We start from the raw sequence: 72,089 nt of genomic DNA, 5'->3' as shown, positions 1-72,089 counted from the left end.
AGAAAGTGATAAGATGAATGCAACTATCAGTGGATAGAATAAGCAAAAGAAAACAAATTTTGATGCAAAATAAAAGAAAAGAAAGAAAAAATAGGATTAGAAATCTTTAAAGAAAGCATAAGAAAATAGAAGGAAGAAAAAAGTGAAAACTGATTTTTGAATTTTAAAATCCCTGGATATTCCTTTTTCTTTTCTTTTTTGAAGTTTAAAAACTAAGAACAGAAAACAAGAATTAAAAAAAAATATAGCTTAAAATCGTTTTGAAGAGGATACATGTGATGACTTTTTTAAAGAAAATATTTTACTAAGTTGAAATTAAAGAACAGAAAACAAGAAAAAGAATTTTGAAACATCTATTTTGAAAAAGAACAAAAAGAAGAAGAATGCAAGCATGTAATACTTAACTAGAATAAAAAAGATAAAAACTTTCTTTTTTACTCCAATTAATTAAAAGAAAAGACTTTATTGAAAAAGAAAAGGGAAAAATACCCACTAATTGGATTTCTTCCCACAGCTTGTTACCTCTTTGTAAATAACTTCTTTTGTTGGATTAAGCCTTCTTTGTGTTTGCACTACGTGTTTAGACTCTTCTTCTAGTGAGATTTTGTACACGCACATGGTGGAGCTTATTGCCTTGGTATTGTTTGAGAATGTCTTCTCTTTTGAACAAATGTCTATTGACTTTTTTTCTTTTTTCTCCTTTGTTTGTTAGGGCAAATTAGTTAGAGCCATATTATTGGGCACTTCTTAGCTTAATGGATTAGCCAAATTGCTCCTTACAGCTTCTTCTGAATTGCAAAGATATGGGTCCTTTACATGAATTGCTTTACATTCTTCCTTTCCGATAGGAGCTTGTCAACATGCTCTACTTGCATTTCTAGGTTTCTAATGGAGATTTCTTGGTTTTTGAAGTGTGTTCTTGTTTCTTACATGAAATCTTGGATTTGTTAAGATAGTCTTTCCACAGCGAGTTCAAGAGATGAAGGTTCTTGAAGGATTTGATATTCAACATTAAAATTTATTTGCTTGTTTAGCATGTTAAAATATCATTGTCTTTGATTCTCCGTATCAGAAATTGGATAATTCCACCATTCAGTGAAAGATGAGTAATTGGAGGAGTATCTCGAGTGCTTACACTGCGTGTGTTCCACTTGTTTTGTGAGAAAGGAAAGTTGTTGCATCATACGTTCATTGTTTGCTTGAATTTTCTCCATAATATCTAGCTCTATCATTCCTTGTACACACAAACGAGAAAAGATCAAATGCACCTTGTAGAATAAAGAAGATTAAAGAAGAAAAGAAGGTTTAAACAAAATAAAGAAAATAAAATAAAAGAATGTAAAATAAAAGAAAAGAAAGAAAAATTTGAAAAAGAAAAGAAAAATAAGGGAGATAAAAGAAAAGAGAAAGAACCTCGACAAAAAGAAAAGAAAATAAAGAGCTAAAAGCAAAATACAAGAAAAGAATGTAAACAAGATCTAAGTTAGGATTTAACCAGACGTTATGTTGTCAATCTCAATTAATCCCTGGTAATGACGACAAAAAAAACTTGATGAGCAAAAATTAAAACTCACAGATATTGACAAGTGCACTGGATCACTCAAGTAATACCACGGTGAGTGGATATCATTCCCACAAAGATTAAAAGATTGAGCAAGCAAATATCAAATTAAATGCCTAATTAGATTAATAAAACCTGATTTTGAAGGGAGCAAGATTGTGTCTTGCGGAAAACTTGAGAATCTTGAATGCTTGAGTGCTTACGGACAGAGAGTTTGAATGTTGATTTGAGAGAAGACAATGATGGTGAGAGTCAAGGGTTTCAGAGATGCATATGCTTTTAGAGAAATCAAATATTGTTTACTTATCTCGAAGTTGCAAAGATCTTTCATCATAAATCTTTAGTAACTGATTTCCAATTCATTCGCTCCTCAGTTTCTCAAGCATTACTTAGTCGTCAATTAATTAAATCAAGAGATTAAGCACAAAAACTGATTTTTTATTCAAATAAGATTTAAAAATAGTCCTTAGGTCGAATTATATGTCACGTATTCAAGCTAGTCCTGTCCAGTTAAATCCTAAAAGAAAACATAATTTTCAAAGGTTGTTCTAATTCGAATTATATTTCACATATTCAAATTAGAGTGATTGAAAACCATGTATGTGTCGCACACTAATTGAACCATTATTCCTAGCCAAATTCAAAGAGTCATGTGAAAAAGTTTTCAAGCTTTAATTCAAATATCAAAATTTCCAATTATAATAAAAGAATTCAAAAGAGATTAGAATACCTTTCAATAATACTAACCTGAATGAAGAATGAATAACTCAATCATGAAATAGATCAATACAAAACTTCAAAATAAAATAAACATAGATTAATAACTCATAGAAAACATAAACAGAGCTCCTAACCATTTGACAAAAGATTAGTTACCTATGGCAAAGTAAAACAAAAAAAACAACAAAAGAGGGAGAGAAACATGTGAGGGATCCAAAGATCCTCCCCCCGGATGTCCTCTCTTGTGAACAATGTTTACTTATTTATATCCTAAATTCTAGGATTCAAATTCAAAACAAATCTTAATCTTATTCTTTGGAGAGAAAGATAAGATAACTGACTACTTACTTTAAATTCAAATCAAAATCATAATTGAAATCTAATCTAGAAACAAATTCTAACAACCAAATCTTTTATGTTTCTAGAGAGAATTAATAACTAATCTTTTGTAATTTTTAATATTTTAGATGTGATTAAGCCATCTAATGATGTGGATAATTAAGTTTGGGTCTTAATTGTTGCTTCCTAAGAGTTGTAATTAGCTTTAAGTTGGGCATGTATTAGAAGAAATTGAGCAAAAGCCCAAAATCACACTCCAGGGACATCAATCCGCCAGGCATATGTATGGACTCTGTCGGGCATGCTTGGAGGTTTGGAGGGGTCTGCCGGGCACGGGATGCTGTCCGCTGGGCGCAGGAGCCTTCCTTCGGGCATGGGGTGCCGTCTGCCGAGCGGACCTTGGGCGCTGATTACTTATGTCAAAAAGATGGTGGCGGTGCGCGGCTCAAGCTAAAATCATTTTAAAGCTCTGAACGTTAGCTTTCTAATGCAAATAGAACCGCCTCATTTGGACATCTATAGCTCAAGTTATGTCTACTTGAGTGTTAAGAGGTCATGGTTAGGAACTTGTACGCCGGGCATATAAGCATGGCCGCCAGACATGCATGCAATTTTGAGTTCTGGGTTAGGGCACGGCTTGGATTCCTTAGGGCATGCTTTTGCTGTCTTTGTATTTTTCTTGTAAAAAAGCTTTAATTCTTGCTTGTTTTGAGCCTAAAAACTCCTGAAAACACAACAATACTTTTCCAACTCTAAATATTTGATTATTTATTAAATTTCATTAGAAAACATAAGAAATTTAATTAAAAACCTAAGAAAATGAATAAAAAATAACCCTAATTAAAAACCGCTTAAGATGACATGTCATCATAGACATAACCAGTTGGATATCAAAAGTGGTAAATCAAGATGAATTCCGAAAGCATTTACAAGTACACTATATACTTAGAGTGTTTACTACTTCATTTAGATCCACTGTATCAGTTCTTTGAGGCACAAAACTAGATTAATTAATAGTATATTTTATTAACAAAAAGATGACGTCCTCCATAGGTAAGTTGAAAATTAAAAATTTTGACAAACATTTGCAGAAAATTCAGTAACAAAGAGAACTTTGCTAGCTGTAGAAAATGATTGCACCAAAAATAGTGTTTAGAAGTAACCGTGTGGTTGATAGGATTTTCTCCAGCTGGATAATGTATCCACTTATTTTGAATATTTGGACACTTATGTTACACCCAAATATGAATTTTTAATCACTTACTAGGCATGATATTATTGGATAAGATAGAAATCATTGTATATGTCTATTGGACATGCACAATAGAATACTAAGAAATATAATGTTTTATCAGGTAAAAAGAAATAAGAAAAGGTGAATAGAGACGTGTATGGTGCCAAACAACAAAACAAGGGTATGACCCAATGCAAGGTTCTTAAAAACATAAATAAATTGCACAACAATTATTCAGCTTAATATCACAATTATTTATGAATGACGTGCACATGGGGAATGCATTTTATGAGTGTGAACACTGTAATGCTTTGTTTTGGTATGATAAAAGGTCAAACAAAAACTACAACATATCTAAACGAAAATTCACTTTATGTTGTAATGGAGGAAAGGTTCAATTAACTTCCACACCTACAAGAAGCCCCTAAAGTGTTATATGAATTGTTGTTCAATAATAGCAATAGCAAGCATTTCCGAAATAACATATGATCTTACAATAGCATGTTTCAGTTCACATCAATTTGTGAAAAGATTTATCGTGGCATAAGTACTTTTAGAGGTCCAATGACATTTTGCCTTTACGGGGAGAACTACCACCTAGTGAGTAGTCTCATACCACCAATAGGAAACTATCCTAAATTTGCACAACTTTATGTTTTTGACACCCAAAATAAGTTTCAAATTCACATGGCCACTATTCGATAAGTAATACAACTATGAATTTATAATGTCGGTATGCATCATTTAAATACCACTGAAAGATGTTATAGTGAATTGTTCATATTAATTACTGTTCCGAGGGTTACCTGAAACGGGTAGCTCGGTCGTCTTGGAGAGGCCCGAGGTGAGGGTTCTGGGACCCGAGCTTGATGTGCCGAGCGGTTGGTGGTTGTACCTGCAATGACACTCCGATGCTAAAGTTAGCATGGGTCCAAGCAGATATGTGTAGAATATGGAATGAATCTCATACCTGGGTGTTCCAGTGTATTTATAGTAGTTGGCTGTGATCTTCCCTGGATAAGATATTCTTATCTTATCTTATCTTTCGGGAGTTTTGTCCCTATCTTTGTGGAACCGCCTTCTTTAGGCCTTTTCGGCCTTTAGGTTTTGGGCTGCGCTCCTTCTGATGGGCCTTCCTTGCCTTTAATGTCCGAGGTCCGACCTTTAGGCGTGGGCCTTAGGACGAGGTCGGACCTTTCATGGATTTACCGAGTTGGGGGAGCCCGGTCAGGGTATGAACAGTGCCCCTGCCCGAGTTCGTCCTTTTTGGGAGGTCGAGCTCGGGCATAGTAGTTTTTCAAATTTTCAAAAAATGGCCGTTTCTGCATTTATTGCTTTTTTACCGTTTTTCCTTGATTTTCGTTTCGGCCTTCGTGAAGGCTTTATTTATTCGCTCCCTTTCCTTTTTCTTCGTTTATTCTGTTCCTTTCTTGTTTTTCTAAGTTTTCGCCATCTCTTTTTCGAGCGCCGCTTCTTCTTTTTCTTTGTTCTTCTTCCCTGATTCTTTCCGTGCGTTTTTCCGGGGTTTCCTCTGCGCCGTTGTTTCGTGCTTCTTGCTTCCGGAGCTTGCCGCCTTCGTTTCTCCTTTGCCTCGGAGCTCCTCGCCTTCGTTTCTACTTTCCAGGTTTGTTTTCCATGTTTTTACTTTCTTGTGATCATATGCTTCTGTTCTTTGTGTGGCTCTTTGTTTTGTCTCTTTATGTCTGGGTTGCCCCGAAAAAGAGGCGCCGCCATTGCTGTTGTTTGTACATGGGGGGGGGCTCTTTTTTGTTCTCTGGTGTTTTTCGGTCCGGGTTGCTGCATTTTCTTCGCGGGGTTTTTGTTTTCTTGCATTGCTGAATGGGTTTTTGCTTTCTGTTGTATTCTTCTTTGTAGGTAGGAATTTATGTCTCGAAAGGTTCTTCAAGCGGTGTCGACCAAGATTCCGAGTGGTCTTGGTTGGGTAGATCCTCTTCCTTTGAGAATCCCTTCTGTGGTAGATTCTGAATATTTAGCTAGGTTCCGTAGGCACAGTAGCATATGTGAAAATAGAGAGTCTGAGAGGGATTATGAACTAGTGGCCCCGGATTCCGAGGAGAGAGTGTGCTTCCCGCCTTTAGAGAGTTCCGAGAAGCTCTTCTTTTATGCTTATGATTGTTTTTTCTCTAAGCTGGGTGTCCGACTTCCTTTTACCGACCTGGAGTCCGAGGTGTTGTGGTCTTGTAACCTTGCCCTACGCAGCTCCATCCAAATTCTTGGGCGTTTTGAAGTTGTTTCAACTTTTGTGTCAGTTTTTGGGGGTCTCTCCCTCTATTTCTTTTTTCCTATTTGTTTGTGTTGACGAAGCCGGGGTCGGGTGGAGGGAAGGTATCTTGGGTTTCTTTTAGGGCTAACCAGGGAAGGAAGTTTTGTACCCTTTATAATGAGTCTTTCATGATTTCAAGAACTTTTACTTCAAGGTCCGGGCTACTGGAGACGTCCGACCTTTCTTTCTAGATGAGAGTGGGGAGCCTTCTTTTCCTCTTTGTTGGCAGGAGAATGTAGTGTCTGTTAAATATACCTTTGAGAGTCTAGATGAGGTTGAGCAGGCTTTTGTGGGTGTGGTGAGCAGTTTATGGGGTCGGGCACCTCACTTGGATACGAAGAAAATGTTGGGAGATCCAAGCCTTCTCCGTTCCGAGTTAGGTAGTTCCCGACCTCTTTCGAGATTCATCTTTTTCTTAGTATTTTGGCTTTGTTTGTTTTGGTGGAATTTCTGTAGTGGTAACTCCTTTTCTTTTATTTCTGCAGAGATGTCTTCTCAGGCGGATTCCATGAAGTATCTTCGTCGGACGAAGAAGTCTGTGGCCGCTCGGAATATTGAAGCTGGGGGGGCTTCTGCCCGATCTTCTCCGGAGAAGTCTACTGTGGGTGTTCAGACTCGGTCGAAGACTATTTCGACTCCCCAGTTCCGAGCTATAACTCAAGATCCTCCGACCTCCGGGCCTGCTACCTCTTCTCCTCCCCCGTTCTCGGGTCCTCCTCCCAAGAAGCAGAAGACCTCTCAAGAGCCTGCGGGTTTTAATGACAAGGATTTCGATGCTCTTGGTTGGATTGAACAGCATATTCTCCCTCAGACCTTTATTTCTACTGATGATGTGTCTATGGAGCACCATTTTCAGTATATGGCGCGGAGTTGTGTTCGGATGGCTAGTCTTCATGCTGCTATTGCCCGAGAGTTCAAGAAATCTCCCCTTGGCGCGACCAGTTCCCGACTTGAGAAGGCTCGGTCCGAGCTCGAGAAGATTAGTGAGCTGAAGGCTGCTAGGATTGCTGAGTTGGAAGCATCTTTAGAGAAGGAGAAAGCTAAGGCTACCGCGGCTGTGGCGGCAGCGAATGCATCTGAGGGGATGGCGAAGGCAGCGAAGGAAAATTATACTCGGGCACTTGCCGAGCTTGTGGAGACGAAGGAGAAGTTGCAATCTGCTCAGAATGACTTTTACGAGCTAGAAGGGCATGTGGCGAAGGGTATGGATGCTATGTATGAAAATTTGAAGGCTCAGGTCCGGGTTCTTGCTCCTGACCTGGATCTGAGCTTATTTAGTATGGATAACGTTGTTGTAGAGGGAGAGATTGTTCCTGCTCCCAACGAGGATGAGGTTCCGGTGTCCGACCCCAAGGTTCCGGTGTCCGTCCCCGAGGTTCCGGTTGCGAACCCGACTTCACCTTTGGTCGGGGATGGGTCTGGTGCGGAGGTTTTGAACCGGGATGATGGTGCTGTTGATGCTGTCCCGATTTCTATGTTTCTTCCGCAGCCTTCTGTTGATGCGGCGACCGGGAAGGATCTTGATCCTCTGTAATCCCTTTATCTTTTGGGTTTTTGCCCGGCCTGTGGGCTCTTTTGTTTTTGGATGATTTCTGTGGATGCTTTGGACACCTTTTTTGCTTTTAGCTACTTGTAGTAACTTTTTTAGCTTATTATGCGGTGTTTTTGTTCGCGTTTTGACTTGTTTGTTCCGCTTTTATGCTTTTTAGTTGTTTTTGGATAACAACTTTTTAGCTAGCGTTTGATTTCGTTTTTTCGCTCGTACTTTTTTAGTTGTTTTTGTATAGCAACTTTTTAGTAAGCGTTTTCGAAATCTTTGTCTTCGCCGTTTTGACTTTTTTGTTCCGCTTTTATGCTTTTTAGTTGTTTTTGGATAACAACCTTTTAGCTAGCGCTTGATTTCGTTTTTTCGCTCGTACTTTTTTAGTTGTTTTTGTATAGCAACTTTTTAGTAGGCGTTTTCGAAATCTTTGTTTTCGCCGTTTTAAGGCTTCCTTCTCGGGTCCGGGCTTTTTATCGAACCTCGGGTGGCGCGGTCGAGTACACCCTTTGTTGGTCCGACCTTGTCTTTGGTCGGCCTTTTAAGTTATTTTTGTAATCTCTTTTTATTTGGCTTTTTTGAGCCTTTTTCAGAGTTACTTTTATAACTTCTCACATTAATTTGAACCTCGTCGCTTTATCTTTGCCGACCTTGTGTGGTCTCTTGGCAAATGATTTTTTGCGTTTTGTCGAGCATAAATTAATGCGCCTTGACGGGGTACTTTTTCAGGGTTTGTTTTATCACGAGAAGGAACAAAAGAAAATAGAAGAATTTGATTAGTATTAAGAAAGAAAGAATATTTACAAAGCGTTTACCCTTGACTAGGTCGGGTGCCTTATCTGACCGGGTGTCTCATTAAAAAACCCCTGTAGGGAAAAAGAGTACACCTCGGGTCAGATTTTTCTAGCTGTAGTACCGTTTTAGATTACAGGCGTGCCAGGCCCTGGGCAGCTCATTGCCTTCTAGGTCGGATATCTTGTAATAGCCTGTTCCTAAGACTTCAGTTACTTTGTAGGGTCCTTTCCAATTTGCGGCTAGCTTTCCTTCTCCCGACTTTTGTGTTCCAATGTCATTTCGGATTAGAATTAGGTCGTGAGTGGAGAAGCTTCGTTTTATTACTTTCTGATTGTATCTGAGGGCCGTTCGCCGTTTTAAGGCTTCTTCTCGGATTCGGGCTCTTTCTCGGACCTCGGGTAGGAGGTCGAGTTCTTCCTTTTGTGCCTGCGGGTTACCTTCTTCGTTGTAGAAGATGACTCTGGGTGACCCTTCATCTATTTCGATAGGAATCATTGCCTCCATCCCATAGGCTAGTCGAAATGGCGATTCTCCCGTTGTAGAGTGTGGAGTTGTCCGATATGCCCATAATACCTGGGGGAGCTCCTCGGCCCATGCCCCTTTGGCCTCTTGGAGTCTTCGTTTTAACCCGGCCAAGATGACTTTATTTGCGGCCTCTGCTTGTCCGTTGGCTTGTGGGTGCTCGACTGAGGTGAATTGCTGTTTGATTTTTAGTTCGGCCACCAAGTTCTGAAAACTTGTGTCCGTGAACTGTGTTCCATTGTCTGTGGTAATGGAGTAGGGGACTCCGAACCTTGTGACAATGCTTTTGTATAGGAATTTCCGGCTTTTCTGAGCCGTAATGGTGGCTAAAGGTTCAGCTTCGATCCACTTCGTGAAATAGTCGACCCCTACTATGAGGTACTTGACTTGCCCCGGTCCTTGGGGGAATGGGCCGAGTAGGTCGAGTCCCCATTTTGCGAAGGGCCATGGTGCAGTGATGCTGATAAGGTCTTCGGGTGGTGCCTTGTGAAAATTGGCGTGTTTTTGGCAGGGGGGCATATTTTCACAAACTCCGTTGCGTCTCTTTGCAAAGTTGGCCAGTAGAACCCGGCTCGGACTACTTTCTTGGATAATGCCCGAGCTCCGAGGTGGTTCCCACACATGCCTCCGTGGACTTCTTCGAGGACGCTCTTTGTTTCTGAGGTCGGGACGCACCTAAGGAGGGGGCTTGCGAATCCTCTTCTGTATAATACGTCGTGAATTAGTGTGTAATTCTGGGCGTCTTTCGTGAGTCTTTTGGCTTCCTTTCTTTCGGCGGGGAGAGTTCCCGACTTCAGGTAGCTGAGTATGGGGGTCATCCATCCTTGCTGCTGGTCTGATATATTTAGCGTTTCTTCCTCTCTTAGCACGGAGGGAGATTATAAGGTTTCCTGGAGGAGACTTCTGTTGTTGCCTCCTGGTTTGGTGCTGGCAAGTTTTGAGAGGGCGTCTGCCCGGGCGTTTTGTTCCCGAGGTATGTGCTGGATCTGTATCTCTGGAAAGTGGCGTAATTGTGCCTGTGTTTGGTCCAGGTATTTTTTCATAGTTGGGTCTTTGGCCTGGTAGCTTCCATTTACTTGTGATGTGACGACCTGGGAGTCGCTGAAGATTGTGATTTTCCGGGCTCCGACCTCTTCGGCTAGCTTTAGACCTGCTAGTAGGGCTTCGTATTCGGCTTGGTTGTTTGAAGCTTGGAACTCGAATTTTAGGGATAGTTCTATCCGCGTTCCTTGGTCGCTTTCGAGTATAACCCCGGCTCCACTTCCAGTTTTGTTTGAGGACCCGTCGACATATAGGTTCCATGAGAGTGGGGTTCCGGGGGTCTCGGTGTATTCTGCGATGAAGTCGGCTAGATACTGAGACTTTATGGCAGTCCGGGTCTCATAGTGGAGGTCGAACTCGGACAGTTCCACCGCCCATTGCAGTATTCATCCTGCCAGGTCTGTTTTTTGGAGGATGTGTCTCATGGGTTGGTTTGTCCGGACTTTGATGGTGTGGGCTTGAAAGTAGGGACGGAGCCTCCGAGCTGTGAACACTAGGGCGTAGGCGAACTTTTCTATCTTCTGATAGTTTAATTCGGCCCCTTGTAGTGCCTTGCTTACAAAGTATATGGGGTGTTGTCCTTGGTCATTTTCTCGTATTAATGCTGAAGCGACTGCTCGATGTCCAACCGAGAGGTATAGTACGAGTTCTTCTCCCTTTAGAGGTCGGGTTAGGATTGGTGGCTGCCCGAGGAATTCCTTGAATTCTTGGAAGGCCTTTTCGCATTCTGGGGTCCATGAGAAGGGTTTCCCTTTCTTTAGGAGTGAGTAGAGAGGCAGTGACTTTATTGCTGATCTTGCCAAGAATCTTGATAGTGCGGCTAGCCTTCCATTCAGTTGTTGTACTTCCTTGACACACGTCGGGCTCTTCATATTGAGTATCGCTTGGCATTTGTCCGGGTTCGCTTCGATGCCCCTTTGAGTCAGCATGAAGCCTAAGAACTTTCCGGCTTCTGCGGCGAAGGTGCACTTCGTCGGGTTAAGTCTCATGTTGTGTTTCCTGAGGGTGCCGAAGACGCTGGTGAGGTCGGTCAGTAAGTTTTTGTCCTCTTGTGTCTTTACCAGCATGTCGTCGACGTACACCTCTAGCTGTAGTCCGATGTGCTCTGAGAACACTTTGTTCATTAGCCTCTGGTAGGTTGCCCCTGCGTTCTTCAGCCCGAAGGGCATTACTACGTAGCAGTAGTTTGCCCTTGGGGTTATGAACGAGGTCTTTTCTTGGTCGGGTCCGTACATCGGGATTTGATTGTATCCCGAGTATGCGTCCATGAAGGAGAGATATCTGTAGCCTGAGGCTGCGTCTACTAAGGCATCGATGTTTGGTAGTGGATATGGGTCTTTGGGGCAGGCTTTGTTGAGATCTGTGTAATCGACGCACATCCTCCATTTTCCGTTGGGCTTTTTTACCAGGACCACGTTTGCAAGCCATAGGGGGTATTTTACTTCCCTAATGAATCATGCATCTAGTAGTGCTTGTACTTGTTCTCCTATTGCTTGCATACGCTCGGGTCCGAGCTTCCGACGTCTTTGTTGGACAGGTCGGGATCCCGGGTAAACTGATAGCTTATGGCACATCAGGTCGGGATTTATTCCTGGCATGTCGGAGGCTTTCCAGGCGAAGAGGTCGGAGTTTTCCTTTAAGAGGTTTATGAGTTCCTTTTTTAGGCCCGTTTTGAGGTTCGCTCCTATGTTTGTGATTTTTTCAGGTGTGTTCCCAATCTGGACTTGTTCGGTTTCTCCCTCTGGTTGTGGTCGAAGATCTTCTCGGGACTGAACTCGTCCGAGTTCTATCGTGTTGACCTCTTTCCCTTTCAGGCTCAGGCTTTCGTTATAGCATCGCCGCGCTAGTTTTGGTCGCCTTTTAGAGTAGCGATTCCTTTTGCGGTAGGGAACTTCATACAGAGGTGTGGGGTCGAGACTATAGCCCCTAGTCTGTTTAGGGTTGGTCGCCCAATGAGGGCATTGTATGCCGAAGTGACGTCGACTATAATGTAGTCGATGCTTAATGTTTTAGATTGTTCGCCTTTTCCAAAGGTAGTGTGTAGCGAGATGTATCCTAAGGGATGGATCGGGGTATCCCCTAGCCCAAATAGGTCGGTAGGATAGGCCTTTAGTTCTTTTTCTTCAAGTCCGAGCTTGTCGAATGCCGATTTGAACAGGATATCTGCTGAGCTTCCCTGGTCAATCAGGGTTCGATGTAAGTTGGCGTTTGCTAGGATAATGGTGACTACCATCGGATCGTCGTGCCCGGGAATTATCCCTTGAGCATCTTCTCGGGTAAATGAGATAGTAGGTAACTCGGGCAGGGGACTGTCTTCTTGGACATGATAGACTTCCTTGAGGTGTCTTTTTCGCGAGGATCTGGATGTTCCTCCGCCTGCAAAACCTCCATTTATCATGTGAACGTGTCTATCAGGAGTTCGTGGGTTTTGTTCGGCCCGACCTTCGTTATCTCCCCGCCTTCTCTTCCTGGTTTCTTCTCCTTTCTCTGCTATGTATTTGTCGAGTTTTCCTTCTCTGGCCAGCTTTTCTATGACATTTTTTAGGTCGTAGCAGTCGTTAGTAGAATGTCCGTAGAGTTTGTGATATTCACAGTATTCGGACCGATCTCTTCCCGCTCTCTTGTGTTTTAGCGGTCGGGGCGATGGGATCTTTTCGGTGTGGCATACTTCTCTATAGACATCTACCAGGGAGACTCGGAGGGGGGTGTAGTTGTGGTACTTCCGGGGCTTGTCCGAGTTGGATTCTTCTTTCTTTTTCTGTTCCCGATCTCGATCTCGGAGTGGGTAGGTTGCTTCCTTCCTAGAAGAGTCTCTTAGCTGGGAGGTTCCTCCATGTTGATATATTTTTCTGCCCGCTCCTGCACCTCGTATAAGGAGGTCGGGTATCGTTTGGATAGGGATTGGCTAAACGGTCCCTCTTTTAGACCGTTTGCTAGTCCCATGATGGCTGCTTCAGTGGGCAAGTGTTGTATGTCCAGGCAGGCTTTGTTGAATCGCTCCATGTATTCTCGGAGAGTTTCTTGGTTACCCTGTTTGATCCCGAGTAGACTGGGGGCATGTTTTGCCTTGTCCTTCTGAATAGAGAACCTTGTTAGGAATTTTTTGGTTAGGTCTTCGAAGCTGGTGATTGATCTTGGTGGCAGGTTGTCGAACCACTTCATGGCCGACTTGGTGAGAGTGGTGGGGAAGGCTTTGCACCGAATTGCGTCGGAGGCGTCGACTAGGTACATTCTGCTCCTGAAGTTGCTGAGGTGGTGGCTTGGATCGGTGGTGCCGTCGTAGAGATCCATGTCGGGTGGTTTGAAGTTTCGCGGTACCTTCTCCTTCATGATCTCTTGCGTGAAGGGATCATGGTTGCCTTCGGGGGTGGTGCCGCGTTCTGTCCGGTCTTTCAGATTGGCCTCTATTTTCTGCAGTTTTTCTTCTAATTCTCTGCGCTTTCGAGTCTCCCTTCTCAGATCTTGTTCAGTTTCTCTCTGCTTCTTTATGTCCTCTTCAAGTTGTTTCAGCCGGTGTTGTTGTTCCCGGACTGTTTCCAGGATTTCCGAGCTCTTCCCTTTTTCGGGATTCGGTGGATCTTTGTTTGGGAGTGATGTCTTTGGGCGATTCTGTTTGTTTCCTCCTGGAGTGCGTGGTGATAGAGGGCTGTCCGGTCGTTCTCCGGTGTCAATTTCTTCCTCTTGTTCAGATGCAGCGCGATCATTGTTGTGAGGGTCGTCCGCCATGATAGAGGGATGACTTCCAGGTCCCCGACAACGGCGCCAATGTTCCGAGGGTTACCTGAAACGGGTAGCTCGGTCGTCTTGGAGAGGCCCGAGGTGAGGGTTCTGGGACCCGAGCTTGATGTGCCGAGCGGTTGGTGGTTGTACCTGCAATGACACTCCGATGCTTAAGTTAGCATGGGTCCAAGCAGATATGTGTAGAATATGGAATGAATCTCATACCTGGGTGTTCCAGTGTATTTATAGTAGTTGGCTGTGATCTTCCCTGGATAAGATATTCTTATCTTATCTTATCTTTCGGGAGTTTTGTCCCTATCTTTGTGGAACCGCCTTCTTTAGGCCTTTTCGGCCTTTAGGTTTTGGGCTGCGCTCCTTCTGATGGGCCTTCCTTGCCTTTAATGTCCGAGGTCCGACCTTTAGGCGTGGGCCTTAGGACGAGGTCGGACCTTTCATGGATTTACCGAGTTGGGGGAGCCCGGTCAGGGTATGAACAATTACAATGTTTGATAATATCAATTTTTATGTAAGGGTGAGGAGAACAAAGTAATACATAAAGACATTATCAGAGACTTAAAGAAGATGTTGGATGAGAGCAATGTATTGGTGAAGGTACTTCCTATGGTCAGAGAGTCAGTCACCAAAGATGCAGATAGCATAGTGAAGCTTAGGCTATTGGTGGGGAACGAGGTAAGGATGGTAGAAGAAACAACTTGCCATCAACTAATGAGGTTGCAGCACTAATTATTGGTGACTTTGATATTGATAAGACAGATAGGGACATTGTGGTTAAGACATAAAGTGAAAAATTACAAAGGATCAATCAACTTAATCCGGGTTACCTAAGATTATAGTATCCTTTGTTGTTTCCCTTTGGAGAGGATGGTTACAAGGAAGATATACCACTTAATAAGTGTAATTAGAATGGTGATAAAGGGCATCAGAAAGTTTCAATGAGAGAATTTTTTGCATTTAGAATTTAAGAAAGGTTAGCAGATGGCTCTCCTCTGCTATATTTCTAGGCGGCTCTTCCAACAATTTTTGGTCGATGGGTATTCAGTGATTAAATCATCTCGACTAAACTATATACGGTTAGACCAGGGGAAATTTAGATGTGAGATATATAAGGCAATAAAAGAAGCAGTTCTTAGTGAGGAAACAACTCGATCATTGCATGCCAAATGTATTTGATGTTAGGATTTTTGCCAGTAAAGAATTTTGTAAAAATATAGTCGCGTTGTAAGTATAGATTCTAAACCAACAGAAAATCCCTTCGTACAAACGTTTTGGTTGTCACAAGTAACAAACCCCTTTAAAATTGATAACCGAGTATTTAAACCTCGGGTCGTCTTCTCAAGGAATTGCAGGGAGGTATGTTCTTATTATTGGTTATGCAAAGGTATATTTTGGGGTTTTCAAAAGGGTTGAACAAGTAATATAAAATAACAAGTTGTCAAAATAATAACTAGTAAAGCTCTTGGCAAGGTATGAAAACTGGAAGTCCTATCCCAGTTATCCTTATCAATTGTGATGAGAATTGGATTTTTCTCCCACTAAGTCAACCTCTAACTATGAAGGTAAGTTAAGTGGATGAATTAATTTTAATTCCTCAAGTCCTAGTCTTTCCTTGGGAAAGGCTAGAGTTAGTTGAACTCAAATTAATTCTTGAAGAATTCTAATTTTCAGTCAACAATGAGTTTGATAACTCAAGAGTCACCAATTAATCAACCAGAGCCAAAAGGTAGAAAAATCCAAATTATTTATATCATAAATAAAGGAAACAAATCATAGATCTGAAAATATCTCAAATTATATTGAATGAAGATGTCAATTCTAACATGGACAATATTCATAAGCCAATTGGGCAACATAAATCAAACACAAATAAAAGCTTTAGAGTAAACAAAAATAGAAGAGAAACATAAATTATTGAACCTGGTATGAAGAAATAATCCTAATCCTAATAGAAATCCTAATCCTAAATCCTAAGAGAGAGGAGAGAACCTCTCTCTCTAAAAACTACATCTAAAACCTAAAATTGTGAGTAATGATTGCCTGCTGAGTCTCTCCATGTTCCCTGACTTTAATCTATGTTTCTGGCCCAAAAACTGGGTTAAAATGCGGCCCAGAATCTCTGCCAGCGACTTTTGTAATTCTGCAGATCGCGCACGTCACGCGTCCGCGTCGTCCACGCGATCGCGTCACTCAGCTTTTTCGTATCACGCGTGCGCGTCGTCCCCACATTCACGTCGTTCGTGCTTTTCCAATCCGCGCTGTCGCGTGAGCCATGCAGCCGTGTCACTGCGATTTCCTCTCTTTTGCGCGGTCGCGTGAGTCATGCTGCCGCGTCACTTCTCGCTGGTCATCTCCTTAATTTCTTGTATTCCTTCCATTTTTGCAAGATTCCTTTCCAATCTCCCACTCATTCATGCCCTATAAAGGCTGAAACACTTAACACACAGATCACGGCATCAAATGGAATAAAAGAGAATTAAAATACCTAATTAAAAGTCTCTAGGAAGTAGGTTTTCAATCGTGTAATAATTTTAGGAAGGAAATATAAATCATGCAAATCATATGAATAAGTGGGTGAAAAGCTTGATAAAACCACTCAATTAAATACAATATAAACCATAAAATAGTGGTTTATCAACCTCCCCACACTTAAACATTAGCATGTCCTCATGCTAAACTCAAGGAGATTAAATAAATGAGTAGGGAAAGGCAAGACTCTTGCAATGCAACCTATGAATGTGAATGCAACTACATGCTAAAAATGATTCTACCTACTTGGTGAAAAAGTAAATAAATATTTCAAGAATAAATATGAACTGGATTTCACTAATTCAAATCACAAAATACAATACAAATAACTTGCAAGAAGAAGATAGCTCATGAAAGCAGGGAACATAGAATTAAGCACTGAACCCTTACTGGTAGTGTATATCATTCTAACTCTCAAGTGTCTAGGGTCAATTCTCTCAATTCTCTACTAATCTTGCTTTCTATAGCTTGCTCTTCATCTAACAATCAACAAAAATTTAATGCACACACAAATCAAGAGGTCTTTTAAGGGTTGTAATAGGGTTAGGGTCAAGGTAGGATTGTATTTGGCCAAGTGGACTAAAATCTGAATCCTTAATTAACATAAACTTTCCACCTAACTTAAGACAATCCATTTAATTAAAATACAAAATCTAACTTCCCATTAACTGTGTTTTCCATATATTCATGCATCCTAAATTTGAGTTCAGTACATATGCATTGATACCAACATTTACTTTGGGGCATTTTGTCCCCTTTTATTATTTGCTTTTTTTTTCTTTTTCACTTTTTTTCTCTTTTTTTCTTTTTTTTTTCTTTTATTCTTTTCAATGCATATGATTAAAGTATTGAATACAATAATATGTGCTCAACTATTATTTTGCACATTTTCACACAAAGTCTAACATACTCAATTCCCAAACCAAACATTTCCCAACCCACTTTTTCCAACACTTAATTCATGAGCATTCTCACTAGTCTAAACTAATCAAGGATTCAAATTAAGGACATTATTATTTTCCGCTTAGAGTTAGTGATGAGCTAAAGTAAAGAACAAGGGGTAAAATAGGCTCAACATAGGTTTTCAAAGGATAATAAAAGGTAAGGCCATATGGGTATGTAAGCTCAGTGAAACAAGGCCTCAATCATATAAGTGCATGCATACATCAAATAATGGAAATATAGAATTAAGCAAGACAAAGATCACAATTTTAGAGAGAAAAACACACAAAAATAAAATATATTGGTTGATAAAATGCAACCAATCAAATAGGCTCAAAATCTCACTGGTTTTATGTGTTCGAGCTCTAAACCATGTTCCAATATAATATTTCTCCAAACAAGTTTTTCAAAAAAAAAGTTTAATTCAAATTAGTGAAATGCTATAAAAATTTTCTTGAAAAAGAAAATGTTACTTCAACCAAGTGGTAAAATATGCACAAAATAGAACAGATATGCAATCAAACATGCAAATGCAACAATGAAAAACAAAAATTAGTGTTGAGAAGGGACTAACTAACCCGTGGAAATCGGTATCGACCTTCCCACACTTAAAGATTGCACCATCCTCGGTGCATGCAAAGATGTGCAGGTGGCGGGGGATGTGGTTCCTCAGCTGTTGCTCGTTGTAGAGGCGTTCTCTTTACCCGTTTTGGTAGCCAGCCTGAAAAAGGGAGAAGAGAAAAGGACATGAAGTTAAAGGGATAGAGCAAAGAGAAGGGCAGTACGAGTGATAATCATGCCAAGTAAGGGAAATAGTGAATGAAAGACATGGTCGCGATTCCATGTGATCAGTTCATCAATGGAAATATAGCAAGGCATGGGGAGTATTGGATGCAAGATGTTTATTAGCATGCTGGGAAGGGCATGAGTAGCATAGATCAAGCATCAAAGATTAAAAATGTATTATTACTCGTAACAAACCGACAATCACGTTTGTATTGACAATTATAATTAAAAATAAAATGTTGAAAGGGTTTTGTGAAAAACATGCATTAGAGTAGTAGAATAACATAAAAGTAGTGCATGATGCCATACGGACTTTTTCACAAACACATAGCATGCATGGTAAATAAGTTATTGAAAGTATTCAGTTGAACATGCAAGCAACCTTTTAAAAAAATTATATAATTGTCAAACAATTCTTTGAATAATCCACAAGTAAAATAAATAAATTTTTAACACCAATGAAGATAATGCAATGAATAAAACTATGCAAATAAATTAAATGGAAGTGAAGAGGGATGAAAAGAAGAAAGTAAGAAAAGGAAGAAGAAAGAAGAAAAGAAATAAGAAAGGAAGAAAAGAATTAGATATAGGGAAGAAAAGATAAGATATTTGGCTGCCTTGGACAAGTTGTGCGGCGCACGCGACGCGGACGCGTGGGGGACGCGGTCGCGTAACTTGCGCTTAAATTAATCGACGCGATCGCGTCGGTCACGCGGACACGTGACGCATTTTGTGCTACTGGCGCGAAGGCAGCCTTGCGTTCGCACAACTCTCTGTTCAAAATTCATTATTGCCAAATTCCAGGGTGACGCGGTCGCGTGGTTGACGCGATCGCATGAGTGGCCATTATAGGGATCTGACGCGGATGCCTCAGCCATGCATCCGCGTGGTAAGGCTTGTGCTTCTAGCACGAGTCCAGCCACGATCCAGCTCAACTTTCGGCCATACACCCTTTTTACATCGATTTACAGGCATTTTTCCCACATGACGCGGACGCGTCTTCGATGCGGTCGCGTGGATCAATTGGTGCCAAAGCACGCTTCCAACCACACTCTCACGTGACTCTCTATTCACTTTTCTTTTCTTTCCAATGCACTGGTGACGCAGACGCGTCAGCGACGCTACCGCATCGCGTGCGTGCTTTTTTTTATGCAGTATGCAGAATACAATGCTTAATGTGAATGCTATGCATGATTCCAGGTTCAATAAAAATAAAACTCAAAAATAAACAAAACTAATTAAAATTAAAATTGAAAAAGGAACGATCATACCATGGTGGGTTGTCTCCCACCTAGCACTTTTAGTTAAAGTCCTTAAGTTGGACATTTGGGAAGTCCTTTATTATGGTGGCTTGTGCTTGTACTGATCCTTGAATCCCCACCAATGTTTGTAATTCCAATGGCCTCCGAGATCCCAAACTAGGCGCAGAAAGCCTTCAAGTAAGGTAAAGCAAGTGACAAGGCCCCAAGAGTGTTGATTGTCAGAATGAATTCTGGGGTCCCAAACCTTGCTTTTGCACCCGTCTTCTTATTAATCATTAGTGTTCCAACCGGGTGACAGGTGGTGGACGAAATTGTGATTCAAATTCTTGTATCATTTGTGATCAATGTTCTAATTATGGCTCTGGTGGAATTCACAACTCCGTTCAACTAACCAGCAAGTGTACTGGGTCGTCCAAGTAATAACCTTACGTGAGTAAGGGTCGAATCCACAGAGATTGTTGGTATGAAGCAAGCTATGGTCATCTTGTAAATCTCAGTTAGAGAGATTAAAGGGGAATTGTGATTATTGGAATAATAAATAAAAAGGAATAATAAAAGGGATAGAAATACTTATGCAGATTTATTGGTAGGAATGTCAGATAAGCGGAATGGAGGTGCTGTAGAGCTCTAGGACGCCTGCTCTCCTATTCCTTCTACCCAATCCTTCTTACTCCTCTCCATGGCAAGCTTTGTATAGGGGTTCACTATCAGCTGTGGCTACTTTCATTCCTCTCGGGGAAATAACCTGCACGGCTGTCACTCGCACAGCTAACCAGTCTGGAGGCATCACCCATGGTTGATAGCTACATCCCATCCTCGCAGTGAAAGCTAATGCACGCACTCTGTCACAGTACGGCCAATCATCGGTTGGTTCCCGCTCCTACTGGAATAGAATCCCTCTTTTGCGTTTGTCACTAACGCCCAGCAGGTTAAAGTTTGAAGCACGTCACAGTCATTCATGAACGGAATCCTACTCGGAATACCACAGACAAGGTGAGACTTTCCGGATTCCCAGGATCCTACTCGAAACACCACAGACAAGGTTGGACTTTCCGGATCTAGATGAATGCCGCCATCTATCTAGCTTATACCACGAAGATTCTGTTGGGGAACCTAAGAGATATACATTCAAGCCTTGTTACACGCAGAACGGAAGTGGTTGTCAATCACGCGCGTTCATAAGTGAGAATGATGATGAGAGTTATTAGCTCATCACATTCATCATGTTCTTGAGTACGAATGAATATCTTGGAATAAGAATAAGATAGAGAATTGAATAAAAGAAAATAGAACTTCATTAATCTTTGAGGTACAGCAGAGCTCCACACCCTTAATCTATGGTGTGCAGAAACTCCACCGTTGAAAATACATAAGCAAGAGGTTCAGGCATGGCCGAATGGCCAGCCCCCTAAACGTGATCAATGATCTCCTAAGATGAAGAATAAAATAAAACTGAGATCAAAAGATGATTGATACATTAGTAAATCATCCTATTTATAATAAACTAGCTCCTAGGGTTTACATGAGTAAGTAATTGATGCATAAATCCACTTCTGGGGCCCACTTGGTGTATGCTTGGGCTGAGCTTGATCTATCCACGAGCTGAGGCTTCTCTTGGAGTTGAATTTCGAGTTGTGATGTGCTTTGGGCGTTCAACTCCGGATTATGACGTTTTTCTGGCGTTTAACTCCAGAAAGGAGTGTGTACTTGGCGTTCAACGCCAGTTTGCGTCGTCATTCTTCGAATAAAGTATGGACTATTATATTGCTGGAAAGCCCTGGATGTCTACTTTCCAACGCCATTGAGAGCGCGCCATTTAGAGTTCTGTAGCTCCAGAAAATCCATTTCGAGTGCAGGGAGGTCAGAATCCAACAGCATCAGCAGTCCTTTTGTCAGCCTTTTTCAGAGTTTTGCTCAAATCCCTCAATTTCAGTCAGAATTTACCTGAAATCACAGAAAAACACACAAACTCATAGTAAAGTCCAGAAATGTGAATTTAACATAAAAACTAATGAAAACATCCCTAAAAGTAGCTCAAACTTACTAAAAACTATATAAAAACAATGCCAAAAAGCGTATAAATTATCCGCTCATCACAACACCAAACTTAAATTGTTGCTTGTCCCCAAGCAACTGAAAATCAAATAGGATAAAAGAAGAGAATATACTATAAAGTCCAAATATCAATGAATATTACTTTAATTACATGAGCGGGACTTGTAGCTTTTTGCTTCTGAACAGTTTTGGCATCTCACTTTTTCCTTTGAAGTTCAGAGTGATTGGCATCTTTAGGAACTTAGAATTTCAGATAGTGTTATTGACTTTCCTAGTTAAGCATGTTGATTCTTGAACACAGCTACTTTTGAGTCTTGGCCGTGGCCCTAAGCACTTTGTCTTCCAGTATTACCACCGGATACATAAATGCCACAGACACATAACTGGGTGAACCTTTTCAGATTGTGACTCAGCTTTGCTAGAGTCCCCAGTTAGTGGTGTCCAGAGCTCTAAGCACACTCTTTTGCCTTGGATCACGACTTTAACCACTCAGTCTCAAGCTTTTCACTTGGACCTTCATGACACAAGCACATGGTTAGGGACAGCTTGGTTTAGCCGCTTAGGCCTGGATTTAATTTCCTTGGGCCCTCCTATCCATTGATGCTCAAAGCCTGGATCCTTTTTACCCTTGCCTTTTGGTTTTAAGGGCTATTGGATTTTTCTATTGCTCCTTCTTTTTCTATATACTCTTTTTAGATCTCTTCTCTTTTTTTTTTTTTTTTTTTTTCACTGCTTTTTCTTGCTTCAAGAATCAATTCCATGAATTTTTCAGATCATCAATAACATCTCTCTTTGTTCATCATTCTTTCAAGAACCAACAATTTTAACACTCATAAACAACAAGATCCAAAGACATATGCACTGTTCATTCATTCATTCAGAAAACAAAAGCATTGTCACCACATCAAAATAATTAAACTAAATTCAATAATAATTTCGAAAATTATGTACTTCTTGTTCTTTTGAATTAAAACATTTTTCTTTTAAGAGAGGTGAAGGACTAATGGATTTTATTCATAGCTTTAAGGCATGGTTACATACTAATGATCATGAAATAAAGACACAAAACATAGATAAACATAATAATTAAAAACCGAAAACAGAAAGAAATAAAGAACAAGGAATGAATCCACCTCTAGTGGCGTCTTCTTCTTGAAGGACCAATGATGTTCTTCAACTCTTCTATGTCCCTTCCTTGCCTTTGTTGCTCCTCCCTCATTGCTCTTTGATCTTCTCTTATTTCTTGAAGAGTGAGGGCGTGTTCATGGTGTTCCACCCTTAGTTGTTCCACATTATGGCTCAAATCTTCCAAGGAGGTGCTAAGTTGCTCCCAATAGTTGTTGGGAGGAAAGTGCATTTGAGGCATTTGTTGATGGTGAACCTCCTCTTGTTCTCCTTGAGGGCCGTGAGGAACTTCCCTTGTTTGCTCCATCCTTTTCTTGGTGATGGGCTTGTCTTCTTCTATGGAGGCATCTCCATCTATGATAACTCCGGCTGAATAACATAGATGGCATATGAGGTGAGGGAATGCTAGCCGTGCCATGTATGAAGGCTGTCAGCTATTTTGTAGAGTTCATTGGCTATGACTTCATGAACCTCTACTTCTTCACCAATCATGATGCTATGAACCATGATGGCCCGATCCACAGTAACTTCAGATCGGTTGCTTGTGGGGATGATGGATCTTTGAATGAACTCCAACCATCCTCTAGCTACAGGCTTGAGGTCCAGTCTTCTTAGTTGGACTGGCTTGCCTTTGGAGTCAACTCTCCATTGGGCGCCTTCCACACAAATGTCCCTAAGGACTTGGTCCAACCTTTGATCAAAGTTGACCCTTCTAGTGTAGGGGTGTTCATCACCTTGCATCATAGGCAAATGAAACGCCAACCTCACATTCTCCGGACTAAAATCCAAGTATTTCCCCCTAACCATGGTGATATAGTTTTTCGGACTTGGGTTCATACCTTGGTTATGGTTTCTAGTGATCCATGCATTGGCATAGAACTCTTGAACCATTAAAATTCCAACTTGTTGTATGGGGTTGGCTATGACTTCCCAACCTCTTCTTTGAATTTCAAGTCGGATTTCCGGATACTCATTCTTCTTGAGTTTGAAAGGGACCTCATGGATCACTTTCTTCTTTGCCACAACATCATAGAAGTGGTCTTGGTGGCTCTTGGAGATGAATCTCTCCTTCTCCCATGACTCGGAAGTGGAAGCTTTTGCCTTCCCTTTTCCTTTTCTTGAGGAAACTCCGGCCTTGGGTGCCATTGATGGTGAATGAAAAATAAAAAGCTTAGGCTTTTTACCACACCAAACTTAAAATTTGCTTGTCCCCAAGCAAAAAGAAAAGAAGAGTAGAAGAAGAAGAAGAAAATATGGAGAGAGGGAGAAGAGAGGGTTCGGTTATGTGGGAGAATGTGGGTTTGTGTTGTGTGAAAATGTAAAAGAAAAGAAGGGTATTTATAGGGAGGGGGAGGGTATAGGTTCGGCCATGTTGGGTGGGAAAGGGTGGGAAATTGAATTTGAAAGTAGTGGGGGTAGGTGGGGTGTATGGGGAAGAGGGGTTGATGTGAATGGTGAATGGGGTAATTGGGAAGAGGAATTGAGGTGATTGGTGAAGGTTTTTGGGAAGTGTGACATTGAGAATGAGATTTGGATTAGAAGAGTGTGATTAGGATTAAAAGGAATGTGGTAGGTGGGGATCCTGTGGGGTCCACAGATCCTGAGGTGAGGATCCTGTGGGGTCCACAGATCCTGAGGTGAAAACAAATACCATTCTTTCACCATATAGGCATGTAACATGCCTAGATGCATCATTCTGGCGTTCAAACGCCCATTGATGCTAGTTCTGGGCGTTAAACGCCCATGTTATGCACGTTTCTGGTGTTGAACGCCAGTTTCATGCTTGTTTCTGGCGTTCAGCGCCAGATTGTCCTCTGTGTGCGCATCCTGGCGTTAAACGCCAGGTTGTTGCTTGTTTTGGGCGTTCAACGCCAGAAAGATGCTCTGTTCTGGCGTTGAACGCCAGAAAGATGCTCCTTCTGGGCGTTGAACGCCAGCCCGTGCGCCTCCAGGGTGAAAAATTTTTTTTCTGTTTTGACTCTGTTTTTAATTTTTTTTTATTTTTTCGTGACTCCTCATGATCATGTACCTAATAAAACACAAAAATAACAAAGAAACAAAATAAAATAAAATTAGATGAATAAAATTGGGTTGCCTCCCAACAAGCGCTTCTTTAATGTCAATAGCTTGACAGTGGCTCTCATGGAGCCACATAGTGATCAGGTCAATTTAGTGTGTAGTGTTCCCAACACCAAACTTAGAGTTTGGATATGGGGTTTGAACACCAAACTTAGAGTTTGGTTGTGGCCTCACAACACCAAACTTAGAGTTTAACTGTGGAGGCTCTTCTTGACTCTGAACTGAGAGAAGCTCTTCATGCTTACTCTCTTTTGTCATAGAGGGATGGCCATGTGCTTGAAACACAAGGTAGTCCCCATTCAATTGAAGGACTAACTCACCTCTGTTGACATCTATCACAGCTCCTGCTGTGGCTAGGAAAGGTCTTCCTAGGATGATGCATTTATCATCTTCCTTCCTAGTATCTAGGATTATGAAATCAGTAGGGATGTAAAGGCCTTCAACCTTTACTAGCACGTCCTCTACTAATCCATAAGCTTGTCTCACTGACTTGTCTGCCAGTTGTAATGAGAACAAGGCAGGTTGTACCTCAATGATTCCCATCTTCTCCATTACAGAGAGTGGCATAAGATTTATCCCTGACCCCAGATCACATAGAGCTTTTTCAAAGCTCATGGTGCCAATGGTACAAGGTATTAAGAACTTGCCAGGATCTTGTTTCTTTTGAGGTAGAGTTTGCTGAATCCAAGTGTCTAGTTCACTAATGAGTAAGGGAGGTTTACTTTCCCAAGTCTCATTACCAAACAGTTTGGCATTCAGCTTCATGATAGCTCCTAAATATAGAGCAGCTTGCTCTCCAATCACATCTTCATCCTCTTCAGAGGGTGAATATTCTTCAGAGCTCATGAATGGCAGAAGGAGATTTAAAGGAATCTCTATGGTCTCTAGGTGAGCCTCAGATTCCTCAGGATCCTTAATAGGAAACTCCTTCTTGCTTGAGGAACGTCCCAGGAGGTCTTTCTCACTAGGATTTTCGTCCTCCTCCTCCCTAGTGCATTCGGCCTCTTTGATTAAATCAATGGCCTTGCACTCTCCTTTTGGATTTTCTTCAGTATTGCTTGGGAGAGTACTGGGAGGGGTTTCAATAACTTTCTTACTCAGCTGGCCCACTTGTGCTTCCAGATTTCTGATGGAAGATCTGGTTTCATTCATGAAACTGAAAGTGGCCTTTGACAGATCAGAGACTATATTGGCTAAATTAGAATTATTTTGTTCAGAGTTCTCTGTCTGTTGCTGAGAAGATGATGGATATGGCTTACTATTATTCGGCCTTGCACGTCCACCATTGTTAAAACCTTGTTGAGGTTTTTGTTGATCCTTCCATGAGAAATTTGGATGATTTCTCCATGTTGGGTTATAGGTGTTTCCATAAGGTTCACCTAAGTAATTAACCTCTGCCATGGCAGGGTTTTCAGGATCATAAGCTTCTTCAGAAGCTGCCTCTCTATTACTGTTGGATGCATGTTGCAATCCATTCAGATTCTGAGAGATCATGTTGACCTGTTGAGTCAACACTTTGTTCTGAGCCAATATGGCATTCAGAGCATCAATTTCAAGAACTCCTTTCTTCTGAGGTACCCCATTGTTCACGGAATTCCTCTCAGAAGTATACATGAACTGGTTGTTTGCAACCATGTCAATGAGTTCTTGAGCCTCTTCAGGCGTTTTCTTCAGGTGAATAGATCCACCTGCAGAATGGTCCAATGACATTTTCGAAAATTCAGAGAGACCATAATAGAATATATCTAATATGGTCCATTCTGAAAACATGTCAGATGGACATCTCTTGGTCAGCTGCTTGTATCTTTCCCAAGCTTCATAGAGGGATTCACCATCTTTTTGTTTGAAGGTTTGAACATCCACTCTCAGCTTGCTCAGCTTTTGAGGAGGAAAGAACTTGTCTAAGAATGCAGTGACAAGCTTATCCCATGAGTCCAGGCTATCCTTGGGTTGTGAATCCAACCATACTCTAGCTCTGTCTCTTACAGCAAAAGGAAAAGCAAGAGTCTGTAGACTTCAGGATTAACTCCATTTGTCTTTACAGTGTCACAGATCTGCAAGAACTCAGTTAAAAACTGATAGGGATCTTCAGATGGAAGCCCATAAAACTTGCAGTTTTGTTGCATCAATGCAACTAGTTGAGGCTTAAGCTCAAAGTTATTGGCTCCTATGGCAGGAATGGAGATGCTTCTTCCATCAATCTTGGATGTTGGCTTTGTGAAGTCACCAAGCATTCTCCTTGCATTATCATTATTATTTTCGGCCATCTCTTCCTCTTGTTCGAAATTTTCTAAAAGGTTGCTTCTGAATTGTTGTAATTTAGCTTCTTTTAATTTTCTCTTCAGAGTCCTTTCAGGTTCTGGATCAACTTCAACAAGAGTGCCTTTGTCCCTGTTCCTGCTCATATGAAAGAAAAGGGAACACAAAAAAAGAAAGAAGGAATCCTCTATGTCACAGTATAGAGATTCCTTTATGTTAGTAGAAAAAGAAAGGGATAGAAGAAGAGGAATGGATTCGGATTTTTGATGAAGAGGGGTGAAGAGAAGTGTTAGTAATTAAATAATTAAATAGAAGAGGAAGAGAGAAGAGAAATTTCGAAAATAATTTTGAAAAGGAGTTAGTGATTTCGAAAATTAGAGATAAAATGTAATTAAAATTAAAACATGAAATAATTAATTAATTAAAAAGAACTTTTTGAAAAAGAGAGAGATATTTTCGAAAATAGAAGAGGAAAAAGTAGTTAGGTGGTTTTGAAAAAGATAAGAAACAAACAAAAAGTTAGTTAGTTGATTGAAAAAGATTTGAAATCAAAATTTAAAAAGATAAGAAGATAGTAATTGGATAAGATATTTTAAAATCAAATTTTGAAAAAGATAAAATTTTTGAAAAAGATAAAATTTTTTTTGAAAAAGATAAGATAAAAGATAAAAGATTTAATTCAAAAAAATTTTGAAATTATTTACTTCACTAACAAGAAACTACAAGATAAGATTCTAGAACTTAAAGATTGAACCTTTCTTAACAAGAAAGTAACAAACTTCAAATTTTTGAACCAATCACATTAATTATTAGTGAATTTTCGAAAATTACATATAAAGATAAGAAAAAGAATTTGAAAATATTTGAAAAATATTTTGAAATTTTCGAAAATAAATAAAAAATTTTGAAAAAGATATAATTTTGAAAAAGATTTTGAAAAGATAAGATTTTTAAAATTGAAATTTTGACTTGACTTGTAAGAAACAACTAATTTTAAAAATCTTTTGACCAAGTCAACCCAAAATTTCGAAATTGTGGAGGGAAATAAGGAAAAGATATTTTTGATTTTTGAATTTTTAAGGAAAAACACAAAATGACCCAAAACATGGAAATTTTGGATCAAGACACAAGATGCATGCAAGAATGCTATGAATGTCAAGATGAACACCAAGAACACTTTGAAGATCATGATGAACATCAAGAACATATTTTTGAAAATTTTGATGCAAAGAAAACATGCAAGACACCAAACTTAGAAATTTTTAATGTATGAAAAATATGAATGCAAAAATGCACATGAAAACAAGAAAAGACACAAAACAAGAAATCATCAAGATCAAACAAGAAGACTTGTCAAGAACAACTTGAAGATCATGAAGAACACTATGAATGCATGGGATTTTCGAAAAATGCAAGAAAAATTTTTTTAAAAGCATGCAATTGACACCAAACTTAAAATTTAACACAAGACTCAAACAAGAAACACAAAATATTTTTTTGATTTTCTAATTTTTTTGGATTTTTATTAATTATTTTCGAAAATAAAGTTTTGAAAAACGAAAAATAAAAGAAAAATTTTTGAAAAAGATTTTTGAAAAGAAAATTACCTAATCTGAGCAACAAGATGAACCGTCAGTTGTCCATACTCGAACAATCCCCGGCAACGGCGCCAAAAACTTGGTGTTGTTGCCGGATTAAAAACTTGGCACCATTGTGGTTTGGAAACAATTGTTTGAATTGTTGTTCGAAATTGATTGTTCCCCGGCAACGGCGCCAAAAACTTGGTGGACGAAATTGTGATTCAAATTCTTGTATCATTTGTGATCAATGTTCTAATTATGGCTCTGGTGGAATTCACAACTCCGTTCAACTAACCAGCAAGTGTACTGGGTCGTCCAAGTAATAACCTTACGTGAGTAAGGGTCGAATCCACAGAGATTGTTGGTATGAAGCAAGCTATGGTCATCTTGTAAATCTCAGTTAGAGAGATTAAAGGGAATTGTGATTATTGGAATAATAAATAAAAAGGAATAATAAAAGGGATAGAAATACTTATGCAGATTTATTGGTAGGAATGTCAGATAAGCGGAATGGAGGTGCTGTAGAGCTCTAGGACGCCTGCTCTCCTATTCCTTCTACCCAATCCTTCTTACTCCTCTCCATGGCAAGCTTTGTATAGGGGTTCACTATCAGCTGTGGCTACTTTCATTCCTCTCGGGGAAATAACCTGCACGGCTGTCACTCGCACAGCTAACCAGTCTGGAGGCATCACCCATGGTTGATAGCTACATCCCATCCTCGCAGTGAAAGCTAATGCACGCACTCTGTCACAGTACGGCCAATCATCGGTTGGTTCCCGCTCCTACTGGAATAGAATCCCTCTTTTGCGTTTGTCACTAACGCCCAGCAGGTTAAAGTTTGAAGCACGTCACAGTCATTCATGAACGGAATCCTACTCGGAATACCACAGACAAGGTGAGACTTTCCGGATTCCCAGGATCCTACTCGAAACACCACAGACAAGGTTGGACTTTCCGGATCTAGATGAATGCCGCCATCTATCTAGCTTATACCACGAAGATTCTGTTGGGGAACCTAAGAGATATACATTCAAGCCTTGTTACACGCAGAACGGAAGTGGTTGTCAATCACGCGCGTTCATAAGTGAGAATGATGATGAGAGTTATTAGCTCATCACATTCATCATGTTCTTGAGTACGAATGAATATCTTGGAATAAGAATAAGATAGAGAATTGAATAAAAGAAAATAGAACTTCATTAATCTTTGAGGTACAGCAGAGCTCCACACCCTTAATCTATGGTGTGCAGAAACTCCACCGTTGAAAATACATAAGCAAGAGGTTCAGGCATGGCCGAATGGCCAGCCCCCTAAACGTGATCAATGATCTCCTAAGATGAAGAATAAATAAAACTGAGATCAAAAGATGATTGATACATTAGTAAATCATCCTATTTATAATAAACTAGCTCCTAGGGTTTACATGAGTAAGTAATTGATGCATAAATCCACTTCTGGGGCCCACTTGGTGTATGCTTGGGCTGAGCTTGATCTATCCACGAGCTGAGGCTTCTCTTGGAGTTGAATTTCGAGTTGTGATGTGCTTTGGGCGTTCAACTCCGGATTATGACGTTTTTCTGGCGTTTAACTCCAGAAAGGAGTGTGTACTTGGCGTTCAACGCCAGTTTGCGTCGTCATTCTTCGAATAAAGTATGGACTATTATATATTGCTGGAAAGCCCTGGATGTCTACTTTCCAACGCCGTTGAGAGCGCGCCATTTAGAGTTCTGTAGCTCCAGAAAATCCATTTCGAGTGCAGGGAGGTCAGAATCCAACAGCATCAGCAGTCCTTTTGTCAGCCTTTTTCAGAGTTTTGCTCAAATCCCTCAATTTCAGTCAGAATTTACCTGAAATCACAGAAAAACACACAAACTCATAGTAAAGTCCAGAAATGTGAATTTAACATAAAAACTAATGAAAACATCCCTAAAAGTAGCTCAAACTTACTAAAAACTATATAAAAACAATGCCAAAAAGCGTATAAATTATCCGCTCATCAACAGGCAATCTGAATTCTCACTGAAGTAACCAAACAACTTCCTAGACCCATTCAGTTGAGCTTTACACCAACCTTTGCGTTTAAATTTTGAGCATACAACCATGTTGAACCTTGCAGGGCAACTCTTACCACTAACCATCTTCCTCTTACTCTTGATGCCACAAAGAGCTCTAAGCTGACCATCCGTCTCTAGTAGCCCATATTCAAGTGGGAAAGTAAAGGATAAGGATAGGAATTTTACCCACTTGAACGTTGTGTTGGACGGTAATGGTCTTGGGAGAGATATTCCTAATGAATTTGCAAGCTCCACTCTCTTGTGCTCTTCTCTGACAACTTCCACCTCTTTGTAAGCTTCTTCAATTTCAACCTCTTTCTCTTAGTGGCTTTCTTCCAATTCAATCTCTTCTTCATTGTTTACCAAGGGCATGGGAGGTTGTGCTTCTTCTTCTTTAAACTCCATATCAAGTCCAATGGAAGAGGATTCAAATGTAGATAAGAATTCATCAATGATTGAATCCATCTCTTGATCATCCCCTTCAAAGTCTTCAACCATGCTATGCCTTGGAGGTTGTACACCCTCCTCAACATCAGTTTCAAACGTCTTTGAAGGAGGCTCTATAACTTGACTTTTCCATGGAGGTTCTGCATCTCCTAAGTTTTCAACCACTTCTTCTTCTTCAATGGCAGGCGCAGCTTCTTCCAATTGTTCCAATACAAAATTGTGCTGCTCACTGTCCACCAGAGTTTCTAACTTCTCCTCCATGCTACGTTCTTCATTAGATTCTCCACATGAAGCCATGGGGGTTTCCTGAGTGTCCGAACGTCTGGAAGATAATTGATTTATTGCTTGCTTCAGTTGATGAAGAGTTGCATGAAATTGATCTACTGATTCTTCAAAGTGAGCCTGTGATTCTTGGGTTGATGAATATGGACATGGTGTATAATGAGGTGGTGGTTCTGGGTATGGTTCATATGGTGATTGGTGTGGTGAATAAGGATTGGGGTCATATGGAGGTGAATGGTGGAAAGGGGCTTGTGAGTGTGGTGGTTCATAGTTATGTTGTGAGGATGGTCTCTGAGCATACGGTGGGGCTTGTTGGTAGCTACTAGGCGGTCCATCATATCTATCAGCTTGGTATGCATTGTAGAATGGTCTTTGTTTGTGATATCTAGAAGGGTGTTGTTGCCTAAAGGGTTGATCAGATCCTCTTGGCTCCGTCCATCTTTGATTGCTTTGACCTTGATGCATATTCCTGTTATAGCTTTCTCTTCCTGCAACATAGTTGTAACCTGGTGCATGAAATTGTGATCACTACAACTTCGCACAACTAACCAGCAAGTGCACTGGGTCGTCCAAGTAATACCTTACGTGAGTAAGGGTCGATCCCACGGAGATTGGTGGTATGAAGCAAGCTATGGTCACCTTGTAAATCTCAGTCAGGCAGACTCAAATGGGTATGGATGATGAACGAAAATAACATAAAGATAAAGATAGAGATACTTATGTATATCATTGGTGTACGAGCTTCAGACAAGCATATGAAGATGCCTTCCCTTCCGTCTCTCTGCTTTCCTACTGTCTTCATCCAATCCTTCTTACTCCTTTCCATGGCAAGCTCGTGTAGGGTTTCACTGTTGTCAGCAGCTACCCCCCATCCTCTCAGTGAAAGCGATTGCATATGCTCCGTCACAGTATAGCGGAATTCATCTGTCGGTTCTCAATCAGGCGCGGAATAGAATCCAGTGATTCTTTTGCGTTATCACTAACGCCCCGCCCTCAGGGTTTGAAGCACGTCACAGTCATTCAGTCATTGAATCCTATTCAGAATACCACAGACAAGGTTAGACCTTCCGGATTCTCTTGAATGCTGCCATCAGGTCCTGCCTATACCACGAAGATTCCGGTTAAAGAATCCAAGAGATATTCACTAAGCCTCAGATGCTTGTAGAACAAGAGTGGTTGTCAGTCACTTTGTTCATGAGTGAGAATGGTGATGGGCGTCAATCATCACCTTCATCATGTTGAAGAACAAGTGATATCTTGGACAAAGAACAAGTGGAATTGAATAGAAGAACAATAGTAATTGCATTAATACTCGAGGTACAGCAGAGCTCCACACCTTAATCTATGGTGTGTAGAAACTCCACCGTTGAAAATACATAAGAACAAAAGTGATCATTGGTTTCGGCCCCAGAGAGGGAACCAGAAGAACCAAGATGAAAATACAATAGTAAAAGGTCCTACTTATAGAAACTAGTAGCCTAAGGTGTACAAAGGTGAGTAAATGACATAAAAATCCACTTCCGGGCCCACTTGGTGTGTGCTTGGGCTGAGCAATGAAGTAATTTTCGTGTAGAGACTCTTCTTGGCGTTTAACTCCCATTTTGGTGCCAGTTTGGGCGTTTAACTCCCATTTAGGTGCCAGTTCCGGCGTTTAACGCTGGGATTTCTGTAGGTGACTTTGAACGCCGGTTTGGGCCATCAAATCTTGGGCAAAGTATGGACTATCATATATTGCTGGAAAGCCCAGGATGTCTACTTTCCAACGCCGTTGAGAGCGCGCCAATTGGGCTTCTGTAGCTCCAGAAAATCCACTTCGAGTGCAGGGAGGTCAGAATCCAACAGCATCTGCAGTCCTTTTGAGTCTCTGGATCAGATTTTTGCTCAGGTCCCTCAATTTCAGCCAGAAAATACCTGAAATCACAGAAAAACACACAAACTCATAGTAAAGTCCAGAAAAGTGAATTTTAACTAAAAACTAATAAAAATATAATAAAAACTCAACTAAAACTACCAAAAACATACTAAAAACAATGCCAAAAAGCGTACAAATTATCCGCTCATCACAACACCAAACTTAAATTGTTGCTTGTCCCCAAGCAACTGAAAATCAAATAAGATAAAAAGAAGAGAATATACTATAGACTCCAAATTATCAATGAAACTAAGCTCCAAATTAGATGAGCGGGACTAGTAGCTTTTTGCCTCCGAACAGTTTTGGCATCTCACTCTATCCTTTGAAATTCAGAATGATTGGCTTCTTTAGGAACTCAGAATCCGGATAGTGTTATTGATTCTCCTAGTTAAGTATGATGGTTCTTGAACACAGCTACTTATTGAGTCTTGGCCGTGGCCCAAAGCACTCTGTCTTCCAGTATTACCACCGGATACATACATGCCACAGACACATAATTGGGTGAACCTTTTCAGATTGTGACTCAGCTTTGCTAAAGTCCCCAATTAGAGGTGTCCAGGGTTCTTAAGCACACTCTTTTTGCCTTGGATCACAACTTTATTTCTTTTCTTTTTCTTTCTCCCTTTTTTTTTTCCTTCTTTTTCTCTTTTTTTTTTTTTTTGTATTCACTGCTTTTTCTTGCTTCAAGAATCATTTTTATGATTTTTCAGATCCTCAGTAACATGTCTCCTTTTTCATCATTCTTTCAAGAGCCAATAATTTTAACATTCATGAACCACAAATTCAAAAGACATATGCACTGTTTAAGCATACATTCAGAAAACAAAAATGTTGCCACCACATCAAACTAATTAAGCTAGTTTTAAAGATGAATTTGAAATCCTGTACTTCTTGTTCTTTTGATTAAAAACAGTTTTCATTTAAGAAAGGTGATGGATTCATATTCATAGCTTTAAGGCATAGACACTAAGACACTAATGATCATAAGACACAAACATGGATAAACATAAAGCACAAAATTCGAAAAAAACAGAAGAATAAAGAACAAGGAAATCAAGGAACGGGTCCACCTTAGTGATGGCGGCTCTTTCTTGCTCTTGAAGATCCTATGGAGTGCTTGAGCTCCTCAATGTCTCTTCCTTGTCTTTGTTGCTCCTCCCTCATGATTCTTTGATCTTCTCCAATTTCATGGAGGAGGATGGCATGTTCTTGGTGCTCCACCCTTAGTTGTCCCATGTTGGAACTTTAATTTTCCTAGGGAGGTGTTAATTTGCTCCCAGTAGTCTTGTGGAGGAGAGTGCATCCCTTGAGGTATCTCAGGGATTTCTTGATGAGAGGGGTCTCTTGTTTGCTCCATCTTCTTCTTAGTGATGGGCTTGAGGTCATGCCTTCTCAGTTGAACCGGCTTTGGATGCCATAAATGGTTATGGAAAAACAAAAAGCAATGCTTTTACCACACCAAACTTAAAAGGTTTGCTCGTCCTCGAGCAAAAGAAGAAAGAAGTGAGTAGAAGAAGAATAAATGGAGGAGATGGATGTGAGTGGTGAAGAGGTATTGAGGTGATTGGTGAATGGGTGAAGAAGAAGAGAGAGGGTGGTGAGGTAGGTGGGGGTCCTGTGGGGCCCACAGATCCTTAGGTGTCAAGGAAAAGTCATCCCTGCACCAAATAGCATCAAAATCCACGTTTTGAGCCATTTCTGGCGTTAAACGCCGGGCTGGTGCCCATTCCTGGCGTTTAACGCCAGGTTCTTGCCCTTTCCTGGCGTTTAACGCCAGTCTGGTGCCCCTTTCTGGCGTTAAACGCCCAGAATGGTGCCAGACTGGGCGTTAAACGCCCAACTGCTAGCCTCACTGGCGTTTAAACGCCAGTGAGTTCTTCCTCCAGGGTGTGCTGTTTTTCTTCCTGTTTTTCATTCTGTTTTTGCTTTTTCAATGGATTTTGTGACTTCTTATGATCATCAACCTACAAAAAAGATAAAATAACAAAAGGAAATAGTTAATTATAAAACATTGGGTTGCCTCCCAACAAGCGCTTCTTTACTGTCATTAGCTTGACAGAGGACTCTCATGGAGCCTCAGAAATACTCAGAGCAATGTGGGAACCTCCCAACACCAAACTTAGAGTTTGAATGTGGGGGTTCAACACCAAACTTAGAGTTTGGTTGTGGCCTCCCAACACCAAACTTAGAGTTTGACTGTGGGGGCTCTATTTGACTCTAATTTGAGAGAAGCTCTTCATGCTTCTTCTCCATGGTAACAGAGGGATATCCTTGAGCCTTAAACACCAAGGATGTTTCATTCACTTGAATGATCAACTCTCCTCTATCAACATCAATCACAGCCTTTGCTGTGGCTAGGAAGGGTCTGCCAAGGATGATGGATTCATCCATGCATTTCCCAGTCTCTAGGACTATGAAATCAGTAGGGATGTAATGGTCTTCAACTTTTACCAGAACATCCTCTACAAGTCCATGAGCTTGTTTTCTTGAGTTGTCTGCCATCTCTAGTGAGATTTTTGCAGCTTGCACCTCAAAGATCCCTAATTTCTCCATTACAGAGAGGGGCATGAGGTTTACACTTGACCCTAAGTCACACAAGGCCTTCTTGAAGGTCATGGTGCCTATGGTACAAGGTATAGAAAACTTCCCAGGATCATGCCTCTTTTGAGGTAGTTTCTGCCTAGACAAGTCATCCAGTTCTTTGGTGAGCAAGGGAAGTTCATCTTCCCAAGTCTCATTTCCAAATAACTTGTCATTTAGCTTCATGATTGCTCCAAGATATTTAGCAACTTGCTCTTCAGTGACATACTCATCCTCTTCAGAGGAGGAATACTCATCAGAGCTCATGAAAGGCAGAAGTAAGTCCAATGGAATCTCTATGGTCTCATCTTGAGCCTCAGATTCCCATGGTTCCTTATTGGGGAACTCATTAGAGGTCAGTGGACGTCCAGTGAGGTCTTCCTTAGTGGCGTCCTCTGCCTCTTCTTCCTTCCAGAATTCGGCCATGTTGATGGCCTTGCACTCTCCCTTTGGATTTTCTTCTGTATTACTTGGGAGAGTACTTGGAGGGAGTTCAGTAACTTTCTTACTCAGCTGACCCACTTGTCCTTCCAAATTCCTAATGGAGGACCTTGTTTCATTCATGAAACTTTGAGTGGTCTTTATTAGATCAGAGACCATTGTTGCTAAGTCAGAGGTATTCTGCTTAGAACTCTCTGTCTGTTGCTGAGAAGATGATGGAAAAGGCTTGCCATTGCTAAACCTGTTTCTTCCACCATTATTGTTATTGAAACCTTGTTGAGGTCTCTCTTGATTCTTCCATGAGAGATTTGGGTGATTTCTCCATGAAGAATTGTAGGTGTTTCCATAGGGTTCTCCTAGGTAATTCACCTCTTCCATTGAAGGATTCTCAGGATCATAAGCTTCTTCCTCAGATGAAGCATCCTTAGTACTGCTTGGTGCATTTTGCATTCCAGACAGACTTTGAGAAATCAAATTGACTTGTTGAGTCAATATTTTATTCTGAGCCAGTATGGCATTCAGAGCATCAATCTCAAGAACTCCTTTCTTCTGATTTGTCCCATTGTTCACAGGATTCCTTTCAGAAGTGTACATGAATTGGTTATTTGCAACCATTTCAATTAGCTCTTAAGTCTCTGTAGGCGTCTTCTTCAGATGAAGAGATCCTCCAGCAGAGCTATCCAAAGACATCTTGGACAGTTCAGAGAGACCATCATAGAAAATACCTATGATGCTCCATTCAGAAAGCATGTCTGAGGGACATTTTCTGATTAATTGTTTGTATCTTTCCCAAGCTTCATAGAGGGATTCACCATCCTTCTGTCTGAAGGTTTGGACTTCCACTCTAAGCTTACTCAATTTTTGAGGTGGAAAGAATTTTGCCAGGAAGGCATTGATTAGCTTTTCCCAAGAGTCCAGGCTTTCTTTAGGTTGAGAATCCAACCATATTCTAGCTCTGTCTCTTACAGCAAAAGGGAATAGCATCAGTCTGTAGACCTCAGGGTCAACCCCATTAGTCTTGACTGTGTCACAGATTTGCAAGAACTCAGCTAAAAACTGATGAGGATCTTCCATTGGAAGTCCATGGAACTTGCAATTCTGTTGCATTAGAGAAACTAATTGAGGCTTTAGCTCAAAGTTGTTTGCTCCAATGGCAGGGATAGAGATGCTTCTCCCATAGAAATCAGGAGTAGGTGCAGTAAAGTCACCCAGCACCTTCCTTGCATTGTTTGCATTGTTGTTTTCGGCTGCCAAGTGTTCTTCTTCTTTGAAGAATTCGGTCAGGTCCTCTAAAGAGAGTTGTGCCTTGGCTTCTCTTAGTTTTCGCTTCAAGGTTCTCTCAGGTTCAGGGTCAGCTTCAACAAGAATGCCTTTGTCTTTGTTCCTGCTCATATGAAAGAGAAGAGAACAAGAAAATATGGAATCCTCTATGTCACAGTATAGAGATTCCTTGAGGTGTCAGAAGAAAAGAAAAGTAGAAGACAGAAGTAGAAAATTCGAACTTATCAAAGAAGATGGAGTTCGAATTTTGCATTAAGGAATAGTGTTAGTCCATAAATGGAAGGATGTGAGAAGAAGGGAAGTAATTTTCGAAAATTAAGAAAAAGATTTTGAAAACATTTTGAAAAACACTTAATTGATTTTCGAAAACAAAAGTGGGAAAGAAGTAAAGTGATTTTTGAAAAAGATTTTGAAATTAGAAATTAAAAAGATTTGATTGAAAACTATTTTGAAAAAGATGTGATTAAAAAGATTTGATTGAAAAGTTATGGTTTGAAAAAGATTTGATTTTGAAAAACTTTGAAAACTTGAAAAAAATTGATTTTGAAAACAAAATCTTCCCCCTTTGCCATCCTGGCGTTAAACGCCCAGAATGGTGTACATTCTGGCGTTTAACGCCCAAACCTATACCTTTTTGGGCGTTAAACGCCCAACCAGGCACCCTGGCTGGCGTTTAAACGCCAGTCTGTCTTCTTCATTGGGCATTTTTGAATGCTCAGCTTTTTCTGTATAATTCCTCTGCAGTATGTTCTGAATCTTCAATTCTTTGTATCATTGACTTGAAAAGACACAAATTAAAAATATTTTTGGATTTTTAATAATCAAAATGCAACTAAAATCAAATAACAATGCATGCAAGACACCAAACTTAGCAGTTTGTATACTACTGACACTAATGAGAATGCATATGAGAAACAACAAAACACTCAAGTCAATAGAATTCAAAGATCAAAACAAGAAAATCATCAAGAACAACTTGAAGATTAATGAGGACACATGCATGAATGCAATAAGAACAGAAACATGCAATTGACACGAAACTTAAGATGAGACTCTAGACTCAAACAAGAAACATAAAATATTTTTGGTTTTTATGATTTTGTAATTTTTTTTTGTGCTTTTTCGAAAATTATATGGAAAAGAAAATAAAGGTATCAAAATTCTTAATGAGAATTCCAGGAATCATGCAATGTTAGTCTAAAGCTTTAGTCTAAAGGAATTAGACATAGCTAGCTAAGCTTCAGCAAGACATTGCATTCAAGAGCTAAATTGATGATGATCAATCAGCTTTGGTGATGATAAGAACATCACCTTGAAACACTAGAATTCATTCTTAAGAACTCTGAAGAAAATAAATACCTAATCTAAGCAACAAGATGAACCGTCAGTTGTCCATACACAAGAACAATCCCCGGCAACGGCGCCAAAAACTTGGTGCATGAAATTGTGATCACTACAACTTCGCACAACTAACCAGCAAGTGCACTGGGTCGTCCAAGTAATACCTTACGTGAGTAAGGGTCGATCCCACGGAGATTGGTGGTATGAAGCAAGCTATGGTCACCTTGTAAATCTCAGTCAGGCAGACTCAAATGGGTATGGATGATGAACGAAAATAACATAAAGATAAAGATAGAGATACTTATGTATATCATTGGTGTACGAGCTTCAGACAAGCATATGAAGATGCCTTCCCTTCCGTCTCTCTGCTTTCCTACTGTCTTCATCCAATCCTTCTTACTCCTTTCCATGGCAAGCTCGTGTAGGGTTTCACTGTTGTCAGCAGCTACCCCCCATCCTCTCAGTGAAAGCGATTGCATATGCTCCGTCACAGCATAGCGGAATTCATCTGTCGGTTCTCAATCAGGCGCGGAATAGAATCCAGTGATTCTTTTGCGTTATCACTAACGCCCCGCCCTCAGGGTTTGAAGCACGTCACAGTCATTCAGTCATTGAATCCTACTCAGAATACCACAGACAAGGTTAGACCTTCCGGATTCTCTTGAATGCTGCCATCAGGTCCTGCCTATACCACGAAGATTCCGGTTAAAGAATCCAAGAGATATTCACTAAGCCTCAGATGCTTGTAGAACAAGAGTGGTTGTCAGTCACTTTGTTCATGAGTGAGAATGGTGATGGGCGTCAATCATCACCTTCATCATGTTGAAGAACAAGTGATATCTTGGACAAAGAACAAGTGGAATTGAATAGAAGAACAATAGTAATTGCATTAATACTCGAGGTACAGCAGAGCTCCACACCTTAATCTATGGTGTGTAGAAACTCCACCGTTAAAAATACATAAGAACAAAAGTGATCATTGGTTTCGGCCCCAGAGAGGGAACCAGAAGAACCAAGATGAAAATACAATAGTAAAAGGTCCTACTTATAGAAACTAGTAGCCTAAGGTGTACAAAGGTGAGTAAATGACATAAAAATCCACTTCCGGGCCCACTTGGTGTGTGCTTGGGCTGAGCAATGAAGTAATTTTCGTGTAGAGACTCTTCTTGGCGTTTAACTCCCATTTTGGTGCCAGTTTGGGCGTTTAACTCCCATTTAGGTGCCAGTTCCGGCGTTTAACGCTGGGATTTCTGTAGGTGACTTTGAACGCCGGTTTGGGCCATCAAATCTTGGGCAAAGTATGAACTATCATATATTGCTGGAAAGCCCAGGATGTCTACTTTCCAACGCCGTTGAGAGCGCGCTAATTGGGCTTCTGTAGCTCCAGAAAATCCACTTCGAATGCAGGGAGGTCAGAATCCAACAGCATCTGCAGTCCTTTTGAGTCTCTGGATCAGATTTTTGCTCAGGTCCCTCAATTTCAGCCAGAAAATACCTGAAATCACAGAAAAACACACAAACTCATAGTAAAGTCCAGAAAAGTGAATTTTAACTAAAAACTAATAAAAATATAATAAAAACTCAACTAAAACTACCAAAAACATACTAAAAACAATGCCAAAAAGCGTACAAATTATCCGCTCATCATAACCAGACTCATAGCTAAAGGGGTGAGAGTTCATAGTAGTAGAAGAAAATAAAAACAAAAACTAACAAAAAGAAAATATTTTGAAAAAGATTTGATATTTTTTTTTGAAAAATATTTACAATAACCAATAATAAGGCACACGTTTGCAATTCCCCAGCAACGGCGCCATTTTGACGTTAGGATTTTTGCCAGTAAAGAATTTTATAAAAATATAGTCGCGTTGTAAGTATAGATTCTAAACCAACAGAAAATCCCTTCGTACAAACGTTTTGGTTGTCACAAGTAACAAACCCCTTTAAAATTGATAACCGAGTATTTAAACCTCGGGTCGTCTTCTCAAGGAATTGCAGGGAGGTATGTTCTTATTATTGGTTATGCAAAGGTATATTTTGGGGTTTTCAAAAGGGTTGAACAAGTAATATAAAATAACAAGTCGTCAAAATAATAACTAGTAAAGCTCTTGGCAAGGTATGAGAACTGGAAGTCCTATCCCAGTTATCCTTATCAATTGTGATGAGAATTGGATTTTTCTCCCACTAAGTCAACCTCTAACTATGAAGGTAAGTTAAGTGGATGAATTAATTTTAATTCCTCAAGTCCTAGTCTTTCCTTAGGAAAGGCTAGAGTTAGTGGAACTCAAATTAATTCTTGAAGAATTCTAATTTTCAATCAACAATGAGTTTAATAACTCAAGAGTCACCAATTAATCAACCAGAGCCAAAAGGTAGAAAAATCCAAATTATTTATATCATAAATAAAAGAAACAAATCATAGATCTGAAAATATCTCAAATTATATTGAATGAAGATGTCAATTCTAACATGGACAATATTCATAAGCCAATTGGGCAACATAAATCAAACACAAATAAAAGCTTCAGAGTAAACAAAGATAGAAGAGAAACATAAATTATTGAATCTGGTATGAAGAAACAATCCTAATCCTAATAGAAATCCTAATCCTAAATCCTAAGAGAGAGGAGAGAACCTCTCTCTCTAAAAACTACATCTAAAACCTAAAATTGTTAGTAATGATTGCCTGCTGAGTCTCTGCATGTTCCCTAACTTTAATCTGTGTTTTTGGGCCGAAAATTGGGTTGAAATGCGGCTCAGAATCTCTGCCAGCGACTTTTGTAATTTTGCAGATCGCGCACGTCACGCGTCTGTGTCGTCCACGCGATCGCGTCACTCAGCTTTTTCGTATCACGCGTGCGCGTCGTCCACGCATTCACGTCGTTCGTGCTTTTCCATTCCGCGCGGTCACGTGAGCCATGCGGCCGCGTCACTGCGATTTCCTCTCTTTCGCGCGGTCGCGTGAGTCATGCGGCCGCGTCACTTCTCGCTGGTCATCTCCTTAATTTCTTGTATTCCTACCATTTTTGCAAGCTTCCTTTCCAATCTCCCACTCATTCATGCCCTATAAAGGCTGAAACACTTAACACACAGATCACGACATCGAATGGAATAAAGGAGAATTAAAATACCTAATTAAAAGTCTCTAGGAAGTAGGTTTTCAATCATGTAATAATTTTAGGAAGGAAATATAAATCATGCAAATCATATGAATAGGTGGGTGAAAAGCTTGATAAAATCACTCAATTAAATACAATATAAACCATAAAATAGTTGTTTATCAGTATTATATTGCCATCTTTGTTCACAAGAGGTCCAAGGTATATGATTTAGATCTACCAAAATGCAATGTCGATATGTAAGGTAATTGGTTATCCAGATCTTTTCATTACATTCACATGCAAACCCAAGTAACCTGAGGTCGAAAACTTTATCAAGAGCAAAGAATTAAATGCAGAGGACAGACCTGACATAGTTTGTAGGGAATTCAAGGCTAAATTGGATATATTGATAAAAGACATTATAGTGAACAAAATTTTTGGTAGAATTTCTGCAGGTAAAGTTGATATCAACAGCTATAAGACATTTTAAGACGAGGATTTAGATACAATTTTTGCATGCTTCATTGCCGAGGTTGTGATTTTTATTAGGTCAAACTGATATGTGAATTATTGATGTTGCAGTTGTGTACACAATTGAGTTCCAGAAATGAGGATTACTACACCCATATATAATTTTGCTCTTACACAAGGATGACAAGTTTTCAACAGCTAAAAACATTAATAAAAATTATATCAGCTGAGATACCTGATAAGGATATAGATATTGTATACTTTGAAGCAATAGAAAAGCATATGATGCACGAACCATGTGGGTTGGTTGGGAAAGATTTACCATGTATGGAGAATGGTAAATGTATCGTCACTTTCCTAAGAGATTCATGGAGTGCACAACCGTCGATGATAATGGCTACCCAGTATATAAACATAGGGATGATGGAAGAACTATCAACAGGTCAGACGTCGATCTTGATAACTATTATGTGGTTCAGCACAATAGGATACTACTGATGAGATACGGTGCTCACATAAATGTAAAGTGGTGTAACCAATCAATATCAATTAAGTATTTTTTTCAAATATGTCAACAAAGGTCATGATAGCATAACAGCTTCATTCTATAAGAGTGCATCAGAGAGTGCTAATCTGGATAAATATGATGAGGTCAGCATGTATTATAACTGTAGGTACATATCTCCATGTGAAGTAGCTTAGAGGATTTTGGGTTTAACATACATTATAGGGATCTATCAGTTGTTAGATTAGGCTTTCACTTACCGAATGAACAAAATATAATATTTAAAGATCATAGAAAACTTAGATGATGTGGTAAAAAAAAGCACCTATAAAGGAGTCTATATTACTAGGATGGTTTCAAGCAAACAATGCAAGGACTACATAGAAGCAAGATCACTAACATATGCAGAGCTACCTAAAAAGTTTGTGTTGAAGGAGAATGAAAGGATATGGTTGCCTCGAAAATCACATTCTGTTATTAGAAGGATTTTCTATGTGCCTCCAGCATCTGGTAAAAGTTATTACTTAAGACTTTTGCTCAACTGTGTCAAGGAACCGACATCATATAAGGAGATGAGGACTTTAGATGGTGTTGTGGATGCTACACTCAAAGAGGCATGTTACGCCTGCCGCCTTCTAGATGATGATAAGGAATATATTGATGCTATAGAGGAGGCCAATCATTGGGGATCAGGAACATATTTGAGAAAATTTTTTGCAACACTTCTGTTTTTTAATTCAATGGATTCACTAGAGCATGTTTGGGAAAAAGACGTGGTCTATTTTATGTAATGACATGCTATATAGGCAGAGAAGACTACTTGACAATCCAGGTAACTAATAAGTTATTCCTAATATTTTCCAATTTTTTCAAAACATGTAACATTGCATGCTATATTTATTTTTCTAACAAGGATGAGTTAATGTTCAAGACATGAAAGCAAATAAATAATGAAAAAGATAGTATGAGTTAAATTTTCAAAATAATAAGTATAAGTTAATGTTCAAGATATAAAATACTAACGTTGGATATAATTGATATTTGTTAAATTGGAGATTGAGCTAAGTTTAGCAAATTTTACATAAGTGGTCGTTAGAAATTAGTAATGGAGATTCAAGCTACCCAATTTACACTATTTCTATATTATTTCATCTGTGACCATCACTATTTTTTGTCGGATATACTAGGTGCTATTATATATTGGCAATTTTATAAATTAAATAAATCACACTAGAAAAAAGTGCGCGAAACATAATTTATAATATTACAAATCATATTTAATTAGTATCTATATATATTTTTTAGGCTTAAATTTCATAACCATGACTATTACATCTATATTTAACTTAACATCCTTTACCTGTTTAGTAATTGGCTAAAATGTTCCACCCTTGATCTCCTTTTAATATGTGAACTTTGTTATGCTCATAAGTTATTGCGAGCTAACTTATATGTGATTCATTTTATTCATTACCATTCATTTATACATTTTTTTATGTATGATACAAATTTAGTCCTTACTGATTTTGAGTTGAAGGAATTAATGCTAATTGAGATTACAAAATTACTTAACAACTTCAACAAGAGTCTTATAGATTTTCCACCAATGCCAATTGTATATATTAGTCAAGTTAACGGTGGTCTGTATACTGATGGATTGAACAGGTTAATTTGTGACGAGCTCCGCTATAACTAAAGACAATTGGCTTCAGAGCATGCAGCTTACATCCAACAGCTACCCGATGAGAAAACAGTTGTCTATTGATAAACCTCAATTTTGTGGTTTATTTTGTGCTTAATTTGGGAAATTTTTATCAACTTATCTCACATTTATTCAATGAAATAGCATGCTTTTTTAATTCTCCCTAAATTTGTGCTTAAGAGTGAAAATATTTTTTTAGGCCTTTAAATAGCTAAATTTAATTCACTTTGATTCCACTCTATGCCTTGATATGTTTATTGAGTGATTTCATGTTCATAAGGCAAGGAATGGATGGAAGAAGTGAAGAGAAAAGCATGCAAAGTGGAGAATTCATGAAAAAATGAGCATTTGGAGAACTCAAGGCCACGCGCATGCGTCATTCACGCGTACGCGTGAGGAGGAAATTTGTCAGCTACGCGCACGCGTGACGCTGGTCACATGACCTCATTAAAGTGAATATGCAGGGGGCGATTTCTGAGCTTTCCAGGCCCAAATCCAACTCATTTCGGAGGCTATTTGATGCAGAATTCAAGATTAGGAAAAGGAGGAGCAATTAGTTAGTGTAGGAAACATGCCTTAGGTTAGTTCTAGAGAGAGAAGCTCCCTCTTCTCTCTAGAAATTAGGGTTCTTAGTTTATTTCCATCTTAGATTTAGGTTTAATTACTTGTTTTGATTTAGTTTCCTTTACTTTTCTTTGTTGATTTACTTTAATTCCCCTAGTTCCTCTTGTTAATTTCTGTTTTGTGCCTCTTTTTAGTTTATGAACACTGTTGTTGGATTTGGATTTTCTTTAATACAATTTTATGTTTTCATGTCATTGATGTTTAATTGAGTTGTTAGTGTTATTTTCTTACATTAGGTAGTTGTAGAATTTATGTTTCTTGTTATTTTACCATGCTTTTATTTTATGCCTTCCAAGTATTTAACAAAATGTTTGGTTAGATGTTAGAGTAGTTTTTGAGCATTCTTGGCTTGGAAAGAGAAATTGGAAAATCTTGAGTCATTAATACTTAATTTAGATTGGTGATCTAGAGTTGTTAGTTAATATTATTTTCATTGACTCTAATCTCTTACTAATTTAATTAGTAAGTTAATTAGGACTTATGGATTGAGATTAACTAGTCCTATTTGACTTTCTCTCAATATGAAGATAACATTATACCTTCTTCCTATGTTGAAGATGACTTAATAGGATTAGCTCTTGTTAATTGTTGTATGATCATTAATGACTAGGATAGAAAGCCTAGATTCTCAACCCTTGCCATGAATGCCTCTTTTTAGCATTTGTTATCTTTAGTTGTTTTCTTTAATTTTTTGCCATTTAATTTCTTGTCCCCTTATTTGCAAACCCCTTTGAACCCCATAACCAATAATTGAGCATTCGATTGCAATTTCTAGGGAGAACAACCCGGGAGTAATACTCTTGGTTATTTTTATTGGGTTTGCATTCGTGACAACCAAAAATTAAACTTTGATTTGAGGATCGATTGTCGGTTTGGGCTATGCTCACAACGAAATTATTTTATTAAATTTCGAATCGATATAAATCCTCATATCATCTATCAAAAAGTCATGGAGGTAGTTTAGAGTGAGAACGAAGGAGTATTCTTTCTTTATAGTTATAGGGGTACTGGAAAAATATTTGTTTGGAAGATACTAGCCTCTGCATTGAGATCAAAATCACAAGTTATACTTACGGTTTGCAATCTCACTAAACTTAAATGAATTCTCAACTTACAACATAAGGCAGGGCAGCGCATTAGCTGAGGTGTTAATCAAGACGAAGCTAATCATTTGGGATGAGGCCCCCATGGTGAACAGATTTTGTATTGAAGCTCTTGACAGAACTATGCGTGACATTTTACTATTCAAGAACCATAACAGCCTTGACCAATCATTTAGAGGGAAGACAGTTGTTTTTTATGGTGATTTTCGATAAATTTTCCCTATTATTCCTAAAGGAACTAGACAAGAGATTGTTAATGCAACTATAAACTCATTATACATTTGGAATAGTTGCAAGCTGCCTACACTGACTAGAAATATGAGATTGAAGGCAACTAAATCCAACACAACGTCATCTGAGTTAAAATATTTTGATGAATGAATACTTGGTATTAGTGATGGCAGTAACGGCACACAAGGTGATGTATTTGACAAAATTAAAATCCTAGATGACATCTTGGTTAAACATTGGGGTGACCTAATAGAGGCAATTTACAAAGTTACTTATCCAGAACTTTTTGTGGGTTTAAATATTGATGATCAAATTCAAGACCAAGCAAAACTTGCTCCAACTTTGTAGATCGTTGACGAATTAAACAACTATATGATGAGTTTAAATCCTACAGAAGCACAAATATATTATATCTGAGACAAAACATGCCCAACAAAGTCCAATAATGACTTATTGGCATCCATACATACACATGAATTCTTAAACACGATTAGATGCTCTGGGGTTCCTAATCATGAGTTGACATTAAAGATCGGAACCCTTATAATGTTGTTAAGGAATATCAACCACACAATAGGTTTGTGTAATGGTACAAGATTGGTTGTAACCAAGCTTGGTAAGCACATCATAGAAGCACGCAGCAACACCGAAAAGAACAAAGGCCAAAAGATCTTTATTCCTAGGATGACTCTAAGTCCATCCGATCACTGAATACCATTCAAATTCCAACGCAGACAGTTTTCTATAATGGTATTGTATGAAATGACTATAAATAAGAGTCATGGACAATCACTGTTGAAGGTTGGGTTGATACTGAAAAAACCAGTGTTTATACAGGATCAGTTGTATGTAGCTGCATTGATGATTGGATTTTTGACGGTTTAGAATTTCACAAATGAAATCTCGTTGAAGTACAGTCTCTAAACCAACAATAATCCTCTCATACAAAAATTTTTTTGTCACAAGTACAAACCCCTAAAATCTATAAACCAAAGTATTTAAACCTCGGGTCATCTCTCAAAGGACTTGCAGGGTAGTGTTCTTGTTATTGGTTATAGACTTGTTTATTTTGGGATTTTGGATGAGAAAAATGAATAGCAAATGGTAATGAAATTGTATTAACAAAATGGTCTTGGCAAGGTTTGGTTGTCAAGGGTCTTCATGATTATCACTAGCCACAAGTATGGTAGTTGCAAGGATTAATCTCACTAAGTCATCCTTTAATCAAGTAGCAAAGGAAAGTCAAGTGAGTAATATCAATCCAGGTCCATAAGTCCTAGCTTTTCACTAATTGGATTATTGAAGGCTAGAGTCAATGGCTATCAACTATCAATCAATTGGACACTAGAAACTCAAGAAATCCTAAGTCACCTTCTCAAGCCAAGAACATAGAATTCTACTCTAATATCCTCTCAAGCATTTCATCAAACACTTGGAGGGTAATGAAAGAAAGCATTTTTATTTGTAAGAATAAAAGGAATCAACAACCAACAATTACAAAGAATTAACAAAACAACAATCAACAACATCACAATCACATGAATTATCTCAAATTGCATTATTAAAAGAAAACAAAAGAACAAAAATATCTCAATTACAAAACCTAGAAACAAAATAAGAGAAATTACAACAAGAGGATAGGGATAGAAAGAAGAACCAAAGTGTAGCAATCATCAATTGAAGGTAGAAGTAGAAGGAGACTTGAATTAAACCTAGAACTATGAGATCCTAATCTAACCCTAATTCCTAATCCTAATTCTAGAGAGAAGAGAGAGCTTCTCTCTCTAACTCTAACTACTTCTAAAACTAAATTATGACTAATGATCAAAAGTATGTTGATTCCTCTTCAATTCTTGGCTTAAATAGCATCAGAAATGAGTTGGATTGGGCCCACAAGGCTTCTAAAATCGCTGGCCACGTGTTGCATTAAGTGGGTCATGTGCCACCATCGGTGCGTCCGTGTACCGTGCGCGTGCGCGCCTCTATGCACGATGCAACTATGGCAAATCTTATATCGTTTCGAAGCCCCGGATGTTAGCTTTCCAACCCAACTAAAACCGCATTATTTGGACCTCTGTAGCTCAAGTTATGGTCAATTAAGTGCGAAGAGGTCAGGCTTGACAGCTTTTTGGTTCCATCATTTCTTCATGAGTTCTCCAACTTTACATGCTTTTTCTTCATTCCCTTAATCCAATCTTTGCCTCCTAAATCTGAAATCACTTAACAAACATATCAAGGCATCTAATGGAATCAAGGTAAATTACATTTATCTATTTTAAGACCTAAAAAGCATGTTTTCACTCTTAAACACAATTAAAGGAGAATATACAAAACCATGCTATTTCATTGAATAAATGTGGGTAAAAGGTGATAAAATCCCCTAAAATCAATACAAGATAAACCCTACAAATGGGGTTTATCAACCTCCCCACACTTAAACCAAGCATGTCCCCATGCTTAAGCCAAGAGAGAAACAAAGGGTATCAACATTTATTCCATGTAAATAAACTATATGCAACCTAAACTATATGCAACTATCTAAATGGATGCAACTAAATGCAAAATAGTTTTACCTACTTGATTAAAAATAAATCAATCCTCCAAGTCATACATGCACAAGTAGGGCCAAGATCATATAACGATTCATGAATCCTACCAATTCGAATATCAAAATGAAGTTCAAGTATACTTGCGAGAAGAAAGCTTATGAAAGCCGGGAATCACGGAATTGAGCATCGAACCTTCACCAGAAGTGTTTGCACTCTAGTCGCTCAAGTGTGTCAGGTTGATTCTCTCAATTCTCCCCTAATCATGCTTTCCAAAATTTGTTTTTTATCTAACAATCAACAATTATTTCATGCATGCATACAATTATCATGAGGTCTTTTCTTTATGTTGTAATGGGGCTAGGGTCAAGGTAGGGTCATATATGGCCAGTGGACTAGGATTTGAATCTTTGATTAGCTTAAACTTTTCCACCTAGCCTATATAATAACCTATACAATTAAGTACTAATCTAACTCCCCATTCCTCACTTTTTCGCATACTCATGCATTCTCTTTTGATTATCACACATATGCATTGATTTTATTTGAACTTTACTTTGGGGCATTTTGTCCCCTTTTATTACTTTTTTTTTCTTCTTTTTTTTTCTTTCTTTTCTATTTTCATATATATCATTATTTTTTTTCTTTTGTTTTTCTTATTTTTTTTTCTAGAATATCAATGCATAAGGTCTTATATTTAATTAACACATGAGTATGTACCCGATTCCCAAATATAAGAGTACAAAACAAAACACATCCTTTTACCTCAACCAATGTCCCTCCCAAGTTTTCCACACTTGAATGATGCTCACACACACTAGCCTAAGCTAATCAAAGATCCAAATAAAGGACATTTATTATTTTTCACTTTAAGGCTTGTAATGTGCTAAAATTGAGAATAAGTGGGTTAAGCGTAGGCCCAAAATTGGTTACAATGGAGAGTAAAAGGTAGGCTATTTGGGTAAGTGAGCTAATGAAATGATGGCCTCACTCATATAAATGCATGAATACACAAAATAATAGACATAAAGAATCAAACAAATCAAAGATTACATTTATAGAAAGAGAATAATGCACACAAGAAGGACGATAAGTGGTTATAAGATGTAACCATGCAATTAGGCTCAAAACTCACATGCTTGTGTGTTCTTAGCTCAAAAACCATGTTCCAAAATACATTCTTTCAAGCAAGTTCCACAAAAAATTTGTTTTAATTGGTAGGGTGCCCTAGAATAGTTTCTCGGAAAAGAATTCATCACTCTAACTAAGTAGTCCTAATAAGAAGAAGGTAGTAAAATATGTACAAATTCTAACTAACATGCAACCTATCATGCAAATGCAATAACTAACTAACATTGGTGTTGAAAAAGAAAATTGTTACCCATGGAGATCGGTCGACGACCTCCCCACACTTGAAGATTGCACCGTCCTCGATGCACGCAAAGGAGAGCAAGGTGGACAGGTTGCTACAATTGATGAGCTTCTTCAAAAGGTTGTGCGGGTGACTTGTTTGTTGCCCCATTTTGAAACTTTCCTTTCCTTCCTTATTGGTGGCCAACCCAAAAGGAAAGAAAGAAAGAAAATTAAGCCTATAACAAAGATAACAAAATAAACAGAACATAGGCGGGGGCTAATGCCAAATAAAAGTAGGGTTCTCACACTACATGTTAGCTAAGCATGTGAGTAAGAAAATAGTATGGGCTAATGGCATATCAACAAAATCAAACAAGTCAAGAGGCACCAATATAATGCAAGAAATTCTCAACAATTGAATGGAAAAATGTAACACCATTATTAAAATAAGAAACTTTAGAAAATAAAATGAGAACAAGGTAGAAAAATAAAACTAAAATGCAATGAACGAAAAAAAGCAAATGCAATAAAAGAAAATGGAGGGAAAGAAGAAAAAAAGAAATTTGTTTTTTTTTGGTATTTTATTTATTTATTTATTTATTATTATTATTATTATTATTTATTTTTTTTTATTAAAAGAGAAAAATATTTTCCAAGAGAGGAAGAAGAAAGAAAAAGAAAAAAGAAAAAAAAAGTAGAAGGAAAGAAGAAGAAAAGAAGAAAGAAGGAGAAAGGAGAAGGGAGAAAAGCAGGGAGCAAATCCGTGCGCGCGCTTACGCGTGGATGCAGTAGGGACAATCCGCACGCGCACGCATAGCGCGCTTACGCGTGGATGAGATTGTGCTCCCAGCACAATGCTAGCACAAAGCGCGCACAACTCTCTGGTTTTTGTACTAGAAGTTGTGGAAGTGCAATCTGCGCGCGCGCGCACAGCGTGCTAGGGCGCCGATGCCCCCTTTTTTTTTAAAGGAACATAAGAACACAATTTAACATTCTCCTAACCTATAAACGTTCTAAAGCAACTAAAATGCAAATTTTAACAAAAATCTTCAGGTTTTTGAAAAAAAAATAATTTCAAAAAAAAACAAAACTTGTACTTCAAGTAACCTACTTTAACAACAATCTAGACTAATCAAAATACACTACAACAACCTATCAATCACAACAAAATGTATAAGAGTATAGAAAAGGAGAAAACTACCTATAATTGCAACTCAAATCACTTATTAAGTATATATACAAGAGAATGGAAAGAGTTTACCATGGTGGGGTGTCTCCCACCTAGCACTTTTATTTATTGTCCTTAAGTTGGACTTATGGGGAGCTCTTCTCAAAGTGGCTTGTGCTTGTACTCATCTTGAAACTTCCACCAATGCTTGAATCTCCAATAAGCTCCATTCTTCAATTTCAATATCTTCAAGCTTTGATGGAGTTCTCCACAAACCATGAGCTCCCAAATTTGATTTTCCTTGTGCGATCCGGGATCCCACACTTTGTTTTGACACCCGTCCTTAAATTGGTCATCATTATTACATCCGAGTGGCATGACCTTAGAATTCTCAAAGAAGCTTCCAAACAACTTCCTAGACCCGTGCACTTCGGTTCCACACCAACCATTGCTCTTGAATTTTGAGCTTGCAACCGTCATGAGCTTAAAATGACGTTTCCAATCACTACACAATTCTTTCCTACTCTTAACTCCACAAAGAGCTCTAAGTTGACCATCATTTTTAATTAAACCATATTCAAGTGAGAAAGTAAAGCTTAGGGATAAGAGTTTTACCCACTTGAATGTTGTGTTGGATGGTGACTTGGGAAGGGAGACCTCCCCACACTTAGACAATGCAAGGTCTACTTCTTTAGGCTCTTCTTTAGTTATTTCCACCTCTTCACAAGCTTCTTCAATTTCAACCTTTTTTCCTTTTTCACTTGGCTTGGTGTTGTCTTCAAGAACTTCATCTTGCCCAATGGGAGGTGAGTCAATTTTGGATAGGAATTAATTGATGAATGAATCCATCTCTTGATCAACCTCTTCATATTCTTCAATTTCGATATACACCATGCCAACTTTTCCCTCTTGGTAGCTCTCTTTTGATTCATGGTGCGCGAAATTGTGATCACTACAACTTCACACAACTAACCAGCAAGTGCACTGGGTCGTCCAAGTAATACCTTACGTGAGTAAGGGTCGATCCCACGGAGATTGTTGGTATGAAGCAAGCTATGGTCACCTTGTAAATCTCAGTCAGGCAGACTCAAATGGATATGGTGATGAACGAAAATAACATAAAAGATAAAGATAGTGATACTTATGTATATCATTGGTGTAAGAGCTTCAGACAAGCGTATGAAGATGCCTTCCCTTCCGTCTCTCTGCTTTCCTACTGCCTTCATCCAATCCTTCTTACTCCTTTCCATGGCAAGCTCGTGTAGGGTTTCACTGTTGTCAGCAGCTACCTCCCATCCTCTCAGTGAAAGCGATTGCATATGCTCCGTCACAGCATAGCGGAATTCATCTGTCGGTTCTCAATCAGGCCGGAATAGAATCCAGTGATTCTTTTGCGTCTGTCACTAACGCCCCGCCCTCAGGGTTTGAAGCACGTCACAGTCATTCAGTCATTGAATCCTACTCAGAATACCACAGACAAGGTTTAGACCTTCCGGATTCTCTTGAATGCCGCCATCAGGTCCTGCCTATACCACGAAGATTCCTTTTAAAGAATCCAAGAGATATTCACTAAGCCTCCGATGCTTGTAGAACAAGAATGGTTGTCAGTCACCTTGTTCATGGGTGAGAATGGTGATGGGCGTCAATCATCACCTTCATCATGTTGAAGAACAAGTGATATCTTGGACAAAGAACAAGCGGAATTGAATGGAAGAACAATAGTAATTGCATTAATACTCGAGGTATAGCAGAGCTCCACACCTTAATCTATGGTGTGTAGAAACTCCACCTTTGAAAATACATAAGAACAAAAGTGATCATTGGTTTCGGCCCCAGAGAGGGAACCAGAAGAACCAAGATGAAAATACAATAGTAAAAGGTCCTATTTATAGGAAACTAGTAGCCTAGGGTGTACAGAGATGAATAAATGACATAAAAATCCACTTTCGGGCCCACTTGGTGTGTGCTTGGGCTGAGTAATGAAGCATTTTCGTGCAGAGACTCTTCTTGGAGTTAAACGCCAGCTTTTATGCCAGTTTGGGCGTTTAACTCCCATTTTGGTGCCAGTTCCAGCGTTTAACGCTGGGATTTCTTGAGGTGACTTTGAACGCCAGTTTGGGCCATCAAATCTTGGGCAAAGTATGGACTATCATATATTGCTGGAAAGCCCAGGATGTCTACTTTCCAACGCCGATGAGAGCGCGCCAATTGGGCTTCTGTAGCTCCAGAAAATCCACTTCGAGTGCAGGGAGGTCAGAATCCAACAGCATCTGCAGTCCTTTTCAGTCTCTGAATCAGATTTTTGCTCAGGTCCCTCAATTTCAGCCAGAAAATACCTGAAATCACAGAAAAACACACAAACTCATAGTAAAGTCCAGAAAAGTGAATTTTAACTAAAAACTAATAAAAAGTATACTAAAAACTAACTAAAACTACTAAAAACATACTAAAAACAATGCCAAAAAGTGTATAAATTATCCGCTCATCACAACACCAAACTTAAATTGTTGCTTGTCCCCAAGCAACTGAAAATCAAATAAGATAAAAAGAAGAGAATATACTATAGACTCCAAATTATCAATGAAACTAAGCTCCAAATTAGATGAGCGGGACTAGTCGCTTTTTGCCTCCGAACAGTTTTGGCATCTCACTTTATCCTCTGAGGTTCAGAATGATTGGCTTCTTTAGGAACTTAAAATCCAGATAGTGTTATTGATTCTCCTAATTAAGTATGATGATTCTTGAACACAGCTACTTATTGAGTCTTGGCCGTGGCCCAAAGCACTCTGTCTTCCAGTATTACCACCGGATACATACATGCCACAGACACATAATTGGGTGAACCTTTTCAGATTGTGACTCAGCTTTGCTAAAGTCCCCAATTAGAGGTGTCCAGGGTTCTTAAGCACACTCTTTTTGCCTTGGATCACAACTTTATTTCTTTCTTTTTCTTTTCTTTTTCTTTCTCCCCTTTTTTTTTCGTTTTTCTGCTTCTCTTTTTTTTTTTTTGTATTCACTGCTTTTTCTTGCTTCAAGAATCATTTTTATGATTTTTCAGATCCTCAGTAACATGTCTCCTTTTTCATCATTCTTTCAAGAGCCAACAATTTTAACATTCATGAACCACAAATTCAAAAGACATATGCACTGTTTAAGCATACATTCAGAAAATAACAAGTATTGTCACCACATCAAACTAATTAAGCTAGTTTTAAAGATGAATTTGAAATCCTGTACTTCTTGTTCTTTTGTGATAAAAACAGTTTTCATTTAAGAAAGGTGATGGATTCATATTCATAGCTTTAAGGCATAGACACTAAGACACTAATGATCATAAGACACAAACATGGATAAACATAAAGCACTAAAATTCGAAAAACAGAAAAATAAAGAACAAGGAGATTAAAGAACGGGTCCACCTTAGTGATGGCGGCTCTTTCTTTCTCTTGAAGATCCTATGGAGTGATTGAGCTCCTCAATGTCTCTTCCTTGTCTTTGTTGCTCCTCTCTCATGATCCTTTGATCTTCTCCAATTTCATGGAGGAGGATGGCATGTTCTTGGTGCTCCACCCTTAGTTGTCCCATGTTGGAACTTAATTCTCCTAGGGAGGTGTTCAGTTGCTCCCAATAGTCTTGTGGAGGAAAGTGCATCCCTTGAGGTATCTCAGGGATTTCTTGATGAGAGGGGTCTCTTGTTTGCTCCATCTTCTTCTTAGTGATGGGCTTGAGGTCATGCCTTCTCAGTTGAACCGGCTTTGGATGCCATAAATGGTTATGGAAAAACAAAAAGCAATGCTTTTACCACACCAAACTTAAAAGGTTTGCTCGTCCTCGAGCAAAAGAAGAAAGAAGAGAGTAGAAGAAGAAGAAATGGAGGAGAGGGAGATGGCTTTGTGGTTAGGCCAAAAGGGGAAGAAGTAGTGGTTTGAATTTGGATGGTGAGGTAAGTGGGGTTTTATGGAGGTGAGTGGTGAAGAGAGAGATGAGATTTGATAGGTGAGGGGTTTGTGGGGATCCTGTGGGGTTCACAGATCCTTAGGTGTCAAGGAAAAGTCATCCCTGCACCAAATGGCATCAAAAATCACGTTTGAGCCAATTCTGGCGTTAAACGCCGGGCTGGTGCCCATTCCTGGCGTTTAACGCCAGGTTCTAGCCCTTTCCTGGCGTTTAACGCCAGTCTGGTGCCCCTTTCTGGCGTTAAACACCCAGAATGGTGCCAGACTGGGCGTTAAACGCCCAACTACTAGCCTCACTGGCGTTTAAACGCCAGTGAGTTCTTCTTCCAGGGTGTGCTATTTTTCTTCCTGTTTTTCATTCTATTTTTGCTTTTTCAATGGATTTTGTGACTCCTTGTGATCATCAACCTACAAAAAAGATAAAATAACAAAAGGAAATAGTTAATTATAAAACATTGGGTTGCCTCCCAACAAGCGCTTCTTTAATGTCAGTAGCTTGACAGAGGGCTCTCATGGAGCCTCACATTTTCTCAGAGCAATGTTGGAACCTCCCAACACCAAACTTAGAGTTTGAATGTGGGGGTTCAACACCAAACTTAGAGTTTGGTTGTGGCCTCCCAACACCAAACTTAGAGTTTGACTGTGGGGGCTCTATTTGTCTCTGATTTGAGGGAAGCTCTTCAAGCTTCCTCTCCATGGTGACAGAGGGATATCCTTGAGCCTTAAACACATAGGATTCTTCATTCACTTGAATGATCAGTTCACCTCCATCAACATCAATCACAGCCTTTGCTGTGGCTAGGAAGGCTCTGCCAAGGATGATGGATTCATCCATGCACTTCCCAGGATCTTGTCTCTTTTGAGGTAATTTCTGCCTAGACAAGTCATCCAGTTCTTTGGTGAGCAAGAGAGGTTCATCTTCCCAAGTCTCATTTCCAAATAACTTGTCATTTAACTTCATGATTGCTCCAAGGTATTTAGCAACTTGCTCTTCAGTGACGTACTCATCCTCTTCAGAGGAAGAATACTCATCAGAGCTCATGAAAGGCAGAAGTAAGTCCAATGGAATCTCTATGGTCTCATTTTGAGCCTCAGATTCCCATGGTTCCTCATTGGGGAACTCATTGGAGGTCAGTGCACGCCCATTGAGGTGTTCCTCACTGGCGTTCACTTCTTCTCTTTCCTCTCCAAATTCGGCCATGTTGATGGCCTTGCACTCTCCTTTTGGATTTTCTTCTGTATTACTTGGGAGAGTACTAGGAGGGAGTTCAGTAACTTTCTTGCTCAGCTGACCCACTTGTCCTTCCAAATTTCTGATGGAGGACCTTGTTTCATTCATGAAACTTTGAGTGGTTTTGATTAGATCAGAGACCATTGTTGCTAAGTCAGAGGTATTCTGCTTAGAACTCTCTGTCTGTTGCTGAGAAGATGATGGAAAAGGCTTGCCATTGCTAAACCTGTTTCTTCCACCATTATTGTTGAAACCTTGTTGAGGTCTCTCTTGATTCTTCCATGAGAAATTTGGGTTATTTCTCCATGAAGAATTAGAGGTGTTTCCATAGGGTTCTCCTAGGTAATTCACCTCTTCCATTAAAGGGTTCTCAGGATCATAAGCTTCTTCCTCAGATGAAGCATCCTTAGTACTGCTTGGTGCATTTTGCATTCCAGACAGACTTTGAGAAATCAGATTGACTTGTTGAGTCAATATTTTATTCTGAGCCAGTATGGCATTCAGAGTGTCAATCTCAAGAACTCCTTTCTTCTGATTAGTCCCATTGTTCACAGGATTCCTTTCAGAAGTGTACATGAATTGGTTATTTGCAACCATTTCAATCAGTTCCTGAGCCTCTGTAGGCGTCTTCTTCAGATGAAGAGATCCTCCAGCAGAGCTATCCAAGGACATCTTAGATAGTTCAGAGAGACCATCATAGAAAATACCTATGATGCTCCATTCAGAAAGCATGTCAGAAGGACATTTTCTGATTAATTGTTTGTATCTTTCCCAAGCTTCATAGAGGGATTCTCCATCCTTCTGTCTGAAGGTTTGGACTTCCACTCTAAGCTTACTCCATCTTTGTGGTGGAAAGAACTTTGCCAAGAAGGCATTGACTAGCTTTTCCCAAGAGTCCAGGCTTTCTTTAGGGTGAGAGTCCAACCATATTCTAGCTCTGTCTCTTACAGCAAAAGGGAATAGCATCAGTCTATAGACCTCAAGGTCTACCCCATTAGTCTTGACTGTGTCACAGATTTGCAAGAACTCAGCTGAAAACTGGTGAGGATCTTCCATTGGAAGTCCATGGAACTTGCAATTCTGTTACATTAGAGAAACTAATTGAGGCTTAAGCTCAAAGTTGTTTGCTCTAATGGCAGGGATAGAGATGCTTCTCCCATAGAAGTCGGGAGTAGGTGCAGTAAAGTCACCCAGCACCTTCCTTGCATTGTTGGCATTGTTGTTGTTTTCGGCTGCCATGTGTTCTTCTTCTTTGAAGAATTCGGTCAGGTACTCAACAGAGAGTTGTGCCTTAGCTTCTCTTAGCTTCCGCTTCAAGGTCCTTTCAGGTTCAGGGTCAGCTTCAACAAGAATGCCTTTGTCTTTGTTCCTGCTCATATGAAAGAGAAGAGAACAAGAAAATATGGAATCCTCTATGTCACAGTATAGAGATTCCTTGAGGTGTCAGAGGAAGAAGAGAAATAGAAGACAGAAGTAGAAAATTCGAACTTATCAAAGAAGATGGAGTTCGAATTTTGCATTAAGGGATAGTGTTAGTCCATAAACAGAAGGATGTGAGAAGAAGGGAAGTAATTTTCGAAAATTAAGTAAAAGATTTTGAAAAATTTTTGAAAAACACTAATTGATTTTCGAAAATAAGAGTGGGAAAGAAATCAAGTGATTTTTGAAAAAGATTTTGAAATTAGAAGTTAAAAAGATTTGATTGAAGACTATTTTGAAAAAGATGTGATTAAGAAGATATGATTGGTTTAAAAAAATGTGATTGAGAAAATATGATTTGAAAACAATTTTAAAAGATATGATTTGAAAACAATTTGAAAAGATATGATTTTAAAAATTAATGACTTGCCTAACAAGAAAAGATATGATTCAAACATAAAACCTTCCTCAACAGAAAAGGCAAAAAATGTTCAATCAAATCATTAATTGTTAGTAAGTATCTTTGAAAAAGGAAAGAAATTGATTTTGAAAAAGATTTGATTGAAAAGATTTGATTTGAAAAAGATTTGATTTTGAAAAACTTTGAAAACTTGAAAAAAATTTGATTTGAAAACAAAATCTTCCCCCTTGTGCCATCCTGGCGTTAAACGCCCAGAATGGTGCACATTCTGGCGTTTAACGCCCAAACTACTACCCTTTTGGGCGTTAAACGCCCAGCCAGGCACCCTGGCTGGCTTTTAAACGCCAGTCTGTCCTTCTTCACTGGGCATTTTTGAATGCCCAGCTTTTTCTGTGTGATTCCTCTGCAGTATGTTCTGAATCTTCAATTCTCTGTATTATTGACTTGAAAAGACACAAATTAAAAATATTTTTTGGATTTTTTAATAATGAGGAATAATCAAATAATAATGCATGCAAGACACCAAACTTAGCAGTTTGTATACTATTGACACTAACCAAATAAGAATGCATATGAGAAACAACAAAACACTCAAGTCAATAGAATTCAAAGATCAAAACAAGGAAATCATCAAGAACAACTTGAAGATCAATGAGGACACATGCCTAAATTTGAAAAATGCAAGAAGAACAGAAACATGCAATTGATACTAAACTTAAGATGAGACTCTAGACTCAAACAAGAAATATTTTTGGATTTTATGATTTTATAATTTTTTTGTGTTTTTTCGAAAATTAAGTGAAAAATAAAAATAAAGGTATCAAAATTCTTAATGAGAATTCCAGGAATCATGCAATGTTAGTCTAAAGCTTTAGTCTAAAGGAATTAGACATGGCCGGCCAAGCTTCAGCAGGACATTGCATTCAAGAGCTAAATTGATGATGATCAATCAGCTTTGGTGATGATAAGAACATCACCTTGAAACACTAGAATTCATTCTTAAGAACTCTGAAGAAAAATAATACCTAATCTAAGCAACAAGATGAACCGTCAGTTGTCCATACTCAAACAATCCCCGGCAACGGCGCCAAAAACTTGGTGCGCGAAATTGTGATCACTACAACTTCACACAACTAACCAGCAAGTGCACTGGGTCGTCCAAGTAATACCTTACGTGAGTAAGGGTCGATCCCACGGAGATTGTTGGTATGAAGCAAGCTATGGTCACCTTGTAAATCTCAGTCAGGCAGACTCAAATGGATATGGTGATGAACGAAAATAACATAAAAGATAAAGATAGTGATACTTATGTATATCATTGGTGTAAGAGCTTCAGACAAGCGTATGAAGATGCCTTCCCTTCCGTCTCTCTGCTTTCCTACTGCCTTCATCCAATCCTTCTTACTCCTTTCCATGGCAAGCTCGTGTAGGGTTTCACTGTTGTCAGCAGCTACCTCCCATCCTCTCAGTGAAAGCGATTGCATATGCTCCGTCACAGCATAGCGGAATTCATCTGTCGGTTCTCAATCAGGCCGGAATAGAATCCAGTGATTCTTTTGCGTCTGTCACTAACGCCCCGCCCTCAGGGTTTGAAGCACGTCACAGTCATTCAGTCATTGAATCCTACTCAGAATACCACAGACAAGGTTTAGACCTTCCGGATTCTCTTGAATGCCGCCATCAGGTCCTGCCTATACCACGAAGATTCCTTTTAAAGAATCCAAGAGATATTCACTAAGCCTCCGATGCTTGTAGAACAAGAATGGTTGTCAGTCACCTTGTTCATAGGTGAGAATGGTGATGGGCGTCAATCATCACCTTCATCATGTTGAAGAACAAGTGATATCTTGGACAAAGAACAAGCGGAATTGAATGGAAGAACAATAGTAATTGCATTAATACTCGAGGTACAGCAGAGCTCCACACCTTAATCTATGGTGTGTAGAAACTCCACCGTTGAAAATACATAAGAACAAAAGTGATCATTGGTTTCGGCCCCAGAGAGGGAACCAGAAGAACCAAGATGAAAATACAATAGTAAAAGGTCCTATTTATAGGAAACTAGTAGCCTAGGGTGTACAGAGATGAATAAATGACACAAAAATCCACTTCCGGGCCCACTTGGTGTGTGCTTGGGCTGAGTAATGAAGCATTTTCGTGCAGAGACTCTTCTTGGAGTTAAACGCCAGCTTTTATGCCAGTTTGGGCGTTTAACTCCCATTTTGGTGCCAGTTCCAGCGTTTAACGCTGGGATTTCTTGAGGTGATTTTGAACGCCAGTTTGGGCCATCAAATCTTGGGCAAAGTATGAACTATCATATATTGCTGGAAAGCCCAGGATGTCTACTTTCCAACGCCGCTAAGAGCGCGCCAATTGGGCTTCTGTAGCTCCAGAAAATCCACTTCGAGTGCAGGGAGGTCAGAATCCAACAGCATCTGCAGTCCTTTTCAGTCTCTGAATCAGATTTTTGCTCAGGTCCCTCAATTTCAGCCAGAAAATACCTGAAATCACAGAAAAACACACAAACTCATAGTAAAGTCCAGAAAAGTGAATTTTAACTAAAAACTAATAAAAAGTATACTAAAAACTAACTAAAACTACTAAAAATATACTAAAAACAATGCCAAAAAGTGTATAAATTATCCGCTCATCAATTCACTCTCTTCTTCATTGTTCACCAAGGGTATGGGAGGTTGTGAACACTCTTCTATAATTTCAACTCCATGTCCAATGGGAGAGGATTCGATTGTAGATAGAAATTCATCCATGATTGAATCCATCTCTTGATAAACCTCTTCCAAGTCTCCAATGACGATATGCCTTAGAGGTTGCGCACCCTCTTCAACATCAATATCAAGCTTCTTGGAAGAGTGCTCCATGGTGCTACATTCCCTTGGACTTTCAACATCTCCTAAATCTTCAACCACTTCTTCCTTTTCTTCAATGATCATAGGCTCCTCCAATTGTTCCAACACAAAATTTGACTCCTCCTTCTCCACCGGACTTTCCAATTTCCCCTTCATGCTTTGTTCTTCTTTTGACTTTTCACATGGGGCTATGGAAACAAATTGAGTATTCAAACATTGGTGGGCTAAAGTGTGCACCACCTTAGTCAAGTTGGTCACAAACTCAAGTGTATGCCGCTTCATGGCTTCTTGTCCTTGAAGTAACAAAGTAAGAGAATCATCTATTGGGGCTTGGGGTGAATAGGAAGGTTCATTATTTTGGAGAGAGGGTTCATGGTAGGAAGGTGGTTCTTCTTGGTAAAGGTATGGAGATGGTGAGTATTGAGGTGGTTCTTGGGAGTAATCTTGATATGGTTGTGGTGATTCTAGAGGTTCTTGCTCATAATGGCCATAAAAATATGGTATGGATGATTGGTCATATGGTGGATATGAATCATAGAAAGGTGTTTGATAATGAAAGGCTTGTGAGAATGGTTGAGGTTCATGTTGAGGATAGGAGTCATAGGCATATGGTGGTGCTTGATTATCACAAAAAGATTCACCATAGCTATTGAATTGACATGCATTAGGATGAGAATTATACCTATTAGTGTCCGGAGGTTGTTGCCAATAGGAGTGATCAATTCCTTGAGGCTCCTCCCATCTTGGAGTGTTCCATCCTTGATACATGTTATCATTGAAATTTATATTCTCTACAACACAATTAGGACCAATCTCATAGCCAAAGTGAGAATTCATAGTGGAAAAACAAAATAAAACTAACAAAATATAGTAAACAAACAAGAGACAAGCTATTTACAATATTCACATATGTACAATAACCAATAACATAACACCATTGCAAATCCCCGGCAACGGCGCCATTTTGATGATTGGATTTTTGACGGTTTAGAATTTCACAAATGAAATCTCGTTGAAGTACAGTCTCTAAACCAACAATAATCCTCTCATACAAAAATTTGTTTGTCACAAGTACAAACCCCTAAAATGGTCTTGGCAAGGTTTGGTTGTCAAGGGTCTTCATCATTATCATTAGCCACAAGTATGGTAGTTGCAAGGATTAATCTCACTAAGTCATCCTTTAATCAAGTAGCAAAGGAAAGTCAAGTGAGTAATATCAATCCAAGTCCATAAGTCCTAGCTTTTCACTAATTGGATTATTGAAGGCTAGAGTCAATGGCGATCAACTATCAATCAATTGGACACTAGAAACTCAAGAAATCCTAAGTCACCTTCTCAAGCCAAGAACATAGAATTCTACTCTAACATCCTCTCAAGCATTTTATCAAACACTTGGAGGGTAATGAAAGAAAGCATTTTTATTTGTAAGAATAAAAGGAATCAACAACCAACAATTACAAAGAATTAACAAAACAATAATCAACAACATCACAATCACATGAATTATCTCAAATTGCATTATTAAAAGAAAACAAAAGAACAAAAATATCTGAATTACAAAACCTAGAAACAAAATAAGAGAAATTACAACAAGAGGATAGGGATAGAAAGAAGAACCAAAGTGTAGCAATCATCAATTGAAGGTAGAAGTAGAAGGAGACTTGAATTAAACCTAGAACTATGAGATCCTAATCTAACCCTAATTCCTAATCCTAATTCTAGAGAGAAGAGAGAGCTTCTCTCTCTAACTCTAACTACTTCTAAAACTAAACTATGACTAATGATCAAAAGTATGTTGATTCCTCTTCAATCCTTGGCTTAAATAGCATCAGAAATAAGTTGGATTGGGCCCACAAGGCTTCTAAAATCGCTGGCCATGTGTTGCATTAAGTGGGTCATGTGCCACCATCGGCGCGTCCGCGTACCGTGCGCGTGCGCGCCCCTATGCGCGATGCAACTATGGCAAATCTTATATCGTTTCGAAGCCCCGGATGTTAGCTTTCCAACCCAACTAGAACCGTATCATTTGGACCTCTGTAACTCAAGTTATGGTCAATTAAGTGCGAAGAGGTCAGACTTGACAGCTTTTTGGTTCCATCATTTCTTCATGAGTTCTCTAACTTTACATGCTTTTTCTTCATTCCCTTAATCCAATCTTTGCCTCCTAAATCTGAAATCACTTAACAAACATATCAAGGCATCTAATGGAATCAAGGTAAATTACATTTATCTATTTTAAGACCTAAAAAGCATGTTTTCACTGTTAAGCACAATTAAAGGAGAATATACAAACCCTTGCTATTTCATTGAATAAATGTGGGTAAAAAGTGATAAAATCCCCTAAAATTAATACAAGATAAACCCTACAAATGAAGTTTATCAAGCATCTAGGTGACAAATAGGGAGAGACTTGAGATATTGTTATGTCATGATGATGATAACAGAACAATGACAGACAATGTCGTATTCAAGAAGTGTTCAGAAATCTTATTTGAATGCATAAGCTTCATCAACAGTAGGCTAAGTTGGAGTATGCATTCTGGATATTTTGATCTAAAGTAGCTTATGAATCAGGTACTTAGATTCCTTTACTTCTCATTATATAAATTTTTATAAATCAAGCTTAGTAACAAAACTATTTCTAACTAAGCATAATAGCTATATATTAGATGAGTTTTTAGATGATAACACAACCTTAGGATCACAAAGCAATTGAAACAAATTTTATAAATCACATTATTAAACATTATTATCAAGTGCATCTGTATATCAAAAGTGTTATGCCATTTAAACAAATCACATAGAATATAAGCTACTTATGATTATCATAGAATATAAGTAACTTACTTGGATTTGAACAACAGGAGTGGACAACTTGATTGGCTTCAGCCTCCGCTAAGAGGAAAATCGATTGTAAACTCATTTTGTCAATAAATCATACATTAATTAATTACGAGAACTGAAAGTTAAAGATAATTGATATAATGATTAGCTGTAGATTGAGATATAAGATATAGGTTTGCCAACTGAGCCCCAATAAAATGAATTTCTAAGGGTATTAATTAGATTATTATCATGCATTAACTACATGAAAAGATCCATGTTTGAGGACCACCTTTGGAGGGCATTGTCCATTAGCCATTGTCCAAAATGTTAACACTAGCTGGGATCTGAAAGTATAGCTAGCTGCACAACACGTGTATAAAATAATCAATAATAAATTTGCTGGAATAATAAAGTTGTTGATATTATCATAAAGTGATTCGAAATAGTTATCTACATAAATTAATTAATAATACATTATTATGATACAGTGGTTCATACACACCGAATTTCGAATTACAGTAACCTATTGCTATAATATGTGCAGTTGATTTGGAAATACCTTTTTCCTAAATGTTACCCATTGTAATAGGATCAGAACAGAGTCAATATAGATACTATTCAAGAAATACATGAAGATTGTAATCAAAGGCACGATTTCAATATATATATTATATGAATAGTTGACAGATTTTTTTCTCAAGTGATAGTTGTAAAATTTATAATAAGATTTATTTTGGACGAAAGTCATTGGATCGGCTATAGTAGGAGAAGACAAGCAGCCTTTACTAAAAATATGAAAGTGAAAAATTGCAAAACACTCACAATTAAAGGAGTATTCATTGGGAGTTGTAGATATAAGAATCACAGACCAATTCAATAGTTATGCTGATAATCGCTGGACTTTCTCGCGAACCTTCGTAGCAGATTAGAAATCTGAAGTTTTGATGGATTATTGTTTATATTGTTTTTTGAACTTAAAAGTAATGAAAGCAACACATTGATAGGTGATGAGGGAGTCACTATGAGTATGGACACCCGTTGTAGAAAATATTGAGTATTGTGTTTCATTTAATATACTTTGTAAATTATCAACGTCTATATTTTAATTTATGTACTATTTAAATTCTATAATTTATTTTGCTTACGTACTAATTTTATCTATATTTTAATGTGTATTAATAAAGGGGACAATTTTTACCATTAATTGTCCGCTTTAGTACAATTTGTTTTAGGTAGTAAATTTGAACCTTTTATAAATAATGGTTGCTATCTATAAAGTACGGACACTTAGTTGAGTTGTCGTGTTTACGTGTTGGACACATTTTGAACACGACACTCGTCCAACACTCGTCTGACACTCGTGTCTGTTGTATCCAACCGTGTCTTAATAAAAAATAAAAAATTTTTCGTCAGACACACTTGGACACACCTAACTACTATCACGTGTCAGCGTGTTCAGTCTTATTGTTAAGATATATTCTTGAAATAAATTTAACTATAGTAATATATTATTATTTATTAAAAAAAAGATATTTTAAATACTTGATATAATTAAAATAAGACATTAAAAATAATAAAAAAATTCATTTATATTTCAATATCAATAAAATATCAAAATATCATTACGATTTATCTAAAAAAATATTTTATATTTTATATGTATGCGTGTTCTTGTGTCTTATAAGATTTTAAAATTCGCATGTTGGCGTGTCCCGTGTCGTGTCCCGTGTCCGTGTTAGTGTCCGGACATCATAGGTTGCTATTATGGGTATAAGTAATGGCTGATGTTATGGGCCTAAAAAATAATTGAACTGATATGGGCCCAAAAAATAAATTATTAATATGGGCCACCAGTAAAATAGACTATGAAATTTTACAATAAATTTTTATATGTTTATACACTAGAGATTTTTAGTAATGAAAAGTTATTAGTATTAGTAACATTGAACATGTAATAAGAAATTTTTATAATAGATTCACACGCACGAATCTTACACTAGTTGTTATTATGAGTGAACTGTTACTATTATATCATTAGAATAATACTATTATATAGGGTATTATTTTTATTATTATATTATTATAATTATTAATATTATTATATTATTAATATTATACTGTTATTATTATTATTATTATTATTATTATTATTATTATTATTATTATTATTACTACTACTACGATACAATCCATTGTTATTATTATTAGTTGTATTATATTATTACTGCGATTACATTATTAATATATTATTACTCTGTTATTATGAATGAATTATTATTATTATTATTATTATTATTATTATTATTATTATTATTATTATTATATACGAGTATTATTATTAGGTTTAATTGTTTTGCTGATTTTTATAGTTTTTTCGAATTTTCAACTAGATTTTTATATTTTTTTTAATTGAGTCCTATATTAAATTTTTATACTTTTTTTCTTAAACAAAGCGAATATACCACACATAAAACAAGAAAACCTAAAGAACAATACTTATTATTTTTTAAATTACAAAAGAGCCTTCAACACTCTTTCATGCTCACACAGAGAGGATGAGAAGAGAAGAAAAAAGAGAGAAAGAAGAAAAAGGAGGAAGAGAAAGTAGTGCCGATAAAGGGTAGACGTAAGAAAAGAGGAAGTGGATGCTACTACCACAGTTGTCGGTTATTCTTTGTCATCGCCACTGCCATAGAGACAGAAGGAGACCCAAAACGATGGAAGAGAGAAAAAGATAGAATGAGAGAGAGACTGCTAAAGGGAGATCACGTTGCAGGGGGAAAGAGATAGGTGGAGAGTGACACTACTGCCATTATCGTTGGAGAAGGTCGCTGACTAGCTACTCCTTTTCTGTCCATTCTTGGTGTTTGTTGCTCGTTGTCTCACATTCGGTCTCAAATTCGGCTTTCCTTCTGCTTTGTTTTGCTTTTGCTTTTGCTTATTATTCTACTTTTGTTTCATTCTACTTTTGCTTCATTTTATTTTTGCTTCATTATACTTTTGCTTTTAGTTTATTCTGCTTCTATTTCTGCTTTTAAATTGGTTCTACTTGTCCTCACTAATTATGTTAAAAAAATTGATTGTGCAAAAAAATTTTGATTATGAGTTCTAATTATGTATTTTTCTTGTAATTAACTGATTATATTATAGCAAAAATTCTACTTCTAATCATGCTAAAATTTAATTATGGCAAAAATTTTGGTTATGAATTTGTATTGATTATAAAAAAAAGTATTGCTATGACAGAAAGGAAGCTTGTTGGTAAGAGGGAGGGTGGTGATGGAGGAGTAGGGTGAAGAGATGATGGACGAGATAGTAGGAGTGGTAGAGAGCAATGAGGGTGGAAGAAAGAAGGGAAAGTGTGAGGTCGAGGGCAAGGTGTTCTGTAACACCCTAATATTCAAATCCTTATGCTCGAGTCATAAGTCAATGATATTACGGTGGTACGACTCTCAGGTGGATTTTTTTAATATATAAATATAGGTAATTTCGAAAGGAATATTAAACGAGAAGCCTGAAAAGAGTAGAAATAAAATCGCGAAGACGTATCACTCACGTTTCGACAACGAAAAGTTAAACTGTGAAGCCGAACGCGATAAACGGACAAGGCATAAATGAGATTAAGAGATAGATAACGGATAGATATATATAACATAAGTAATAGCCACTAGTCGCGACCCGCGAAGTTTAGGCCGGCTAGGGTACAGTATGAAAGTAGTTGACAACAGTACATCCTAATCTCTCCCAAAGGAAACATAAGAGCCTCTATAGGCAAGTTCCAAAAGAGTTCAATACATAATATAATCTTTTCAAAACAAAGATGGAGAGATTCTAAGCAAAACACAAAGTAGAGAAAATAAAGATCTTCGCCGTCTCTCAGACGTACCACAGCTCACTTCTGAGCACTTGGACCTGTATCTGAAAAACAAGAGATATATACGGAATGAGAACCCCGGGCCCATGGGTTCCTAGTACGGTAAAAGTGCCAAATAAATACAATGCACTGCAATAAAAACTCACTAAGCATCCTAAACTCCTTTTCACCAATTATCCAGCCTAGATTCTCACTAATCCATAAATAGGCATCTGACGTAAGGGGATACTAAATCTAGTTCATGTTACACATGTTTCCCAATTCGCTGATTCTTTCACGAATCAGACTCAAAATCATAAGCAAAACCATTACCAGTTGTTCTGCCTCAGCAACTTTATATCAATACATCACACCCTCGCCTGGAGCTAGTGAAATCACATCACTGCGTCTACCCATGGGGCTCAAATGATCTCATTCAAAAATCATCATCATTATGCAATCGCATTATCAATTCATCTCATCAAGAACAGCCCCCAACATCCACCAACACCATCATGAGGGATCTCTCAGTTGTACAAACACAAGCAATACAGACAAGTAATACACAAATAAGGTACAAGTAGAACAAGTAGCATATAATTAGGTAACATAGCATATATGATATAGAAATCCAAAACAAATAGGCAAACCCAAACAATTCAAACATATGCAAATGATGTATGCCTGCCCTATGGCTGATGATATCATCTGTCGGTTATATAGCCAACCCGACACATCCTGGTAGCTAACCATGGACAGAAACACCCCTTGCGGAGCAAGTAGGTTTGAGCTACAACCCCCTTGCTACTACCCGCTCAGCCCAGAGCCAGTGGAACAACCACTACTGCGGCTACTACCCAGGCGGGTGTTTAACAGCTCAACCTGGAGCCAGTGGAACAACCACTACTGCGGCTACTACCCAGGCGTCACAATCTCTGACCTGGAGCAAGTGGGACGAACCACAACCCTTGCTACTGCCCAGGTTTCACAATCTCTTACCTGGAGCAAGTGGGACGAACCACAATCCTTGCTACTGCCCAAGTATCTTAAGCATTAACCCGGAGCAAGCGGAACAAACCACAACCCTTGCTACTGCCCAGGTATCTTAAGCATATATTCATTCAATCTCAATTCAAATTATCAATCCTCATTGTTATCAAATCTCAAACATTAACCTGGAGCAAGTGGGACGAACCACAACCCTTACTACTACCCAGGTATCACAAATACATTCATTCAAAACTCCATAATTAAACTCATTTATCATAAACATCCTTTTCCGTCTCACACCCGGAGCAAGTGGACAACGCCACTGCCTACTACCCGGGGTTACACATCACATTTCAACATCTTCCATTATTATCCATTTAACACATTCATTCATTAATCATACATGCAATTATTCTCAGCCATAATCAATAATGGCTTTGCCGTGACCCGGCAATAACTCAGCCATCCGGCTCATGGTCCAATCAAGAACCAGCCATTTATCAATAAATATAGCCCTTCGGCTCATGGCATACACGGTACTCCCACCGTCATCCTCCATATCTCATATAATCATCGTTGATCATCATTGATCATAACTTTTCCCTTGCTTCACTCGCAAGTTACCACATCCCCTAGCTCCTTTCTCATTGCTAGGCATATCATAATGATTTAATACATAAGGGGTGAGATCGGAGGCTTAGAAGTATGAGATTTGGCTTTTAAAACTCAAATATCAACTTTGGCATGAAAACAGGGCCACGCGTACGCGTACTCCACGCGCACGCGTGGATGCCCACAAAGCTTATCGACGCGTATGCGTCATACACGCGGACGCGCAGATTGAAACAAAGCCAGACGATGCGTAAGCGTCAGCCACGCGTACGCGTGGGTGCATTTGCGCCCCAGGCACAAAACTGGCACAACTCTGGCACAACTCTCGGGAAAATGGCTGGGCATTGGGTGCAGCACATCGACGCGCACGCGCACACCACGCGCTCGTGTGGATGGTGCCTTCTCGAAGAACGACGCGTACGTGCCAAGTGCGCCTACGCGTGGAGGGTCATTCTGCTAAAAATTTTCTAAGTTAAAAGCTGCAGAATTCACAGATTCAACCCCCAATCTTCCGACGGACATAACTTCCTCATTTTAAATCGTTTTTCACCCGTTCTTCGAACGGCATGGATATCCTGGATCCAATTTCATTTCTAAACAGATTTGGCACAAAACAAAGATCCGTAGTCCAAGTTATGTCCCGTCAAAGTATGCCCAAAAACCATATTTTCATATAAAACCACAAGGTGCCATTTTCAAAACAAGCCATTTTCAACTCTTTTCAAAATCAACCAAAACATGCCAATTTCAACCCTTTTTGAAACCAATCAAAATATACCAAAATCAACATCAAGCCTCCTCAACTCATACATTAACACCTTACCACAATTCACAAAACCGCCATATAACCATCTTTACCCATTTCAAACAAATGGCTAAATTACAAACATATCAACATGTCATACATTCTTCCTCATCCCAATTTCCAACAATACTATTTCCAATCAACCATCATTATACATAACCAATATCATACTCACTATCACGTGGTTTCACCCCCAAATCAACCTTAATCATTTCTCAAGTATATATCACAACATACATATCTCTCATGCATTATCATACCATTAAGGCATCAATAATCATACTCACATATATGACCACATAATATATCTCAACCAAAATCAAACATACCTCATCTATACAATTTCACCCAAAATTACCAATTTCCACACTTCAACTCCTCAAACCTCATTATCCAATAACCAACCCAATCATTCATATTCATTATATGAAATTCATCCAATCACTTGTGTCATCATACAATGCACACATCAACTTACCTCCCTTACCTCTTTCCGGCCTCCGGCCCAAAATTTACGGCCTCCGGCCCAATTTCACAATTTAAATGCATAAACCACAATTTAATACTCATTACCCAATACATCAAATTTTCAATACACCAAGCATACAAGGCCACACAATTCTCAACCCAATCATCAATTCACATTACATACCAACTATGCATATTAGCATCAACCATTTACACAATCCAAACTTAATCCTAGGGGCATCTAGCCTAGGAATTCTCATCACACCACACGGTACTTAAATGAAACTTAAACCGTACCTCTTGTAGCCAAATCAATTGAGTCCCTTCTTTAGAAGTCTCCACCAACCCTTAGCTCCAAGCTTCACCAAAGCTCCACAAGCAATACCAACCTCCCAATTGTGCATCAAAATCACCAAATACACTAACATAACCAATATCACATACATACATCAACCTAGGGCTCATAAAGATGATAAATCACAAGGGTTTGAGCACTTCTTACCTCAGCCCATATGAAGTAGGGATAGAACCCACTTAGAATCCATGTTGGAGTATCCCTAAACACCCAAAATCACAAGATTTCAACACTAACTTCCCAAAAACGTGTAACAGTGGGAAATTTCGAAAACTGGGCAGAGATGAATGGAATACTCACCATAAAACTTAGATAGAAATGTAGAGGATGAGAAGAGCGACGCGTGGCCACAAACGGCTCGTCAATCGGAGCTCCGTAGCTCAAGTTATGGTGATTTGAAGATCAAAGAGAGTTAGGTTTTCTCTCTTCTCTCCTCTCTTCTCTATTTCAGCGCCCCACCCTCTCTTTTAGGGTAAAAATGAGCTGAAATGCTCATAACTAATGTTTATATATGTTGGGTCTTGGGCCCACTTAGGCCCAGTTCACTTATTTTTGTCCGTTGGCCCAATTTTGGACCAAAACCTTTAAGATTAGCGCTCTAAATCGCACTTCAAATATTTCTACCTCCCCTAATTATAATTCCTCATTTCTTAATCCTATTTACTCATAATCAATTTTTTCAGCTGCAGTACCAGACAGGTCTCAGCGGTACTGCCGGTCAAAATTCTACTGCGCGCTTTTACGCAGAAAACTATG

The 72,089-nt window shown here is 38.8% G+C and overlaps 1 long non-coding RNA gene and 2 other non-coding genes across 3 annotated transcripts; 2 read left to right on the top strand and 1 right to left on the bottom strand.

The window, feature by feature from the left end:
* The first annotated feature begins 36,848 nt into the window (after nt 1–36,848).
* LOC130932217 (small nucleolar RNA R71) lies at nt 36,849–36,956 on the top strand. The gene has a single exon (XR_009067377.1). It is a non-coding gene; the product is annotated as a small nucleolar RNA R71 (small nucleolar RNA).
* A 20,487-nt stretch (nt 36,957–57,443) lies between these two features.
* Nucleotides 57,444–57,551, top strand: LOC130984736 (small nucleolar RNA R71). Its single transcript, XR_009088649.1, has one exon. It is a non-coding gene; the product is annotated as a small nucleolar RNA R71 (small nucleolar RNA).
* Nucleotides 57,552–63,021: 5,470 nt separating this feature from the next.
* Nucleotides 63,022–65,270, bottom strand: LOC130983191 (uncharacterized). The gene is made up of 3 exons (XR_009087275.1): nt 65,073–65,270; nt 64,540–64,610; nt 63,022–64,319 (listed from the first exon to the last, which is right to left on the bottom strand). It is a non-coding gene; the product is annotated as an uncharacterized LOC130983191 (long non-coding RNA).
* Between the last annotated feature and the right edge of the window lie 6,819 nt (nt 65,271–72,089).

The sequence above is a fragment of the Arachis stenosperma genome, chromosome 5 (genome assembly GCF_014773155.1).
Source record: "Arachis stenosperma cultivar V10309 chromosome 5, arast.V10309.gnm1.PFL2, whole genome shotgun sequence".
NCBI classification, from domain to species: Eukaryota; Viridiplantae; Streptophyta; class Magnoliopsida; order Fabales; family Fabaceae; genus Arachis; species Arachis stenosperma.
This window is presented reverse-complemented; position numbering and strand designations above follow the sequence as displayed.